This window comes from Salvelinus alpinus, chromosome 6 (assembly GCF_045679555.1).
Source record: "Salvelinus alpinus chromosome 6, SLU_Salpinus.1, whole genome shotgun sequence".
Taxonomy (NCBI): domain Eukaryota; kingdom Metazoa; phylum Chordata; class Actinopteri; order Salmoniformes; family Salmonidae; genus Salvelinus; species Salvelinus alpinus.
In genome coordinates this window covers 31,203,306-31,268,315 of record NC_092091.1, presented here as the reverse complement: position 1 = coordinate 31,268,315, position 65,010 = coordinate 31,203,306, and the positions used below count along the sequence as shown (strand labels likewise).

Genomic DNA, 65,010 nt, shown 5'->3' with positions numbered 1-65,010 from the left:
GAGGGAAGGAGGTTGTTGGCCAAGATCTCGCGATACATGGCCCCATACATCCTCCCCTCAATACGGTGCAGTCGTCCTGTCCCCTTTGCAGAAAAGCATCCCCAAAGAATGATGTTTCCACCTCCATGCTTCACGGTTGGGATGGTGTTCTTGGGGTTGTACTCATCCTTCTTCTTCCTCCAAACACGGTGAGTGGAGTTTAGACCAAAAAGCTCAATTTTTGTCTCATCAGACCACATGACCTTCTCCCACTCCTCCTCTGGATCATCCAGAGGGTCATTGGCAAACTTCAGACGGGCCTGGACATGCGCTGGCTTGAGCAAGGGGACCTTGCGTGCACTGCAGGATTTTAATCCATGACGGCGTAGTGTGTTACTAATGGTTTTCTTTGAGACTGTGATCCCAGCTCTCTTCAGGTCATTGACCAGGTCCTGCCGTGTAGTTCTGGGCTGATCCCTCACCTTCCTCATGATCATTGATGCCCCACGAGGTGAGATCTTGCATGGAGCCCCAGACCGAGGATGATTGACCGTCATCTTGAACTTCTTCCATTTTCGAATAATTGCGCCAACAGTTGTTGCCTTCTCACCAAGCTGCTTGCCTATTGTCCTGTAGCCCATCCCAGCCTTGTGCAGGTCTACAATTTACCCCTGATGTCCTTACACATCTCTCTGGTCTTGGCTATTGTGGAGAGGTTGGAGTCTGTTTGATTGAGTGTGTGGACAGGTGTCTTTTATACAGGTAACGAGCTCAAACAGGTGCAGTTAATACAGGTAATGAGTGGAGAACAGGTGGGCTTCTTAAAGAAAAACTAACAGGTCTGTGGGAGCCGGAATTCTTACTGGTCGGTAGGTGATCAAATACTTATGTCATGCAATAAAATGCAAATTAATTACTTAAAAATCCTACAATGTGATTTTCTGGATTTTTGTTTTAGATTCCGTCTCTCACAGTTGAAGTGTACCTATGATAAAAATTACAGACCTCTACATGCTTTGTAAGTAGGAAAACCTGCAAAATCGGCAGTGTATCAAATACTTGTTCTCCCCACTGTACATACAGTGGGAAAGTATTCAGACACATTGACTTTTTCCACATTTTGTTATGTTACTGCCTTATTCTAAAATTGATTAAATTGTTTCCCCAAACCTCAGTCTACAAACACTACCCCATAATGACAAATCAAAAACGTTTTTTTTTGTGCAAATTCATTACAAATAAAAAACGGAAACATATTTACATAAGTATTCAGACCATTTACTCAGTACTTTGTTGAAGCACCTTTGGCAGCGATTACTGTCTTGAGTCTTCTTGGGTATGACACTACAAGCTTGGCACACCTATATTTGTGGAGTTTCTCTCATTCTTCTCTGCAGATCCTCTCAAGCTCTGTCAGGTTGGATGGGGAGTGTCGCTGCACAGCTATTTTCAGGTCTCTCCAGAGATGTTTGATCGGTCTCAAGTCCGGGCTCTGGATGGGGCCATTCAAGGACATTCTGAGACTTGTCCCGAAGCCACTCCTGCGTTGTCTACGCTATGTGCTTAAGGTCGTTGTCCTGTTGAAGGTGAACCTTCACCCCAGTCTTGAGATCCTGAGCGCTATGGAGCAGGTTTTCATCAAGGATCTCTGTACTTTGCTCTGTTCATCTTTCCCTCGATCCTAACTAGTCTCCTAGTCCCTGCCCCTGAAAAACATCCCCACAGCATAATGCTGCCACCACCATGCTTCACTGTAGGGATGGTGCCAGGTTTCTGATAAGAGAATTTTGTTCTCCATCTCTTTAGTTTATATAGGTAGTGTCCTCTGATAGTCTTGGTGGTAGCCACTGATACCTCGTGTCATTACGGATCCTCTACTATCTCTTCTATCGCTTTAGTTTATATAGGTAGTGTCCACTGATAGTCTTGGTGTCACTGATACCTCGCGTCATTTACGGACCTTCTAATATATTCTCTAATATTCTTTAGTTTAGTTTGGTACTGCAGATACCCGGTGTCATCACGGACCCCCTTCTACTGCTTCCTAGGTGGCTCTACACCCAATTCCTACCTTCCATTTGCATAGAATACTTCATTCCCTTTAAAACTTTTCTCTACACAAAATTCTAAAGATAGGTCACCGGGTAAGAATGCCCTCTACGGGAATTTAAAATCAACACCTAAACTACACAAAAACAATAAAATATATTTCTGAATGTAGCCCAAGCGTCAATTCCCCAAATTCGTGAATAAAGCGTTACTGACCTTCTCGTAGACTGGGAAAAGCAATGTAATTTGGATCTCTTCACCACCTCTGTCGTGTACCAGTTCACCACTGGGTGGTCAGAGGTCAGGTCTTTGTCTTACGGATCCTGGATCCGCCCGTGCACGGTTTACAGCAGTTCCTTGGGACGACAGAGGCAGGTATTGAGATCCGGCTCCGAAGGACCAATTGATAAGAGAATTTTGTTCTCCAGGTACATAACCCAATTTAATTATATTACTCAGTCTGCAAACCAGAATTTGTAAGATCCTGGTCGAATGAAACAGATGGAGGCCCAGCTAAAATAGATAGTCAAAAAGGTTTATTCACGGGAACGTTCTAAAGTTAAGAATACAAAACAATACATTTTATACTGACTTCTCACGCCCACACATTCACACAACCATACGCACACACATACACACAAACAGATGCACACACATACACACTAACAGACGCACACACATACACACAAACAGACGCACACACATGTCCTGCTACCCAGCCGACAGAGATTAGTGACCTTGTCCTTGAGACGTACTCCCTGTTCTCTCCAAAATCTCTAGTCAGGTCGGCACCAAGCTCAGACAGTCTGTGTTTACAATACCATAAAGACATATTGTCTTTACCCTAATTCTGACTAGGACTACACATTTATTGATTATGATTTTATACATTCTAATCAATTCCATACAATTATATGTTTCAGGGCGGAATAAACTTCAGTTAGTGCTAAATACGGCTGCCAGAATCCTGACTAGAACCAAAATATTTGATCATATTACTCCAGTGCTAGCCTCCCTACACTGGCTTCCTGTTAAGGCAAGGGCTGATTTCAAGGTTTTACTGTTAACCTACAAAGCGTTACATGGGCTTGCTCCTACCTATCTTTCCGATTTGGTCCTGCCGTACATACCTACACGTACGCTACGGTCGCAAGACGCAGGCCTCCTAATTGTCCCTAGAATTTCTAAGCAAACAGCTGGAGGCAGGGCTTTCTCCTATAGAGCTCCATTTTAATGGAATGGTCTGCCTATTCATGTGAAAGACGCAGACTCGGTCTCGACCTTTAAGTTGTTATTGAAGACTCATCTCTTCTGTAGGTCCTATGATTGAGTGTAGTCTGGCCCAGGGGTGTGAAGGTGAACGGAAAGGCACTGGAGCAACGAACCACCCTTGTTGTCTCTGCCTGGCCGGTTCCCCTCTCTCCACTGCGATTCTCTGCCTCAAACCTTATTACAGGGGCTGAGTCACTGGCTTACTGGTGCTCTTCCATGCCATCCCTAGGAGGGGTGCGTCATTTGAGTGGGTTGAGTCACTGATGTGGTCTTCCTGTCTGGGTTGGCGCCCCCCCCTTGGGTTGTGCCGTGGCGGAGATCTTTGTGGGCTATACTCGGCCTTGTCTCAGGATGGTAAGTTGGTGGTTGAAGATATCCCTCTAGTGGTGTGGTGGCTGTGCTTTGGCAAAGTGGGTGGGGTTATCCTTCCTGTTTGGCCCTGTCCGGGGGTATCATCGGATGGGGCCACCTGACCCCTTCTGTCTCAGCCTCCAGTATTTATGTTGCAGTAGTTTATGTGTCGGGGGGCTAGGGTCAGTCTGTTATATCTGGAGTATTTATCCTGTCTTATCCGGTGTACCTGTGTGAATTTAAGTATGCTCTCTAATTCTCTCTTTCTCTTTCTTTCTTTCTTCCTCTCTTGGAGGACCTGAGCCCTAGGACCATGCCTCGGGACTACCTGGCATGATGACTACTTGCTGTTCCCAGTCCACCTGGCCATGCTGCTGCTCCAGTTTCAACTGTTCTGCCTGCGGCTATGGAACCCTGACCTGTTCACCGGACGTGCTACCTGTCACAGACCTGCTGTTTTCAACTCTCTAGAGACAGCAGGAGCGGTAGAGATACTCTCAATGATCGGCTATGAAAAGCCAACTGACATTTACTCCTGAGGTGATGACCTGTTGCACCATCGACAACTACTGTGATTATTATTATTTGACCATGCTGGTCATTTATGAACATTTGAACATCTTGGCCATGTTCTGTTATAATCTCCACCTGGCACAGCCAGAAGAGGACTGGCCACCACTCATAGCCTGGTTCCTCTCTAGGTTTCTTACTAGGTTTTGGCCTCTTTAGGGAGTTTTTCCTAGCCCCCGTGCTTCTACACCTGCATTGCTTGCTGTTTGGGGTTTTAGGCTAGGTTTCTGTACAGCACTTTGAGATATCAGCTGATCTAAGAAGGGCTTTATAAATACATTTGATTTGATGAACTGTCCTGTTACATAACAATCACCTTTTGGAACAGTGAGCTCATTCTGACATCGCATGCATAAAAAACTCATGTTGGGGCATCTCTCTCTCTCTCTCTCTCTCTCTCTCTCTCTCTCTCTCTCTCTCTCTCTCTCTCTCTCTCTCTCTCTCTCTCTCTCTCTCTCTCTCTCTCTCTCTCTCTCTCTCTCTCTCTCTCTCTCTCTCTCTCTCTCTCTCTCTCTCTCTCTCTCTCTCCCCCCCCCCCCCCCCAAACCAAACCCCACCCATGCCAAGCTTTTCCAAACCTCCCATCCTTACCCACCTGAACCAAGCTTGTCCCACACTGTCGCCATTGTCACATTACTACAACACAAGCTAGCTAACATTGTCACACCACAACAACAAAAGCTAGCTAGCATTACTAGCTTTAGCGTGGGAAAACTACTGCTTGCGCCACTAATTATTTTATCTTGCGCATTCAGTAGAAGGCTTAGACATGTCACTTTCTTTTTTAAATGGTCCCACCCATTGCAAGTCAAAATGTGACTGGTTGCTTCCACTGTCACTCCAAAATTCTGCTCTAATAGAGTTGAATGGCAAAGGCCTTCTGCCCAGCTTCTGAATGCCTAGCCAATGAATGGCTGAGCTAGCTAGCTAGGTTTTTCTACCCAGAGAATAACAAAGAAATTACCAAGGAAAAAAAGAAAATAATATATCTTTCGTCTCTCTGTGTTTAACCATTTTCTTTTAATTCACAAGAGGCGTTATGTATCTGAGCGAGTGAAACAGCATCTCTCTGACTCAGTATGTGTAGGCCATCTATCTGATGCTGTCTGTTGTATGACATTGTTGCCAACCGTAGCATTGAATGCAAGGGAAGCCATTTGGCTTCTCTTGATAAAAAATAAACAATAATAATAATAGACAATCAGCGTTGAGCTAAACTGAGTGAGTTCAACTGTGAATGGTCCTGGTCTCCCTCCCACACATCCCTCATGTCTGTACAGATTTATTTCCATTTTTATGAGGTAACAGCTCCTCCATACTCACCTGCATAATTTTTATGTGATGAGAGAAGCAATATTCTCTGATGGTAAACAAGATAACAGGAACATAAATTCTTCAAAAATTATTGAAATCATGCCAAAAAACACATGGGGAAGATTTCAACACATACTGCTCTCAATCAGCTGGACCAGACCACAATGATAATCTATGGGTAGTAGAATTAGATGACTTGATTACTTGGCTGCAGAGTCAGACTATCTGCCATATCTCTAGTGTTTTGCTGGGATATTATAGAGAGAGTGAAGGGTAATGATTGGGCTGATAGGGACAAACTGGTTTATTACAGTTAGTTTCCAATGATAACTTTAACACGTGTTACATTACACTCTCGGTATTGAGCATTTATATCATATATTCTAAAATGTGTTACATTACACTCTTGGTATTGGGCATTTACAGTTGAAGTCGTAAGTTTACATACACTTAGTTTGGAGTCATTAAAACTCGTTTTTCAACCACTCCATACATTTCTTGTTAACAAACTATAGTTTTGGCACGTCAATTAAGACATCTACTTTGTGCATGACAGAAGTAATTTTCCAACAATTGTTTACAGACAGATTATTTAACTTATAATTCACTCTATCACAATTCCAGTGGGTCAGAAGTTTACATACACAAAGTTGACTGTGCCTTTAAACAGCTTGGAAAATTCCATATAATTATGTCATGGCTTTAGAAGCTTCTGATAGGCTAATTGACATAATTTGTGTCAATTGGAGGTGTACCTGTGGATGTATTTCAAGGCCTACCTTCAAACGCAGTGCCTCTTTGCTTGACATCATGGGAAAATCCCAAAAAATCAGCCAAGACCTCAGAAAAATAATTGTAGACCTCCACAAGTCTGGTTCATCCTTGGGAGCAATTTCCAAATGCCTGAAGGTACCACGTTCATCTGTACAAACAATAGTACGCAAGTATAAACACCATGGGACCACACAGCCGTCATACTGCTCATGAAGGATACGTGTTCTGTCTCCTAGAGATGAACGTACTTTGGTGCGAAAGGTGCAAATCAATCCCAGAACAACAGCAAAGGATCTTGTGAAGATGCTGGAGGAAACAGGTACAAAAGTATCTATATCCACAGTAAAACGAGTCCTATATCGACATAACCTGAAAGGCCGCTCAGCAAGGAAGAAGCCACTGCTCCAAAACCACCATTAAAAAGCCAGACCATGGTTTGCAACAGTATGGGGACAAAGATCGTACTTTTTGGAGAAATGTCCTCTGGTCTGATGAAACAAAAATAGAACTGTTTGGCCATATTGACCATCATTATGTTTGGAGGAAATAGGTGGACGCTTGCAAGCTGAAGAACACCATCCCAACTGTGAAGCACGGGGGTGGCGGCATCATGTTGTGGGGTGCTTTGCTGCAGGAGGGACTGGTGCACTTCACAAAATAGATGGCATCATGAGGGAGGAAAATTATGTGGATATATTGAAGAAACATCTCAAGACATCAGTCAGGAAGTTAAAGCTTCATCGCAAATGGGTCTTCCAAATGGTCAATGACCCCAAGCATACTTCCAAAGTTGTTGAAAAATGTCTTAAGGGCAAGAAAGTCAAGGTATTGGAGTGGCCATCACAAAGCCCTGACCTCAATCCCATAGAAATTTTGTTGGCAGAACTGAAAAAGCATGTGCAAGCAAGGAGGCCTACAAACCTGTGTTATCTGTGTTAACTAACCTCCAGACAAGCTTCAAAGCCATACAACTCTCCTTCCGTGGCCTCCAACTGCTCTTACATACAAGTAAAACTAAATGCATGCTTTTCAACCGATCGCTGCCCGCACCCGCCCGCCTGTCCATCATCACTACTCTAGACGGTTCTGACTTAGAATATGTGGACAATTACAAATACCTAGGTGTCTGGTTAGACTGTAAACTCTCCTTCCAGACTCACATTAAGCATCTCCAATCCAAAATGAAATCTAGAATCGGCTTCCTATTTCGCAACAAAGCATCCTTCACTCATGCTGCTAAATATACCCTCGTAAAATTGACTATCCTACCGATCCTTGACTTCGGCGATGTCATTTACAAAATAGCCTCCAACACTCTACTCAGCAAATTGGATGCAGTCTATCACAGTGCCATCCGTTTTGTCACCAAAGCCCTCTATATTACCCACCACTGCGACCTGTATGCTCTCGTTGGCTGGCCCTCGCTTCATATTCGTCGCCAAACCCACTGGCTCCAGGTCATCTATAAGTCTTTGCTATGTAAAGCCCCGCCTTATCTCAGCTCACTGGTCACCAAAGCAGCACCCACCCGTAGCACACGCTGAAGCAGGTATATTTCACTGGTCACCCCCAAAGCCGACTCGTCCTTTGGCTGCCTTTCCTTCCAGTTCTCTGATGCCAATTACTGGAACGAATTGCAAGAATCACTGAAGCTGGAGACTTAAATCTCCCTCGCGAACTTTAAGCATCAGCTGTCAGAGCAGCTCACAGATCATTGCACCTGTACATAGCCCCATCTGTAAATAACCCATCCAACTACCTCATCCCCATATTATTTTTTTGCTCATTTGCACCCCAGTATCTCTACTTGCACTTTCATCTTCTGCACATCTATCACTCCAGTGTTGAATTGCTAAATTGTAATTACTTCGCCACTATGGCCTATTTATTGCCTTACCTCCATTATCTTACCTCATTTGCACACACTGTATATAGATTTTTTTCTATTGTGTTATTGACTGTACGTTTGTTTATTCCATGTGTAACTCTGTGTTGTTGTTTGTGGCGCACTGCTTTGGTTTATCTTGGCCAGGTCGCAGTTGTAAATGAGAACTTGTTCTCAACTGGCCTACCTGGTTAAATGTAAGCTTCTGACCCACTGGGAATGTGATGAAATAAATAAATAAATAATAAATAATTCTCTCTGCTATTATTCTGACATTTCACATTCTTAAAATAAAGTGGTGATTCTAACTGACCTAAGACAGGGAATTTTTACTTAAATGTCAGGAATTGTGAAAAACTGAGTTTATATGTATTTGGCTAAGGTGTATGTAAAGTTCTTCCGACTTCAACTGTATATCATATCTCTGCACTGGCTGTATAGTACTTGTGCCTTCAACACTAATATTATTCAACTCTAATACTATTCAATACTTTGAAAAGAGAGTACAGGGTAGATTCATTACTGACTGAGTGCATATCATTAATTTTATTAATGAAACATCACTTTGAGATACTTAGACATTTTTCTCCAAACAAACATTGTAAACAAATATTTTAAAAATATGTTGTTTCTCACGCCACAATACATAAGCTCATACACACACGCTTGCATACATGTACACCCACATAGTTATATAGAATATAAATAATACATGCTGAAATATAGATGCTGTAAATATGTCAAGGGGAGGCTACCAACTCAGTCCTCTCAGTCCTTTATTGAGCGTTATAAGTCACTATGCGTAGTCCTCTGCTAGTGAGTCCAGGTAGTTTGTGTCTGCATAGAGCAGGAATCCAGAGAACAGGCTGTCAGACCACCCTGCGTCTGCAAACAGGCCATTCTGGTCCTTGAAGAAGATCTCCAGCCACACCTCGTCTTCTGGGTTCAGGAACATCACAAGCGACCCAGAGGCCACGTCATGGTTCCCTGTGTTGGCATCAAATGTCTTGATGCGGTACTGCCCGTTCTGCACCAGCCCGATGGCCAGATGTTTGTTAGCCAGGGTGATGTCATAGGAGAAGTAGTAGATGCCCGGGTAGGCGCAGATGAACTTGCCCGTCTCTGGGTTGTAGTGGCCGCCCTCATTGAAGAGGACCTTGTTGAACTTGATAGGTTCCTTCTCAGCAGGGTAACTGCTGGTGATTCCCACAGAGAAGGCTGCTTTAGGCACCAGGCTGCCACACCTGCAGATGCCTGCCGTACCCAGTGGTCCACGCTGGCCCTTGTCCCCTTTCTTCCCAAGGGGCCCCGGTGGCCCTGGTCGGCCCCCGTCCCCGCATTCTCCATCAGGACCTCTCTTCCCCCCTGGACCCCGGACACCCCGTTCGCCACGTTTACCGGTTGGGCCAAGTTTCCCCTTTACCCCTGAAACAGAGAGATACAGTTGGCGATCAGACTGACTGTAATTCTAGCTGTGTATTGCCTTTGACACATTCTATAACAGTTATGGGTATCACTTTAGACCATCATTGATGACCTATTTGTAATATGAGTAACATGATTCCCTGTGCATGTTCAACCATACTATTAGTGAATAGGCTCAGTGCCTCACATCCATCCTCGGTTATTATGTCACCCTTGGAATCCGGCCACAATCAACAGTATGTTTGGCAGTGATTCACTGACTGGTGTACAGTGTGGTGAGATCTGTGATTGTATCAAACCAAACCATCACACAATACATTTTCTTGGAGCTAGGAAAGAATGGACAGGATGCATGTGTGTGCATGTACTGAATGTCTGCAAAAATGAGTGCTATTCTGATGTGTGTGTCTGAGAATGCGTCTATGTGGATTTGAGCCTGACATTTACGGCTCATTGATATAGTATGTTTGCATCTGATACTAATGCAGGATTTATCTTGAAGCCAGAATGCTAATTATACCGTGACAATCTGGGGTCTCTATTTTTTTCAAGGTACTTCCTGTTTGTGCATGTGCTTTATTTTTTATGGGCCTAATAGTAAAGACATGTATTTTAAGGGTAAACGTGTTTTACCTTTTAATATGACATAAACACAACCAGTCATGATGTTTTCATCTGATTGTCAATTCACTTCAAAAAGTAGGATACCTGCGTGTCCAAACAGTGCACTGTGCACCCGCCATTTGATGAAGGGAAATAAACATCTGTTACTTTTTAAAGTTTAGTAATTCAGCTGATGCTCTTATCCAGTGGTGTAAAGTACTTAAGTAAAAATAATTTAAAGTACTACTTAAGTCGTTTTTTGGGTATCTGTACATTTGGCAACTTTTACTTTTACTTCACTACATTCCTAAAGAAAATAATGTACTTTTTACTCCATACATTTTCCCTGACACCCAAAAGTACTCGTTACATTTTGAAAGGAAAATGGTCCAATTCACACAGTTATCAAGAGAACATCCCTGGTCATCCCTACTGCCTCTGACCTGGTGGACTCACCAAACACCAATGTTTCATTTGGAAATTATGTCTGAATGTTGGAGTGTGCCCCTGGCTATCAGTCAATAAAAAAACAAGAACATTGTGCCATCTGGTTTGCTTAATATAAGACATTTGAAACAATTGATAATTTTACTTTTGATACATTAGGTACATTTTTATCAATTCCATTTACTTTTGATACACACGTACAGTTGAAGTCGGAAATTTACATACACCTTAGCCAAATACATTTAAAATCAGTTTTTCACAATTCCTGACATTTAATCCTAGTAGAAATTCCCTGTCTTAGGTCAGTTAGGATCACCACTTTATTTTAAGAATGTGAAATGTCAGAATAATAGTAGAGAATTATTTATTTAAGCTTTTATGTCTTTCACCACATTCCCAGTGGGTCAGAAGTTTACATACACTCAATTAGTATTTGGTAGCATTGCCTTTAAATTGTTTAACTTGGGTCAAACGTTTCAGGTAGCCTTCCACAAGCTTCCCACAATAAGTTGTGTGAATTTTGGTCCATTCCTCCTGACAAAATTGTAATTATTCGCTCCTATGGCCTATTTATTGCCTACCTCCTCATGCCTTTTGCACACAATGTATGTAGACTCATTTTTTCCCCTACTGTGTTATTGACTTGTTTATTGTTTACTCCATGTGTAACTCTGTGTTGTTGTCTGTTCACACTGCTATGCTTTATCTTGGCCAGGTCGCAGTTGTAAATGAGAACTTGTTCTCAACTAGCCTACCTGGTTTAATAAAGGTGAAAAATAAAAAATTAAAAAATAAACAGAGCTTGTGTAACTGAGTCAGGTTTGTAGGCCTCCTTGCTCGCACATGCTTTTTCAGTTCTGCTCACAAATTTTCTATAGAATCGAAGTCAGGACTTTGTGATGGCCACTCCAATACCTTGACTTTGTCATTAAGACATTATGCCACAACTTTGGTAGTATGCTTGGGGTCATTGTCCATTTGGAAGACCCATTTGCGACCAAGCTTTAACTTCCTGACTGATGTCTTGAGATGATGCTTCAATATATCCACATAATCAATCAATCAAGTTTATTTTATATAGCCCTTCGTACATCAGCTAATATCTCGAAGTGCTGTACAGAAACCCAGCCTAAAACCCCAAACAGCAAGCAATGCAGGTGTAGAAGCACGGTGGCTAGGAAAAACTCCCTAGAAAGGCCAAAACCTAGGAAGAAACCTAGAGAGGAACCAGGCTATGAGGGGTGGCCAGTCCTCTTCTGGCTGTGCCGGGTGGAGATTATAACAGAACATGGCCAAGATGTTCAAAATGTTCATAAATGACAAGCATGGTCAAATAATAATCAGGAATAAATGTCAGTTGGCTTTTTATAGCCGATAATTAAGAGTTGAAAACAGCAGGTCTGGGACAGGTAGGGGTTCCATAACCGCAGGCAGAACAGTTGAAACTGGGACAGCAGCAAGGCCAGGTGGACTGGGGACAGCAAGGAGTCATCATGCCGGTAGTCCTGACATATGGTCCTAGGGCTCAGTTCCTCCGAGAGAGAGAAAGAAAGAGAGAAGGAGAGAATTAGAGAGAGCCAAGATGTTCAAAATGTTCATAAATGACAAGCATGGTCAAATAATAATCAGGAATAAATGTCAGTTGGCTTTTCATATTCCTCCCTCATGATGCCATCTATTTTGTGAAGTGCACCAGTCCCTCCTGCAGCAAAGCACCCCACAACATGATGCTGCCACCCCGTGCTTCACGGTTGGGATGGTGTTCTTCGGCTTGCAAGCCTCCCCCTTTTTCCTCCAAACATAACGATGGTCATTATGTCCAAAAAGTTATATTTTTGTTTCATCAGACCAGAGGACATTTCTCCAAAAAGTACGATCTTTGTACCCATGTGCAGTTGCAAACCATAGTCTGTCTTTTTAATGGCGGGTTTTGGAGCAGTGGCTTCTTCCTTGAAGAGCAGCCTTTCAGGTTATGTTGATATAGTACTCGTTTTACTGTGGATATAGATACTTTTGTACCTGTTTCCTCCAGCATCTTCACAAGATCCTTTGCTGTTGTTCTGGGATTGATTTGCACCTTTCGCACCAAAGTACGTTCACCTCTAGGAGACAGAACACGTCTCCTTCCTGAGCAGTATGACGGCTGCGTGGTCCCATGGTGTTTATACTTGCGTACTATTGTTTGTACAGGTGAACCTGGTATCTTCTGGCGTTTGGAAATTGCTCCCAAGGATGAACCAGACTTGTGGAGGTCTACAATTATTTTTCTGAGGTCTTGGCTGATATCTTTTGATGTTCCCATGATGTCAAGCCAAGAGGTACTGCGTTTGAAGGTAGGCCTTGAAATACATCCACAGGTATTCCTCCGATTGACTCAAATTATGTCACTTTACCTATCAGAAGCTACTAAAGCCATGACATCATTTTATGGAATTTTCCAAGCTGTTTAAAGGCACAGTCAACTTTGTGTATGTACATTTCTGACCCACTGGAATTGTGATACAGTGAATTAAAAGTGAAATAATCTGTCTGATAACAATTGTTGGAAAACGACTTGTGTCATGCACAAAGTAGATGTCCTAACCGATGTGCCAAAACTATAGTTTGTTAACAAGAAATTTGTGGAGTGGTTGAAAAACGAGTTTAATGACTCCAACCTAAGTGTATGTAAACTTCCGACTTCAACTGTATATTTAAAACCAAATACTTTTAGACTTTTACTCAAGTAGTATTTTACTGGTTGACTTTCACTTTTACTTTAGTCATTTTCTATTAAGTTATCTTTACTTTTACACAAGTATAACAATTGAGTACTTTTCCCACCATTGCTCTTATCCAGAGCGACTTACTGTTAATGTATTCATCTTAAGATAGCTAGGTGGGACAACCACGTACCGCAGGCATATCAAGTAAACTATTCCTCAATAAAGTACAGTAGCGATCAGAAAATTCAGCTATCAGCAAAAAGTGTAATGACATTCGGCAATTGTCATTAGGCCTAAACTCTTGTAGGCTGAATTAATTGATGCTTCTTGCTAACAAATGAACCTTTTTTTTTAATAAAGAAATTGTCTGTCCCGAGCTCATTGGCGTGGGAAACTGTGAGGGCAAGGTTGAAACAATGTTGCAAGTTCGCTAGGGGGCTGGACCCAGCCCAGATAGCACTTTTGTTTCCTTGGAAGTTGTAGGAACGTATGCTTTTGGTTTCCCATTGGTTCTGGGAACGAAGCCATAAGTTTCCTGACTGGTCAAATTAAAAGTTTTGTAAATGTTCTGAGAACTGAAGTGAACATTTTTCCTGTTCTGGGAATGTTTATTTTTAGGTTGCAGAGAGGTTCTGAGAACATTTTACTATGGTTCCCTGAAAGTTTTTGGAATAATATTCTGAGAGCATGTTTCAATAACACTGCTAACTTAGTTTGGGTTAACTTTTATGAACTCCAAGCATAGATAGGAAACATAACATTTGATTTGCTTAGGCAATAATCAATCAAACACATTTATTTTTTTATTGTGACACAGAGTCAGTGAGATTCAATCCTATGATCTTCTGTTCGCTATCAAAGTCCACTGTGCCACCAAGATGGAGCTAGCATGCCATGGTTTTTAACTCATATCGCTATTCATTTTAGTCTATTCAAAAAGACCCCATTTCAAAGGAAACAAGGACTCATTAAGATCAGGTGTGGCCAATTAGTGGGCGCGGCCAACACACCTGAACACACTTAAGAAGACAGAGGATAGAGAGAGTTTTATTGATTCTGAGAACGGAATGTATTTGGTTTTAAATAACATTCTTAGAAAGTTCTCTGAACGTTACTAAAGTGTTCCTTTGCTTTTTGTGAATAGTTTTCTTAACGTTCTCTGAACAATTGGAGAATATGATTTTAAATAGAACTATGAGGAAAACCTGTAGGAAACGTTATGCTGAAGTACTGAAATTCCGTTAAGAACGTTGTTTCTTAACGTTCTCGGAAGAGCTCAGCAACTATACTGCACCATTCCCAGAGAGTTGTGGTAAGGTTGTATAAAACATAACCATAGGACAACCACGGAGAATGGTTAGAGACCCCATCAAATTTGACTTTTGTTGCATTTAGGGGAGCTCATGTCTCAAGTACTTGACTTAAAGCCATGAAGTACTTGGACGACACTAACAGAGGCAGTGATTTAACTTTGTTTCAGCTTCTATGGCAGCGCTGACCCATATAAAGTCTTGGACTGAATCACTCTAAAGCAGGAGAACCAGGCGTCTAAACAGTGGAGAAAATATAAAAACACCCCAAATAAAAGGAGACTGCCTGGGAAGCTGAGACACATAGAAATCTTGGATTTAAACCACACCTCACACACAAGTTTTGATTTAAACCACACATAACTTTATCTGTCTGGCTCATGGTCTGCCTGGTGAAATATGGCTGTGTAAGACATACAGTACATTCGGAAAGTATTCAGACCCCTTCCCTTTTTCCACATTTTGTTACGTTACAGACTTATTCTAAAATGCATTAAATCCCCCCCCCCCCTCATCAATGTACACACAATACCCCATAATGAAAAAAACATGCATTTTTGCAAATGTATATATATATTAAAAAAAACTTAAATATCACATTTGCATAAGTATTCAGACCCTTTACTCAGTATTTTGGAGAAGCACCTTTGGCAGCGATTACAGCCTTGAGTATCGGCACACCTGTATTTTTGGAGTTTCTCACATTCTTCTCTGCATATCCTCTCAAGCTCTGTCAGTTTAGATGGGGAGCGTTGCTGCACAGCTATTTTCAGGTCTCTCCAGAGATGTTCGATCGGGTTCAAGTGCGGGCTCTGGTTGGGCCGCTCAAGGACATTCAGAGACTTGTCCCGAAGCCACACCTGCGTTGTCTTGACTGTGTACTTAGGGTCGTTGTCCTGCTGGAAAGTGAACCTTCACCCCAGTCTGAGGTCCTGAGCGCTCTGGAGCAGGTTTTCATCAAGGATCTCTCTTTACTTTGCTCCGCTCTGTACTAGTCTCCCAGTCCCTGCCGCTGAAAAACATCCCAACTGCATGATGCTGCCACCACCATGCTTCACGGTAGGGATGGTGCCAGGTTTCCTCCAGACGTAACGCTTGGCATTCAGGCCAAAGAGTTCAATCTTGGTTTCATCAGACCAGAGAACATGTTTATCATGTTCTGAGAGTCTTTAGATGCCTTTTGGCAAACTCCAAGCGGGCTGTCATGATCCTTTTACTGAGGAGTGGCTTCCGTCTGGCCACTCTACCATAAAGGCCTGATTGGTGGAGTGCTGCAGAGATGGTTGTCCTTCTGGAAGGTTCTCCCATCTCCACAGAGGAACTCTGGAGCTCTATCAGAGTAACCATTGGGTTCTTGGTCATCTCCCTGACCAAGGCCCTTCACCCCCGAATGCTCAGTTTGGCCGGGCGAAGAGCCTTGGTAGTTCCAAACTTCTTCCTTTTAAGAATGATGGAGGCCACTGTGTTCTTGGGGACCTTCAATGCTGCAGAAATATTTTGGTACCCTTCCCCAGATCTGTGCCTCGACACAATCCTGTCTCGGAGCTCTACGGACAATTCCTTCAACCCCATGGCTTGGTTTTTGCTCTGACATGCACTGTCAACTGTGGGACCTCATATAGACAGGTGTGTGCCTTTCCAAATCATGTCCAATCAATTGAATTCATCACAGGTGGACTCCAATCAATGTTGTGATGATACTGCCAAATCTGGCCATGTATTGTATTACATGTTGATAGAGCTAATGTAGACAATACATAAATATACAGTATGAGTCAATATGTGAACTGTGTGGATGTTTTATGGAGTTATACAAGGTCAGTACTGTACCTGCTTCACCCTTCTCTCCTTTCTCTCCCTTCCTGCCATCTCTTCCGTCTCTTCCTGGGATTCCCATATTCCCATTTTCCCCTGGAGGCCCGTTTGGGCCAGGTTTACCTGGTCTCCCTGGCAACCCCAGAACACTGCAGATCAGACGAGGCGGAGCTCCTTTCGCCTTGGCCTCCAGCGGCTGACCAATCACACACTGGCAAAGAAAAGCCACAGCCACAAACAGCCACATCCTCACCTCTGTAGAGGGAGAGAGAGAGAGAGATAGAGAGCGAGAGAGAGAGAAGGTATGTAATACACAACCTCAAACATCCACATTCACAAACAGATGACATGCTCTGATAATGGTAGTGTGCATATTAATCTAACAAATCTGAGAACTTTCTTCTAAGTTCTAAATTGAGAAACAGCCCAGTTTAGATTGCAGTTATTAGATACGAACAGAAATGAAGACAAAACAGTTTCCTGGCGGGAGAGGAGCTAGTTCTAGTGTCAGCTAGCCAGACAGACTCAGATACAATTGTAGGGACTAGATATAGGCATTAGTCACAGCACTATAAAACACAGCAGATTCCCCTGTAAAACAACACATGCCTTAAACAGAGCGACAAACACTGAAAGATTAATCAAGATTACACACCACAACACTTCTGCTGAACTACAGCCACAGGGCCAGATGTGGGTCCTAATGAACAGCGCTGAGTTTTGGACTCTTTCTCTCTCTTTCACACAATCTCTCTCTCTCTTTCTCTTCTCTGTTGTCAGCCCCCCAGTCACAGGTCATGTTTTAGCGGATGCAGTGAGAGAAGCCTTGCCTGGTTCCAAGCCAATACTTTAGTTATGACAACAGCCAAAACAACTTTGTCAGAGCAACCCAATCGGGAAATAACCTTCTAGACACACACAGAAACACAGCCATGTTATCTGCTCCTGGATCCACTAAACACTGACAGTATGCAATAGCAATAATGTTGTTAAAAGAGTGGATGATTGCGCTAAGCAGCAATGAGATCAGTGATGATTTAGAAAGAGAGAGAAAGTGATGGAACTTAGTTCTGTAAGGACTGGGGTGCAATGGGCTGTATGGAAGGGACATAAGAGACCACATCATGGACGCCTCTTTCCCTCTGGCACCCATACTGTATCTGGATACTATTTGCTAAAATGTAATAAGTTATAAGGCCTAAATCATACAAATTAAGTTAGACTTAGTTACACACCAAAGGCAAGCATAATTGACTAGGGTTGTTAGATATGCTTAATAACATTAATTATATTCCATGATAATAATACTGTAAAGAATATGCAAAAAACATGTATAGCGGTAATTGTAAGCAGCTGTGGGAAAACGTATTTTGAGTTTACTCCAGCTTCAGCACTTATAATATAGTTAATATATCAGTAATGTAACAGAAACCTGAACCATAGATTCAGACAGGTACAGATGTTTTTGAGATCTGGATAATTGTCACGTTCCTGACCTGTTTTCCTTTGTTTTGTATTTGTTTTAGTTGGTCAGGGCGTGAGTTGGGTGGGTTGGTCTAGGTTTGATTTTCTATGTTGGGATTTTGTGTTTGGCCTGGTATGATTCTCAATCAGAGACAGCTGTCAATCGTTGTCCCTGATTGAGAATCATACTTAGGCAGCCTGGGTTTCACCTGTGTTTTGTGGGTGTTTGTTCCTGTGTCAGTGTTTGGGCCACACAGGACTGTTTCAGGTTAGTCACGTTTGTTGGTTGTTGTATTTTGTAGTGTTTGTTGTTTTCCCATTAAAATATGAATACTTACCAATCCGCATCTTGGTCCGATCCATGCTCCTCCTCGTCTGAGGAGGAGAACGACTACGACAGCCGTTACAATAATGTTCACGCCTGTAATTCTGCTGTTGTTGTTTTTTGTTTGTGTCTGCTGTTTGTGTATGTATGGGCATCTGGGCGTGAGCATGTTAGGTCTGTGTCTCTGTCTGTGTTTGTACATCTGCTCCACGTCAGTGTGTCTCAATAGTGCGTTTTTTGGGGGGGATATGTGTATTCTAATGTGTGTTTTGGTCGTAAATATGGTTTACTTCCCATTACACATTGGGTTTCCATGGCTTCTAGTAAAGAAGATGTCAGCTAAGTTTGTTGTCAGATATTAGAGATACAGGATGAACACCATATAATTAGGACTTAGAATATTAGAATGGACATGAACATTCTTATGATGGTACAAAAGGTCAACTATTTTGGTAATGGAGTTGGTAAACCAGTGGTCAGCTAGTGCTGTGATAAGTTATTGTGTAAAACATAATCTGCACAGTATGTTTGTTAGCTAGATAGTCAGCCAGTCAGGGTTGGGTAGGTTCCATCAAATGCATTTGGTGTGTCATCATAGTGGTCTCTGAGTTGTGGTTAGATTCGCTCAGGTGGAAGAAACTTAAACTTGCATCTTTTTCCAATGCTGATTTGAATGTCATTGAGTAAACAGAAAGGTGTCATCATATATATTTTTTCTCGCAAACATCCTTTCTGAATTTAAAAATAGTCCAAGAAGTAATCATTTAGTTTTTCAAAAGTATCTGTAGCCTAATCTGATTACAATATTTTTGCTAGTAATGTAACTGTGCATTCAAAGTATTCAGACCCCTTTCCTTTTTCCACATTTTGTTACGTTACAGCCTTATTCTAAAATTGATTAAATAAATGTTTTTCCTCATTAACTTCACTAGGGTAGGGGCAGCATTCGGAATTTTGGATGAAAAGCGTGCCCAAATTAAACTTCCTGCTACTCCGGCCCAGAAGCTAGGATATGCATATAATTAGTAGATTTGGATAGAAAACACTCTAAAGTTTCCAAAACTGTTAAAAATAATGTCTGTGAGTATAACAGAACTGATATGGCAGGCAAAAACCCGAGGAAAATCCAACCAGGAAGTACTATTATTTTGAAAGGATGTTTTTCCATTGAAAGCCTATCCACCATACAAAGACTTAGGACCCAGTTCACGAGCTCTGTGGCTTCCTCTACATGTGGCCAGTCTTTAGGCATTGTTTCAGGCTTTTACTCTGAAAAATGAGGGAGATACAGCACTTTCAATCAGTAACCAGTGAAAATTTCCAGCCATGAGTCCTGCATCTGATCAGGAACGCGCCTTTCTTGTTTCTCTTTTTCTATTGACGAAGCTTTTGTCCGGTTGAAATATTATTGATTATTTATGACAAAAACAACCAGAGGATTGATTTTAAACATCGTTTGGCATGTTTCTACTAACTTTTATTGTACTTTAAAAAAAAAATTGTCTGGACTTAGTGCACGCGTCTTGAGCATTCGGATTACTGGACAAAATGCGCGAACAAAAAGGAGGTTTTTGGTCATAAAGAGGGACATTATCAAACAAAACAAACATTTATTGTCTAACATGGAGACCTGGGACTGCCACCAGATGAAGATCATCAAAGGTAAGTGATTAATTTTAATGCTATTTCATGACTTTTGTGACATCTCTCTGGTAGGAAAATGGCTGTATGTTTTTCTGTGGCTAGGCGCAGACCTAACATAATTGGGGGGTACTGTCACGCCCTGACCATATTTTGCTTTGTATGTTTCTATGTTTTGTTTGGTCAGGGTGTGATCTGAGTGGGCATTCTATGTTGTATGTCTAGTTTGTCTTTTCTATGTGTTGGCCTGATATGGTTCTCAATCAGAGGCAGGTGTTAGTCATTGTCTCTGATTGGGAACCATATTTAGGTAGCCTGTTTTGTATTGTGGGTTGTGGGTTATTGTTCCTGTTTCTGTGTTCACGTTACGGGACTGTTTCGTTGTTGGTTTTTTGTTTTTGTTTTGTTCAAGTATTCGATTAAAATGAATACTCACCACGCTGCATCTTGGTCCTCCTCTCTTTCTCCCAACGACGACCGTGACATTATCTCTCTTTCTGCTTTTTGTGTCTCCTCTCTTTGGCTGGAAAAATGGCTGTATGGTTTTCTGTGACTAGGTGCTGACCTAACATAATCGCATGTTAGGTCAGGCAGTAAAGCCTTTTTGAAATCGGACACTGTGGTTGGATTTACATGAAGTCTATCTTTAAAAGGTGTATAATACTTGTATGTTTGAGAAATTTTAATTATGGGATTTCTGTTTTGAATTTCACTGGCTGTTGTCGAGGTGGGACGCTAACGTACCAGAGAGGTTTTAATCTACACACAATACCCCATAATGACAAAGCAAAAACAGAAATACCTTATTTACATAAATATTCAGACCCTTTACTAAGAGTCTTAAAAATTGAGTGCAGGTGCATCCTATTTCCATTGATCATCCTTGATAGGTTTCTACAACTTGATTGGAGTCCACCTGTGGCAAATTCAATTGATTGGACATGATTTGGAAAGGCCTGTCTATATAAGGTCGTACAGTTGACAGTGCATGTCAGAGCAAAAACCAAGCCATGAGGTTGAAGGAATTGTCCGTAGAGCTCTGAGACAGGATTGTGTCGAGGCACAGACCTGGGGAAGGGTACCAAAACATTTCTGCAGCATTGAAGGTCCCCAAGAACACAGTGGCCTCCATCATTCTTAAATGGAAGAAGTTTGAAACCACCAAGACTCTTCCTAAATCTGGCCGCCCGGCCAAACTGAGCATTCGGGGGTGAAGGGCCTTGGTCAGGGAGATGACCAAGAACCCAATGGTTACTCTGATAGAGCTCCAGAGTTCCTCTGTGGAGATGGGAGAACCTTCCAGAAGGACAGCCATCTCTGCAGCACTCCACCAATCAGGCCTTTTTGGTAGAGTGGCCAGATGGAAGCCACTCCTCAGTAAAAGGCACATAACAGCCCGTTTGGAATTTGCCAAAAGGCACCTAAAGGACTCTGACTATGAAAAAACAAGATTCTCTGGTCTGATGAAACCAAGATTGAACTCTTTGGCCTGAATGCCAAGTGTCACGTCTGAAGGAAACCTGGCACCATCCCTACGGTGAAGCATAATGGTGGCAGCATCATGCTGTGGGGATGTTTTTCAGCGGCAGGGACTGGGAGACTTGTCAAGATCGAGAGAGATGTGAACGGAAGGAAGTACAGAGAGATCCTTGATAAACCTGCTCCAGATCTCAGACTGGGGCGAAGGTTCACCTTCCAACAGGACAACGACCCTAAGCACACAGCCAAGACAATGCAGGAGTGGCTTCGGACAAGTCTCTGATTGTCCTTGAGTGGCCCAGCCAGAGCCAGGACTTGAACCCGATCGAACATCTCTGGAGAGACTTGAAAATATCTGTGCAACCTGACAAAGTTTGAGAGGATCTGCAGAGAAGAATGGGAGAAACTCCCCAAATACAGGTGTGCCAAGCTTGTAGCATCAATCCCAAGAAGACTCGAGGCTGTAATCGCTGCCAAAGGTGCTTCAACAAAGTACTGAATAAAGGGTCTGAATACTTATGTAAATGTCCATATTTCAGTTTTTAATACACTTTTTAATACATTCTCCAAAAAATATATAAACCTTTTTTTGCTTTTGTCATTATGGGGTATTGTGTATAGATTGATGAGGGGGGGGGGAAACAATTGAATCCTTTTTAGAATAAGGCTGTAACGTAACGAAATGTGGAAAAAGTGAAGGGGTCTGAATATTTTGCGAATGTACTGTACATGTAAGCCTAATTAGTTAGGCTACTCTCCAACCCTGCAGCTAGTTTTAGTGGGATGATCCAATATTTTTTCAAATTTACTGCCAATATGCCAGCATTCCATAAAAACTATGCAGTCAACACAGCCAGACACTTGCTGAAATCAGTTGATGATAGGATAGACAAGTTGTAAATTCAAAAGGTACTAATATTGTATCATATTTTAACACACAGTTTTCCAAGAAAACAAACATTGAGACATTTATTGTCTGTTTGCATATATTTTTGTCACACCTTGATCTGTTACACCTGTATTTGTGCTTGTCGCCACCCCCCATCTGGTGTCTTCCATCTCCTCTCATTATCCCTTGTGTATTTATGCCTGCGTTTTCTGTTTGTCTGTTGCCAGTTCGTCTTGTCCCGTCAAGTTCTACCAGCGTGTTCCCGTGTTTCCTGTGCTCTAGTTTTTGTTTTTCTTAGTCTTCCCAGTTCTGACCTTTCTGCCTGTCCTGACCCTGATCCTGCCCGCCGACCTGTACCTGCCTGACTGATTTGGATTACGACCCTTTCCCTGTCTTGACCTACCAATTGCCTGTCGTCCTGTACCTGCCTGACTCTGATTTGGATTACGACCCTTTGCCTGCCTTGACTTACTTTTTACCTGCCCCTTGAACTATAAAAAACTCTGAGACTCGTACTATCTGCCTCCTGTGTCTGCATCTGGGGCTTAGTCTGAGCCTTGATCATTTTAGAAGCTGTTATACAGACAATTGGTATAAAACCTGTGTAAACCCTATTTATAATTGTATGATAATATTTTAGGTTGACAATAGTTAGGCTATATTACACAATTTCTGATATCACATGCCTTACTTTCCTGCATAAGTAAATGCAGGAAATGCATCACCTATGCCTCTACTGCCATTCATTCCAATTAGACTGGTATGGATTTCTCCCTGACCAAGATGGCTACCATTTTCATACCATTCTGGAACTTTGAGGGTTAATGACATAGCTGCTCTAGTAATTTAATAGGATCTCTATAATGAACACTCCGCCCTGAAGATGGAAGACTTAGAACTTCATGATCAGGGGAATCATAACCCATAGAACATAATATAAATAATCTGTATAAAACAGTCATACTTTATTCTCACACATGCCAATGCTTTATAGTTAAACATACGCGCATGCACGCACACACACACACACACACACACGTGATGTGCGTCCTGGGGGTCCTGGGGCCTCATTTATCAATATTACAGAGAAACTATTCTAAAATACTTTGTACAAACGGAGTATAGAACGTTCATACGCATAGAAAAAGTGTGATTTATCAAACAATCCTTCGAGCGTCATACACACACGGTAGGAGATCACCAATGATAAATGCCAATTGTTCTCAACCTCAGTGCTCGTACAAGGCCTTGGCTAGGGAAAGGGTTAGCTAACATGCTAAGTAGTTGCACAGTAGCTAAAAAGTAGTAAGTAGTTGAAAAGTTGCTAATTAGCTAAAATGCTAAAGTTGTCCGTGATGAGATTCAAACTCGCAATATTTGGGTAACCATCAGTCTTATGTAACCATGCCAAACATAACATATCATACCAATTTGAATGTCCAGGATTTACATTTACTATGTTACGTCTAGTCTATGAGACCAGGCTGGAAATGCATCACGTCTCAAATCTTCCAACAGAGGAAGACAGACATCTCTCATTCAATTTCCCATTATCTCAGTCTTTTATAGTATTTCAACAATGGTTTCACTTTCACACATGCCTCTAATTGAACTAATGACTGTATTTTATATGGATTATTATTGTAACAAATGCACTGATGTGGTCTAATTATATGATATAGCCTGTCATGTTGCACGAATTTACATTGGAAATCAAAAAATTGAACTCTCACAAATTCACATATTTTCAACATACAATATACATTATTTTCCCCATTCTCTATTCTACCCTTGACAAACAGTTCCCTTATTCCACCACTGGGCAATGTGCGTATGCATGGTCATGGCTGTGCATAAATTTATGCACACTCTCAAGCAAACGTTCATATTGATAAATCTCACACTTTGCGTGGAAATGATCCCATGCATGGTTTACACACAGATTTGTGCCGTTTATATATTCGTTTTTCATACAGGTAGACCTACCTCTATTGTACTGATGTAGACTACTACTATTATAAATGTTTCTAGCCTATTACATTTTCAATCGAATCAAATGTTATTGGTCACATACACATGGTTAGCAGATGTTAATTCGAGTGTAGCGAAATGCTTGTGCTTCTAGTTCCGACCGTGCAGTAACATCTAACAAGTGATCTAACAATTTCACAACAACTACCTTATACACACAAGTGTAAAGGAATGAAGGTGAGTAAATATGGAGGTTTACTATGAAGGTGAGTAAATATGTTTTTAAGTGTAATTTTTTACATTTATACCAATTATTCCAGGCACTTTGTATGGTGTTTACGCGTGTGGATCCAGCAGTCATGCAAGTGTAGCAGATAACATTGATTGACCCGGCCTACAGTAGGACTCTCCATATCATGCAAGTGTCAAGGATGTGTTGGCTACGCTCGCCAAATAGGCTACACAGTAATTGCTAAATGCTTTTGGGAACTTCGGCAGAAAAAGTTAACGTAGATCCAGCGAGGCAAAAAAGACAACGTCGGAGTTTAATTCAATAACAGAAAAGCTGCGAAATGGAGAGTTGAAAATAAATAGAACGGAGGTCCAAAACAGTAGCCTAATGTTTGGGAAAGATTTGGTGAAGTGGTAAAAGAGGATGATAGCACACTATGTTATGTGTGATGATTGTAAGGCGCTATACACATTTGACACTCACACGATTGGGACTTCAAAATAACCAGCCAAGGAAAATGTAGGCTACTGGTTCAGATGGGTTATATGGAATACAAGCCTGAAATCTGGACACTGACTGTAGGTCTATAACTTCTCACATAGCATAATTTAATATGAACTCATGCACAATTAAGCATTTCTTAGAGTAAAATGATACACCAAATGTACATTTTGACTGGGGAACAGGAGGGGAGAAATTAGATTTCTTTCTTTTAGCATCTTGAGAGAATGAATGCACGGTTAGGCACCATCTCTAAAGGTGCTATCTTTATCAAATCAAATCTAATTGTATTGGTCACATACACATATTTAGCAGATGTTATTGCGGGTGTAGTGAAATGCTTGTGTTCCTAGCTCCAACAGTGCAGTAGTATCTAACAATTATTTAGTCTTCTAGGGCAACAAGTAATGACAGAAGAGAAGCTGCATGTATCTAACTACAGACAAGTTGAGTAACAAATTGCCAACCAAAATGTCAGAAATTATATGCAGAAACATAGGCCTTTCTAAAACGGCCTGTCTAAAAAATGTACTGTACAGCGCATTTTCTATATTAGCGGGTTAGGGTCAGGCACGGGCATCAGATGATCACTTTATCACATATAGTTGGGCGATTGCTGATGGGTTATTAGCAATTGCGGGTGGGTGTGGGTAAACAAACAGCTGACCTGCACATCACTCACACACACACACACACACACACACACACACACAGCCCTCCCCATGAACATACACACACATATTCACATACTGGTGTGTGCAAGCTCAGACAGCACTGTGAAATAGATACCCTTAGGACCCCCATAGTTAATTAGGACTATTTATTCTCTGAGTGAGAATCTTTGTCTGCCATTTCTGCCCAGCAGGGATGATGTCATCACTGGAACATACCCATCATTAAAGCACGGACTCTACTCTAACTTGCCTCAGATGCAGACATTCTCACACACAGAGACCAAGTGTTCACCTGGGCATACACACGCTCACACACAGAGAAAGAAAGGACACTTACACATTCTTAAAAGAATGACCAAAGCATAGTGCCATTTTTTAAATTGGTACGCCTGCTAAAATGAGCAATAAAGACAAAGGTGTTGATCAGATGAGGTTACTGTAAAAGCATGTCAGCATCTCCGATCTATTCAAAAAATGTATGGCCCGTACAAATCAAAATTGTATTTGTTACATGCACCGAATACAACTGGTGTAGATTCCCAACAATGCAGAGTTTAAAAATAATAATACAAATAATAGTAGTAACACAAGAGGAATTAAAATGAAATACACAATAATGGAGCTATATACAGGAAATAGGCTACCAATACCAGATCAATGTGCAGAGGAACTGGGCTTATAATCTTAGGGATCATAGCACTGACATAACGTATGGAATGAAGGAACATGCAGATGTTTGATTTGCCAGTTGAATGCTCTTACCACAGGCTTGAGAGCTGCTCCTCATGTTGACCACTTGAACGACTTCAAATTATGATATTTGTGTCAATCCTCAGGTCTTCTTCCTGGTCACAGTCCTGTCTCCTTGGTGATGAGAAATGAGGAGAATGTCCTTGGATAACATAGTGTCTTTCTCAATCTCTGTCTCTCTCCTACCCTCTGCCTGTGTGCTCAAACATCTGTGTAGGACTCCCTCTGTCTCTCTGCTCCCTTTTAGAGTCTTGTAAACCTTCCCCTCTCCGTTTCACTCCCACCCCTCCCTCTTTCTCCCTCATCCACTCCCTCTGTCTCCTTACAAACTTTCCACAAAGCAAAACAACTATCACCGACTCAAGTTCAGAGTGCAGGCCTGAACACACACTCTTTGCACCAGTCTTTTCCTCCATAAAGTCAACCATAAAGAGTCAACTCTTGACACCATACATCATTCTGGAGTGTGATTCTTGTAACTCCATGATCATTCAAGGTAAAGTACAGTATTAGCTACTCTGAGAAGTTGTAGCAATAGCCACATTTAGCCTCTAGATGGAGCTATACATACAGTAAAAGAAGGACAGAGAGGAGGGGAAATAGGGCCTTTGGTAAAGGAGTGCTGTAGGATGGGATCCTGGTTGGTGTTTGGCTACTGACACACCATTTCTCAGTGGAAACACAGGTAGGTGTTCTGAGTGTGCAAATGACTGTCACGTTTACCCTGGTCATGGTCAAACCTAGCCATCTGTCAAAACTGATCTCAAAACCCATTTACTCTGAAACTTCCTTCCCTCGCTCCCACACTCTCTCAGGATGCTTGCTGTGCTAAGCAGTATATCATATGGACTGCATGATGACCCTGGCCTTATATTTACTAGTCCCAGTGGAGCCCAGCCTCTGGCTGGGTCAATCTATAACGCAACATTTAATCACTTTTCAAGAAGACTAGATTACATACAGGTAACTGCCAAAATAAAGGAAACACCAACATAAAGTGTCTTAATAGGGTGTTGGGCCACCATGAGCCAGAACAGCTTCAATGTGCCTTGACATAGATTCTACAAGAGTCTGGAACTCTATAGGAGTGATGTGACACCATTCTTCCTCGAGAAATGACATAATTTGGTCTTTTGTTGGTGGAAAATGCTCTCAGGTGCTGCAGCAGAATCTCCCGTAAGTGTTCAATGGGTTGAGATCTGGACACACACACACACACACACACACACACACACAGTCTTACACACACACACACACACACACCCTCTTTAAACCCCCTATGCTCCTTAGAGACCCCTCTTTCAAAGTCACTGAGATCTCTTCTTCTAGCCATAAACAATGGGCAACTGGGCATTTTTATACATGACCCTAAGAATGGTGGAATGTTAATTGGTTAATTAACTCAGGAACCACACCTGTGTGGAAGCACCTGCTTTCAATGTACTTTGTGTTTACTTATTTTGACAGTTACCTGTATGTTTCATATCACTCACTACACTCCTATTCAGACATACAACTTAAAGACTCCTTATACAGTTAGGCTAGAAAGCAGAGGGTAATTTCTCCCTATATACTGTAGCTTAGTCAAGAATAGCTAAGCCATAGTGATGGCATCCTAAACCAGTGGTTCCCAACCATGGGTACATGGACCCATGGGGGTACTTGGACTATCCACGGGAGGTACTTGAGAAGACTCATGAGACCATAGGCTTACAGGTAAAATGCATGAGGGGGTACATCAGGGGTACTCCGTGCAAAGCAAAATTCAGTTGGTGGTACAGTAATCAAAAAAGGGTGTGAACAACTGTCCTAAACATTAGGCAGAGCCATAGAGACAAACACAGAGAAAAACGGCAAGCATCTTGTGTCCGAACAGAATGGGTCTTTATTTATTCAGGAAATGAAAGAAAACAGATTGTAATCAACACACCATTTAAATACAAAACAAACAAACATTTTAATCGACATTATATCTATTTTGCATATCAAAGAACCATTGAGTAATAATTACAATCGGTACACCTCAAACCACTTTTGTGAATCCATACACCAACTCAAATTTAGAAATTAGTTACTTTAACAATATTACAAAGATTTAGCTTAAAAAATTATTCAAATTAAAATATCTATGCAATTAGCCTCTTAAAATTGTATATATTGCCACATAAAAATACAAAATAATATCAATGACATACAATATGAAAAATGATTAAAAGTATTCTACTATTAAATTAAATTTAAAAAATGAAAATGAAATGAAATAGAAATATGCATGAAAAAGTATCTCTTTTTGTTAGCAAAACACTATCCAAAATAATTACAATCATTTACATCAGTACAAAGATATCTGGATTTAAAAATAGTTGCAATGAAAAGGGGTTTCTTTTCTGACAGTAAAAAATGACACTGTGGATCAGAAATATGCAAAATATGCAATGAAAAAAATAAATCTGCATTAAAAAGGTTTACACTGTAATTCTTACTTTTTATACAAACATTAGAAACAGTATTGCACGTCACAACACAGAATCGAGGTTAGTCAGCCTTTCAAAATGTGTTATATTCAAGTTTCAGAGCATCTATGAGGAGAGGCACCGCGGGCCTCGATGCAACAGGGGGAGAATCTCAAGTGTCTTCCATGAATATAATAGAACCCTCAATGTTTCCTTCCTTCAAATAAACGGTGTAAAGCTGAACTTATATATCAACCACGTAGACATATTAAAACAGTTATATAGTAATACATCAATATATACATAATGACATGATTTTTGAAATAGTTTGTTTCTTTTTGTCTTTCAACAGAGCCCAGCTTAATAACATAATTAGAATATTAGGAAAACTAAAATATGTATAATAATAATAATAATAATAACAAACCTATTGAAATAAAAAATACAATCAAAATCAAATAGTTATTTGTCTACTAAAAAGTGAAATAAATATGATTCTTAAAAAAACAAAGACACACACATTCAGTGCCTTCGGAAAGTATTCAGACCCCTTGACTTTTTCCACATTTTGTTATGTTTCACCCCTATTCTAACATTTATTAAATCGTTTTTTCCCCTCATCAATCTACACACAATGCCCCATAATGACAAAGCAAAAACAGGTTTTTAGAAATATTTGCAAATGTATTAAGAACCTTTACTCAGTACTTTGTTGAAGCACTTTTGGCAGCGATTACAGCATCGGGTCTTCTTGGGTATGACCCTACAAGCTTGGCACACCTGTATTTGGGGAGTTGCTCCCATTCTTCTCTGCAGATCTTCTCAAGCTCTGTCAGGTTGGATGGGGAGTGTTGCTGCATAGCTATTTACAGGTCTCTCCAGAGATGTTCGGTGGGGTTCAAGTCTGGGCTCTGGCTGGGCCACTCAAGGCCATTCAGAGACTTGTCCCAAAGCCACTCCTGCGTTGTCTTGGCTGTGTGCTTAGGGTCGTTGTCCTTTTGGAAGGTGAACCTTCACCCCAGTCTGAGGTCTTGAGCGCTCTGAAGCAGGTTTTCATCAAGGATTTCTCTGAACTTCCCTTCATTCATCTTTACCTTGATCCTGACTAGTCTCCCAGTCCCTGCCGCTGAAAAACATCCCCACAGCATGATGCTGCCACCACCATGCTTCACCGTAGGGATGGTGCCAGGTTTACTCCAGACGTGACGTTTGGAATTCAGGCCAAAGAGTTCAATCTTGGTCTCATCAGACCAGAGAATCTTGCCTTTTGGCAAACTCCAAGTGGGCTGTCATGTGCCTTTTACTGAGGAGTGGCTTCCGTCTGGCCACTCTACCATAAAGGCTTGAATGGTGGAGTGCAGCAGAGATGGTTGTCCTTCTGGAAGGTTCTCCAATCTCCACAGAGGAACTCTAGAGATCTGTGTGACCATCGGATTCTTGGTCACCTCCCTCCCCCGTTTGCTCAATTTGGACGGGCGGCCAGCTCTAGGAAGAGTCTTGGTGGTTCCAAACTTCTTTTATTTAAGAATGATGGAGGCCACTGTGTTATTGGGGACCTTCAATGCTGCAGAAGTGTTTTGGTACCCTTCCCCAGATCTGTCCCTCGACACAATCCTGTCTCGTAGCTCTACGGACAATTCCTTCGACCTCTTGGCTTGGTTTTTGCTCTGACATGCACTGTGTGCCTTTCCAAATCATGTAAAATCAATTGAATTTACCGCAGGTGGTCATGCTATAGAAACATCTCAAGGATGATCAATGGAAACAGGATGCACCTGAGCTCAATTTCGAATGTCATAGCAAAGGGTCTGAATACTTATGTAAATAAAATGTCTAAAAACCTGTTTTTGCGTTGTCATTATGGTGTATTTTTTGTAGATTGCTGAGGATTTGTATTAATTTAATCAATTTTAGAATAATGCTGTATCATAACAAAACGTGAAAAAAGTCAAGGGGTCTGAATACTTTCCGAAGGCACTGTACAAAGTAACAGTGTTCAACATATTACTCAAATTCCTCAACAAACAGCACAAGGAGTCAAGTGTTACAGGACAATGGTGACAATGTAAAAGCGAGCTCTGTTCTGTTCTGAGCACAACACCAACCACACCGCGAACGCCGTACAAGAACTCTCGAGTACAAGTAGGGTGGCTGGTGGCTAAAGGATCCTTCATTTGCTTTGAAGCTGTTGCTCATCATTTTTTGGCTACCATTTTGTAGAGCCAGTCATCATAGCTCAGCACCCTGTTAGTTTACAGAGAGACGGGCAGAAACACATTCCCTGTAACAACGGGACTCCGTTTGAATATATTAGAACGTATTAGATAACTTCTTCCTTCACATAGAAAAACCTAAGACCACCGCCTCCTCACACCATTTCTTAAAGAAGTCATTATGAAAAAATTGTATTCAATAAATCATCTGGTAGAATTATAAATAGGTAGAAGTTTGTTAGAACAGAATTCTTCATGAGTAATGAAATGGAGCAAAATAGGTTGTTACCCAAACCACGTCCGCATTGTATCAGCTATCTAACTGCTAGGGTGAAAATGAGTCAAGGATCAAATCATCCAAGGGAAAAGAGAGGGAAATATAGAAAGGGAAGTGCATAATATATTATCAAAAGTGATTAGAGATGCTTGGGACAGGGAGGGGGTCACAAGTTCAAGACGTAACAAATAAATCATCTAATAATACAGTATGTGAATAAATGAACATAAAATCGTATCCCCATAGAGTAGTAACAGCAACACTTGACACCTGACCTACGGATACCAAGGACTCCACACCAGGGCATGAAACACAGAAACACTATGACACAGGAATAACAGGGATATTACACTGTAGAGATACAGACATGTACAGTACCATACAGCTGATATGCTAATGCACCAGCAGGTCATTGCTCACAGAGAGAGGGATTGTCCCTGAAAAGTATTTAAGAGCGATATCCTCAAAGGGTCACAGTTAGAAAAAACAAAGAACACAGTTAATATATATTCTGCAGACCAAAATGTTTTATTATTATAAGTGAAGGGGTGTGTCTTTGTCATCTTTCACTAGCAGGACATAAAACGGGGCCACTTTCTATAGGTCTGGAGTCTCATAACTAGTAATTACTGTACATATGAGAGACAGATTTTTTATAGAACAGTTTCATCCAACTGCAAAATTCATAGCCTGATAACACAACCCAGGAACAAATATTGGACAGATGCTTCCTTACGAATCCTTCTCCATGACAACATTTGAACAGCAGTATGGATTAGCCAACTAGCGTAACACATGGCACACTGCACCGCATAAACACACATCTCCCAGTCGTATGCCTGTAGTTAGCTGATCCAGCCAGGCTACTGTGTGTGTTTTGGTCTTTTAAGTGCTTTGCTACATTAGAGTAACCACAGTAACTATAAAAAGGTGGGGAGGAAAGGAGGGGTGAAGGCAAAATATTGTGATGTTCTCATTCTTGTATATCTACATTGTTACTAAACTAAAACCTCTGTCCACACACTAACAAGACCCACACAGACAGCACAGAGACGACACTAGCCACTGACTAAACACCACTCAGCTTCTCAACAGCTTCTTCACTCCTCACAAACCACCACGTCACAAAATGGTGGCATCCCCTAGTCTAGAACCAATATAGCATTTTTTTGTATAAGTATGTCGGATCAAACAACGTATCAACATCAATCCATGCTAGATGTTTTAAGTAAGTAGTTTTAATGTATTTTTCTTGATCGCCGTGGTATTTATTTTTCTTACACCTAGGCTTCTATTTTTTTTGTTCATGCTACTCACAGTAGGATTTTAGTGGTTTCTGTTACTGTATATGATATCTGTTTATGTATGATATCTGTTTATGTATGATATCTGTTATATGATATCTGTTTATGTATGATATCTGTTATATGATATCTGTTTATGTATGATATCTGTTATATGATGTATGTTTATGTATGATATCTGTTATATGATATCTGTTTATGTATGATATCTGTTGTATGATATCTGTTTATGTATGATATCTGTTGTATGATATCTGTTTATGTATGATATCTGTTATATGATATCTGTTTATGTATGATATCTGTTATATGATATCTGTTTATGTATGATATCTGTTGATATCTGTTTATGTATGATATCTGTTATATGATATCTGTTTCCTGCATGTGTTGGTTAAGTCTATCCTGCATGTGTTGGTTAAGTCTATCCTGCATGTGTTGGTTAAGTCTATCCTGCATGTGTTGGTTAAGTCTATCCTGCATGTGTTGGTTAAGTCTATCCTGCATGTGTTGGTTAAGTCTATCCTGCATGTGTTGGTTAAGTCTATCCTGCATGCACAAACATGCATTTTAATTTTCAAATTCTATTCTTCCATGGCAATGGGGGCCATGAGTGTTTGAGTGCAGACTGCATTTCATTTTCAAGATGACGGTTTACAGATGCTGTTAATATATAACACCTATACATCTATTCATATATCATGTATAGCAGCAAAGCTTCTAATATAGCTTGTGATTAAAAATGTTAAATAGAGTTAATACAAACCAGATTCATATTTATAGTTGTATTTTTTCAGGTCAAAATGAGAGCAAAAATAACCCTATCATTTTTGTACCTCTTCCCCAATAAGGAAAAAGAGAACATAGCAACAATTAACTATTACAGTCTGTTTTGTGGCAGAAGTGTATCCCTTTTATGATTCCTATCATTTTGCTACCTTTGGTAAATGACCTGGGGCAGGCGTCCAGATTATAGAATCAAGGTTATCCCAGAAACAAGGACACGCTACACCCACTAGGGGATGGCGAGCAGCAGACAAACAGACAGACAGACAGACAGACAGGCTGCCCCATGCAAAGACATTCTCATATCTACGTTAAATCTCACATATAAAAATAATTTGAAAAACTACATAAAATCTATCTCTTTTTAAATATCCTCTTAAAAAACATGAAGGTACCACAAAAAAAGTTGTCAGAGCCTGAGATGTGAAGGGGGGAGGGGGGGGGGGGGGGGGGGGGGTGAAAAACTGAGGCTTGTAATGTTTGGCTGCTACAAAAGATAGATATATTGTATACTGTTATGTACTCTATACTGATAGCTTACGGTAAGAAACAGGGCGATGACACTTTTTCCTGCCTGGCGATGTCTCTCATCCTTGACTGTTGCTTCTGACCATGTCTCCATAGTGACATGTGATCGCGTTTCTCTTCAGTTCCAGCGGAAGTGAATCTGCCTTGGGCGGTCAGCACCCTCTTTGACCAGCGGCTTGTGGAACTCTCGGCCGGCGCGGGAGTGGATGTTAGCCCAGCAGAACTCACAGTAGTACTGCAGGCAGGTCACGTTGGCGCAGAAGAAAGGGGCAAACTTCCCCCCACAACGTGCCCCCTGGCACTCATCACAAAGCTGGTCATCCAGCACATAGGGCTTCACCTCCACCTGCAGGGGTACAGGGGTACAAGGGTACAGGGGTACAGGGGCATGGATGGGATGAGAAGTGGAATACTCAGACACAGCACAGATACATACACTGAGTGTACAAAACATTAGGAACACCTTCCTAATATTGAGTTGCACCCCGTTTTGCCCTCAGAACAGCCTCAATTTGTCAGGGCATGGACTCTACAAGGTGTCAAAAGCGTTCCACAGGGATGCTGGCCCATGATGACTCCAATGCTTCCCACAGTTGTGTCAAGTTGGCTGGATATCCTTTGGGTGGTGGACCATTCTTGATACACACGGGAAACTGTTGAGCGTGAAAAACCCAGCAGCGTTGCGGTTCTTGACAAACTCAATCCGGCGCGCCTGGCACCTACCACCATCCATACCCTGTTCAAATGCCCTTAAATATTTTGTCTTGCCCATTCACCCTCTGAATAGCACACATACACAATCCATCTCAATTGTCTCAAGGCTTAAAAATTCTTCTTTAACCTGTCTACACTGATTGAAGAGGTGAGATCATAGCTTTCACCTGGATTCACCTGGTCAGTCTATGTCATGGAAAGAGCAGGTGTTCCTAATGTTTTGCAAGCTCAGTGTATACTGAGAAAGCCAATAGGATAAGTGTATATTTGACCGGCAGAAAATCTACAGTATGGCGGCAGACGGCGTTATGCTAACCCAACTTTTATGCCTTTCCATAACCCCTGACCTTAACCTCAGTGAAACAACCTAAATGTAACCTAAGCCTGACATTTGTTACTAAACCTAACCTTAATTAATTTCGACCAGTATGCCTAAATTAAGTTTTTGTTCTGCCTGTCGAATATCCAAATAATATATCTATAAAATAATAGGTATGGATGTAAATACATGTAGCATACAGCATGTAAATACACTGAGAAAGCACAGTTAAAATGCTGGTATACATAGTGAGAGATGAACATGCTACTATACAAACAAGGACAGGGTTGAGGCTCTGTGAGATTTAAAGACAAAGGAGTCAGCGCTGATAAATGGAACTAATTCAATCAGCACTAACAAGCGTTCTCTTCTCCATAGCAACCACCGTCTAACTATCTGCGTGTGATGCTGAGGGAACACACACACTCTTTTCCTTTGAACAACAAATCCTCAGGAGGACTGATCCTCACACGCTCCCTCTCTTACTCTCTCTCTCTCTCTCTCTCTCTCTTCATCCCTAGAAAATCATGAGGAGAATGTCTCTGACAGGATTGTGTGGTTAATGAGAGGGAGCGGTAGGTGGGAGGGAGGGAGGGAAGGATGGCAGGGAAAGAGGGAGGAAAAGAGGGAGAAAGGGAGGAGGGCTATACCCGCTTGTCAATGTCTCCATGTTGCAGCTGGACGAATCTGGCGCTGATAGCAGCGATGTAACTCTGCTGATTGGAGAAGGCCACGCGCCCCGCCCCTTTTGGGTACTTGAGCTCTGGATCGGTGTCGATGCCAGCGTAGCAGACCCCCCCATAGAGACGGTCCATAATCATGGCCAACTCCACTGGAGAGAGATGAGAGAAAGAGACAGAACAGAAGAAACGAGAGAGAATGGGGGGAGGAGATGAGGAGGTGACACATGAGTAGGTGAGATGGGGGAGGGGCACGAGAGAAAGAGTGGAGGAGGGGGTTGTCAGATGAATTATACGAGATGTGATTACACGGGGGAAACATTGCCAGCTTTCAGACGGTCCATATTACTTCAAACACAACATCTGTTTATCTATTTACCATCACCAACATGAGCATACCGATCCAATTACATACTGAGTAGATCAACTAGAGCAGAGCTGCCCAACCCTCTACTTGGAGAGCTACTGTCCTGTAGGTTTTCTCTCCAACCCTAATCTAGCACACCTTAATAATTAGCTGGTTGATAAACTGAACCGGGTTAGACTGGGGTTGGAGTGAAAAACTACAGGAGTGTTGGAGAGCTCTGTGATAGTGGGAAATTGTGTGTGTGTGTTTACCTGCTCTGAGAGGGCGGGGAACGCCTCCTACGAAGATGGTCTTTCGAGGATCCAGAGCCTGAGAGCCATCCATCACAAAGTCACTGTCACTCAGGTTCCATGGACGAATCTGGACCTAGAGACACACACCCATACACACATATCCCATACATTTAATCATCGCCAGATAGAATTACACAGTGTAGGTGTTGCTAGTCTCACAGATGTCCTTGCTGATGGCAATGGCCCTACAGAGAGCTGGGTTTGTGTTGGACTCACAGGCTTGTCTTTGATGGTGGGGCTGGAGACACAGAGGTAGAGCTTGCCGTCCTCCTCCATGCAGGCCTTGATCAGAGCCTGCACTGAGCTCTCCTCCTGGAACAGCAGGAAGGCGTAACCTAGGCAACACACACAACACACTCTCAGGGGAATGCACCTGGAAAGCATATCCAATAGTGGGGGAAAATACTGCTACAAATACACTGAATTATTCCCATTTGACCAAGTACTATATATACAGACTATGTAGGTAGTCATAATGGAAAGAGAATGTGGGTTAACTTAGCTGTGGTGTCTCCTCCAGCAGTCACAGGGACTTCATTGATAGCTACAGGCCATATATATATACAGTATACGGTGCTAAGACATACCTTTATGACATACCTTTATGTCAGTTTCAGTTAAAGAAATTCTGAGCGAAGCTTTACCTTTCGGGGGGAAGTAGGATTTGCTCTCAGCCTTGTGTGGCCAGTCCACCACCAGGTGGCCAAAGCGACGGAAACTGTTGGTGATCTCATCTGACGAGAGAAAGATAGAAGGAGGGAGCAGGGAGCAGGGGGAAAGAAGAAGGAACCAACGTGAGTAAGATCAACCATTCACACCACCATATAAACTGGCACAGACAAACTGTCACTGAACCAACAAGATTGTGTTATGCTCTTCCTTCTCTCACCTTCATCTATGTCAGGGGGAAGGCCGCCCACAAACACTTTGCGGGAGAAACACTCAAGGCGCTCCCCGTTTGGGTGGGGGTAACAGTTAGTGTCAAGCCCTGGGACGCCCTGGTTACCGTGCCCGTCATCAAGGAGGCTGTCTTCAATGGGGAACAGGGACGAGCGGCCTGGAGAAGAGGAGGTCAGAGGTCAGACCGCATAGATAATGACATCCACATAGATACACACAAACATACATACAGTCACATCACAAGGGACCCATACTTCTGCTGTACATATTCAATATTTGGGGGTTTGTAAACAACAGAAGCAACCAATGGTTCTGTCCTATCTCTGTTATAACACCCACTGACAGTTACTAGATTGAACACTCATGGAGCCCAATGGCTTAATGTTATATATCTCAGAGGAGGCTGGTGGGAAGAGCTATAGGAGGACAGGCTCATTTTTATGGCTGGAATGGAATAAATGGAAAAGTATCAAACCTATGGACAACACATTTTTGACTCTGTTCCATTAATTCCATTCCAGCCATTACAATGAGCCCTTCCTCCTATAGCTCCTCCCACCAGCCTGCTCTGATATACTTCTCGTTTTATAATGAATCACATGATAAATGCACAGGGTCTATAACAACATGTGCCATGGCTATTGACAACTGTTATCAGGCTTTGTGCATTGTAGCTACAATGTAAAGTATAAACATGAAGTGAAAGAGGATTATGTGCAATCTAGTATAGATGTGCTGTAAGACCAAGACACGCAGCCATGAATTCTCCAGCCAGAGCTCTGTGACTGACTGACAGACAGCAGACAGAGAGGACAGGATAGAGGTGTGGTATGAAAGCAGTAGCAGGGGTTAGAGTAATGGACTGAGGAAAACATATGGTTGACTGAGTCTGAAACCTATAGCAATGTGCTATGTCTGGATGTAAACACATATTGTGCAGCACAGTGACCTGTAACATTGTACAATCAAAAACAAAAAGCAAATGCTGGTACAAGAAGCAACTGCTTGGGACACCACGTATTATTCATACTAAATAAAAAAAATTGTCTCCCACATCAGTTAAAGGCCCAATGCAGTCGTTTTGTATCAATATCAAATCCTTTCTGGGTAACAATTAAGTACCTTACTGTAATAGTTTTCCATTAAAATTGAAAAATATATACATTATACATTATACAAATATATACAAAAATTATTCTTCAAGGAAGAATTTTGCTAGGACTGTCTGGGAGTGGTCTGAGTGGAGAGGGAAAACTTAAAACTAGCTGTTATTGGCAGAGAGGTTTGGAACTTTGTTATTGGTCTATTAACCAATTTACCGCCTGGTGATAACACCAGGCAAGCAGAAACTCCCGCCCATGCTAACACACTGATTAGAAGGTCCTTTGTGGATTGTATTTTCAACCAGTAACTATCAGGAAATAACACTGATAAAAAAGACACACTTTTACAGTGCTAGTTTCATCAGCTGTTTTACAATATGATACAAAACACAGGAAAATATATTATTGTGACTGAACTGAGCCTTTTCACGGTTGGTGATGAGTCATGCTGACACTAGAAACACTGAATTGTTTGTATCCAAACACTGTTTTGGTAGCTGCAGTTCAGTAGCGTTAAACCATGCTGTGTAGTGTATGTACACGCAACACACATGACACAGACTGCACGTCACATGAAGGCGGCTTTACCTCGACGTCTCCCATAGCTCCTTGCTGTACGTAAACAAAGTAAAGAGTGGTTTTATGCCCTGCAGACATTCCTCGCAAAGTAAAGCACCCACTGACCTGGCTGGTACTACTGACACTACAGAGCAATCAAAGTATGGCCCTCTAGTACCTCGTACCATTATTTACCCCTACCCCCTTTCATCTCCTTCATCTCCTCCTCATCTGACTGCATGGTTGGAGTCACAAGCTTGTCATTACGTTTCCCTCCACAGTTTTTATGCGAGTAATGTCATTGTGTATAAAAAAAAGTGTAATGGAAACAGGAAGTGTCAGTTTTATAAATGTTGACAGATCATTTGTTCGTTCGACATAGTGGGATCTTTTTGTGTCGTTAAAATTAATTATGCAACAAATTGTGGTGGAAATGATTACTTGCGCAATTGTAGATAGAATAACTAGCATGTGGAGGTACATTTGCTGCCATGCGATGCTATGCTGGTGGTCCTCCCACTGCAACTTGGAAATGCATGCACAGTTTAGGCTACAGGGTGGTGAAAGTGCACGGTGATGAGCTTGATGCTCCTTTCCAATAAATATTGAGGGTCTTAATTTGTATGCCAGTGGCACGATGATCAGTGCTTAGCTGCCAATTAACAAATACAAATGATCTTACTCTTATCCATCTCATCATATAACCTAACCTGTCCAGCCCTTACGAAAAAATATTGCAGTCAGAGTGCAGTATAACCTCAGTACACTGCAGTATAACTGCAGTGTGCTGCAAATACTGTGTCCAAAATAATACAGTTTGTTTTACTGCAGTAATTTTGCAGTGTAACTGTGGTTATTCTGCAATTACCGCATCCAAAATACCACAGTCGACTGCAGTTACTGCACTTTTACTGCAGTTTCAAAGCGAACTGTTCTGAGTGTGCAAAAAACGAGATTGGGCAAATTTGTCATTTATCACAACAGTTTTTTGTGACCAAAAAATTGGAGTGGAAAATGCAATGGAAACACAAACATGTTTTTTTATTGGATACATGAAATCTTAAACGCAAAACTGTTTAAAAAAAATGTACACTATGTCTTTTATCTTTTTATCCGCAACAAAGCCAGTCTGATGAAAACACACCTCGGGTGGGTATTTTTGTTGTTGCAGATTTGATCAAATTCGCATGAAAACCTTTCGCTAATTGGATGGAAACATAGCAGCTTTGTTTCAAGCAGGACTGTAGTCTATATTGTAAACCGCGCTAGTCTGAGGACCAGCCTCATGGAAACAACACAAGGCCTCTAGTCATGTGACCTAGCCTACATCCGCCTCGCCGAATGCTGGTCATGTGACTTAGACAACTAGGCATTTCACTTCATCATGTGAAAGACACTATTAAACATTCCTCTTGGACATACAGTACTTCATTATCTTAAACCACAGTAGGATTACAACAACAATGCATATCCCTCATGAGGTTTTTAGAGTTGACATGATGGCTGATTTTGTCCTATAGAGTCTATATACATATATAACAGGAGGCATGTTTATTACACTGTTACTACAGTCTACTGTCAGTCTAACTGACACACACACACAGTACAGCATAGGAGAACCAACACTACTCGTTAAACAAAGCAATCCAGCACGGTCCACTATAGAGAAGGGTATATCCCAACACAAATGAAGTTCAGAAAAGTGACAGAAATGTCCATCCTACACATACTGTCTAGCCTGCTTCTCGAACTAGCCTGGTTAAGCGTCCCCAATGTGATAATCATGATATGGAAACATTTACACTGAAACATTTCTAAAAGAGATGGAAAAAGAGACACAAGCTGGCGTTGGCCAGGAGAGATAATTACCATTGAGCATGAGCAGGCCGTCGGCTCCGGGGTGAGGGCATCCCACACGGCCTGACATTAGAGAGAGACACACACACACACACACAACACACACACACACACACACATACACACAGGGATGAAACTCTCAGCAGATGGAGAGGCCAGGGCGAGGCCATCACGGGCACGGCCATGTATATGGAGCAGCAGCACCCTTGTCACATGGCTATAGCCTACTGAGCTGTAGTGTCAGAAACAGAACACAGAACAATACCCTGTTGATCCATGGAGACAGCTTGAGCTGGAAAAAAGATATATATATATAGAACTTGCTTAGCATGTTTAGCTACAGAGAATGTTACCTAGAATGCAATGAGGGAGCCTTAATGCAAAACCTGAATCACTTGCTGTTATGTAGACATCGCCAACTTCCTGGTTATCTAAATGTTTTATCACAAAGTAAAACCCTGAATCAATTTGGGTTAACCCTAATGAAGTATCAGAAGCAAATGTCAGTTATTTAATGGAAAGAACCTCAGACGTGTGAACAGAGAAAGAATGCATACCGGCAAATGATTTGATCTCCAGTTGAAAAAGAAGCAACCCTTTTTCCACTGCCATGTTAGCATGGTAAATCTCCCATGCCCAATTAGCTAAGCTAATTTCTAAAGCCCTGTTAGGTTTGTGCTTGCCTTCTGCTTCTGCTCTGTTAGCTTAGCCCTGTGCCTAGCAGTCAGGGCTATAAATGGCAAAGACCACCCTCCCCTACCGTCCCCTCCCCTCCACCCTCCTCTCCGCACTCCTCTGGCTGTCACATGCTGTGTGTCAATGTGTGATCATGTCTAAATTTAGTCTGTTTCCCTCTGGTTTTCTGTGCTGTGAATACTGGCCTATGTCGGCAGAGCGATGGGTCAGTAACCAGAAGGTCGCTGGTTCGAATCCATGAGCCAACTAGGTGAAAAGTCTGCCGGTGTGCCCTTGAGCAAGGCACTTAACACTAATTATTCCTGTAAGTGGCTCTGGATAAGACTGTCTGCTAAATGACTAAAATGTCTGCTCTATCTGCTCCTGCAGGCTAAACAAGAAATTCAACTCAGAGTCCTGGACAGGTGGAGTACAGGACACTGGCTGTGAGAATGACATTGCTATTTAGACTAGTAAATAATGAACAATAATAAAAGTCTTTCAGGGGTAGTATACTGTGCCAAATTCAATGTAAGGTATTGTGCTGTATACTGTAAATTTAGAATTATCTCTCAGTCTCTGCCATATAGGCTTAGGAGCCTCCTGTCTGTGGTTTTGGGGGAGTATGTTGAAGCCAGTAGGCTTAACCATGTGTGTAGCTAGGAGTCATTTTACACTGACTGCAGTTTACCTGGATAGAGTCTCTTCTCAAAATCCAGCACCTGGGTCAGCCCTGTCACCCTACTCCTGGGCCAGCCCAGTCACCCTACTCCTGGGCCAGCCCTGTCACTCTACTCCTGGGCCAGCCCTGTCACCCTACTCCTGGGCCAGCCCAGTCAACCTACTCCTGGGCCAGCCCAGTCACTCTACTCCTGGGCCAGCCCTTTCACCCTACTCCTGGGCCAGCCCTGTCACTCTACTCCTGGGCCAGCCCAGTCACCCTACTCCTGGGCCAGCCCTGTCACCCTACTCCTGGGCCAGCCCTGTCACTCTACTCCTGGGCCAGCCCAGTCACCCTACTCCTGGGCCAGCCCTGTCACCCTACTCCTGGGCCAGCCCTGTCACCCTACTCCTGGGCCAGCCCTGTCACTCTACTCCTGGACAAGCCCTGTCACCCTACTCCTTGCCCAGCTCTGTCACTCTACTCCTTGGCCAGACCTGTCACTCTACTCCTGGGCCAGCCCTGTCATTCTACTCCTGGGCCAGCCTTGTCACCCTACTCCTGGGCCAGCCCTGTCACTCTACTCCTGGGTCAGCCCTGTCACCCTACTCCTGGGCCAGCCCTGTCACTCTACTCCTGGGCCAGCCCTGTCACCCTACTCCTGGGCCAGCCCAGTCACCCTACTCCTGGGCCAGCCCAGGCACTCTACTCCTGGGCCAGCCCTTTCACCCTACTCCTGGGCCAGCCCTGTCACTCTACTCCTGGGCCAGCCCTGTCACCCTACTCCTGGGCCAGCCCAGTCACCCTACTCCTGGGCCAGCCCTGTCACCCTACTCCTGGGCCAGCCCTGTCACTCTACTCCTGGGCCAGCCCTGTCACTCTACTCCTGGGCCAGCCCTGTCACTCTACTCCTGGGCCAGCCCAGTCACCCTACTCCTGGGCCAGCCCTGTCACCCTACTCCTGGGCCAGCCCTGTCACCCTACTCCTGGGCCAGCCCTGTCACCCTACTCCTGGGCCAGCTCAGTCATCCTACTCCTTGTCCCTGTGAGGAGTGTCCTACCCTATCCTATCAGGACAGAGAGTGCTGCCAGGCTGCCTGAATCCTGTCTGTCCGTGTGCCCCAGGTTAAGCAGTAGCAGTAGCAGCAGGATCAGGGCTGTAAGTTAATTTAAAGGCACAGCCGGTGGTGGCAGTAATACTCACTCTTACCAGGGAGAACATAAGCTGCTCGCTCTGGGGAAAACAACATGCCTCGAGGAGTGAGCAGGAAGCCTGTCAGTTCCTTGGGAAAGAGTATGCTGCGCCTCAAATGCATTCCCCCTAATCACCATTCTCCACAATCAAGTAAGTATGAGAATTAAAGACAGTGGGGAGGGAGTAAATAAGTAGTGTCTCACCCTTCATTGGATCCTGCTCCGCCCGCATGATGTCAATCAGAGAGCTTTCCAGTGAGTGCATGTTTAGACTGTCGTACATTCTAGATCGATCCTGAGGGGAGAGAGGGAGAGAGGGAAGGACAGAGATATGAAGGCTTAAACAACTGGGGAAAAAACTGTCAAACTGAAACACACACATACAACAACTGGAACCCTGCAGTGGTCTGGTACATACTGGTAGATACTGTAGGCATGGGTAAGCCTGTGGGTGTGGCTTAATATTTCCACATGTGGACAGCACATCCATGGATAAAAAGCGAATCTGTATTTATTCACTTCAGGGGTACTAAGGTATGCTTGTGAGCAGAATAGACCCAATGATGGATTCACCAGGAACTCTGGAGCACGTCGAGAGAGAGAGAGAGAGAGAGAGAGAGAGAGAGAGAGAGAGAGAGAGAGAGAGAGAGAGAGAGAGAGAGAGAGAGAGAGAGAGAGAGAGAGAGAGAGAGAGAGAGAGAGAGAGAGAGAGAGAGAGAGAGAGAGAGAGAGAGAGAGAGAGAGAGAGAGAGAGAGAGAGAGAGAGAGAGAGAGAGAGAGAGAGAGAGAGAGAGAGAGAGAGAGAGAGAGAGAGAGAGAGAGAGAGAGAGAGAGAGAGAGAGAGAGAGAGAGAGAGAGAGAGAGAGAGAGAGAGAGAGAGAGAGAGAGAGAGGAAACCAGATCCAGGTATTTAACCAGAGTGCTTGCTGGGATGGGATGGAGGTTATTATGAACTCATCAGAGGGGCAATAAGACAGACCGCTGTACAGTAGATCTAAACCAGAGGCCACTCAACCTTTATAACATACCACAGATGGCAGAGCCTTTAGAAGACATAGAAAATGGTTTATACAGATCTGTGCCCTCTCCCGGTTGAGAACATGAGGCGAGATAGTAAAAGGTCATATCAGCACCTCTCACAACTTAATATTTACACTCTTATCTAATTAGACAATAAAAACATTTTCTACGTGCCGAACATGAGATGCTAGACGTATGTTCATCACATAGCCAGACCACCACTCAACAGTACTCCACACACTACTTCTCCACACACAGGATTAAAAACACTCATCTAAAAGTGGTCCAGTGGTCAATCTGTGTGTGATTTTTAGCCTAATGTTGGGCTAACGTTTACTGCCTGACTCTGAGGCATCAGTCAGGGCCCCTGACGGTAAGAGGAAGGGCAGAGAGAAAAGGCCATTGGTTGGATAATACCAGATTATTACAGGCAGCACAGCCAGGTTCCCTCCAGGCCTGTTTATAGCTGGGCTTTACACAGAGGAAAAAACAACATGGCCGTTAAATATCCTATAGCCTGTCATCGGGTGGACATTCTAGTTTATGTGATGCTGTAGCAACTGAAGGAGTGTTGCCACACTGTCACCGAATAAGAATGTAGTACAGGTCTGTGTAGTATAACTTCCTTTATATGGTATGACATATCTTATGAAGGATTTATAAAGGCATTATTATGGAATGATCGAAGCGTGTAGGAATGTACACTCCACGGAATAGGCAGTAGGTCACCTCTCTTTCTCTCCCAGTGCCAGCATACACCCCTCTCTCTCTCCCTCTACATATCTCTGTCAATGACGTTCACATCATGATGAAACACAAATGCAAAAAGCCCTATCCAAACATAACACAGAGGAAGGAAGGAAAAGAGAAGAGACGTGTATGGAATCTGAGGAATTGCTAGTCGGACACTGTTTATGGAAATGAACAATTCATGGAGCCTCGCCTGCTTCCTGGAAGAGGAAGAGCAGAGCCATGACAGAAGGGAGAAAGTGATGAGGGGATTACTTTGAAAAATACATCAGGGGAATAACTAGCGTGTTTTTCCAGTCTCCACCTGGGAACATACAGTATGGCGACGGTGGCCCACCCAAAGATCCTTTCTTAAGGCCTTCTGCCTCCAGTTTCCCCCTTTGTACTTAAAAGGTCAGAACTGTGCTGTGCATAATTAGATGACATCAGTTATGGCTCTTGAAGTATGTGTACATAGAGCTATAACAACTCCCATCCTGAAATAGACTCAGGTGAAACCTGCTAAACGTGGTGTTAAAGTAGCTTTAAAGCAGCCCTACTCCCTGACACCTCCCACTATGGCAGAAATAAATAACACTGCTCCCGTCTGATTGAAATGGTAATTCTGCTCGTCATCTGGGAGTGACATTGATTCTCAGCTGTGTGTTTTCTAAAGAGCCCCTTTACACTTCCCCCCTTCCTCTCTCCCCCCTCTGCTCCCTCCCGGCTCTCTGTCTTCCCCCCTGCCTCCTGCTTTGCTTTCTCTGTCTGACTCTCTGCGTTTGATGTTTGTCGCCTTCCTGCTCCTTCTTTCCCACAATCCTACACTCTGAACTTTGAAAACAGGGCTGTGAATATTAAACTATCCCATTCCCATCATTGAAACTGTTCTCCTGTCATCCCTGCTCTCTCTCTCTCTCTACCTTTCATCGACCACTCTCTCTCAAACACCCACTCTCTCACTCACTCTCTGGCTTCAATATCTAATTCAGGAAATAATTCCTTAATCCTATGAGTCCGGCCCTATTTCACTCACTGCATTAAAACCCTTTTGCACTACACCCACCAGTATACAGTACACACACACACACACAGACCCCTGTAAATTTACACTGAGTGAACAAAACATTAGGAACACCTTCCTAATATTGAGTTGCACCCCGCTTTGCCCTCAGAACAGCCTCAATTCGTCAGGGCATGGACTCTACAAGCTGTTGAAAGCGTTCCACAGGGATGCTGATCCATATTGACTCCAATGCTTCCCACGGTTGTGTCAAGTTGGCTGGATGTCCTTTGGGTGGTGGACCATTTTTGATACACACGGGAAACTGTTGAGCGTGAAAAACCCAGCAGCGTTGCAGTTCTTGACACACTCAAACTGGTGTGCCTGGCACCTACTACCATACCTCGTTCAAAGGCACTTAAATCTTTTGTCTTGCCCATTCACCCTCTGAATGACACACATACACAATTCATGTCTCAATTGTCTCAAGGCTCAAAAATCCTTCTTTAACCGGTCTTCTCCCCTTCATCTACACTGATTGAAGTGGATTTAACAGGTGACATCAATATGGGATCATAGCTTTCACCTGGATTCACCTGGTCAGTCTATGTCATGGAAAGAGCAGGTGTTCCTAATGTTTTGTAGCTTTAAAGCAGCACTCAGTCTATGCTTACTGAGAAAAACACAGACACCACAGTCAAAGCACGTACCTGGAGAGGCATAAGCGTGTTACTGTTACTGTCTGTTCGGAACATGTTCTCCTCAATCCAGGCCTTGGGGCCCATGGGGCCGGCGGAACGGGGGAACTTGGGCGGTGCGATGACGTTACTGGAGAAGGGTTTTTTCATGGGGGAAACCTGGCTGACAGAGCCCGGGATGCCCATGCCTCCACCACGACGGTGGTCCCGACCCCAGGACATACCACCAGAGCTCCAACCACTCCCCTGGTGACTGCCCCCCCAGGGAGATTGCTTCACCATCGGCTAGAGAGAGAGAGAAAGAGAGAGAGAGAACAGGGGGAGTGGATAGAGACTGAATGTGAAATTGTATTCATTGTTGGTATTTTGTGTGTTTCTTTTGATCCTGTGTTTCCCCTCTGCAACAGCCTACAATGACCTGGTTCTGTGGAGGGGTTGGAAGGGTAAGAAGATTTAGGGCTTTAAGACTAATACAAAGTATCCCGTGCACACTGACACCACCAACATCCATTTCTCTCTCTCTCTCTCTCTCTCTCTCTCTCTCTCTCTCTCTCGCTCGCTCTCGCTCTCGCTCTCGCTCGCTCTCACTCTCTCTCTCCACACACTCACACAATGACATTTACATTTGAGTAATTTAGTGGACGCTCTTATCCAGAGCTATTTAAAGTTAGTGCATTCATCTTAAGATAGCTAGGTGGGATAACCACATATCCCAGTCATAGTAAGTACATGAACCTCTCCCTCAACGTCAGAAAGACAATGGAGCTGATCGTTGACTACAGGAAACGGAGGGCCGAGCACGCCCCCATTCACATCAACGGGGCAGTAGTGGAGGGGTCGAGAACTTCAAGTTCTTCGGTGTTCACATTACTAAGGATCTTTCATGGTCCACACACACCAACACAGTCGTGAAGAGGGCATGACAACGCCTCTTCCCCTCAGGAGGTTGAAAAGATTTAACGATCCTCAAAAAGTTATACAGTTCTACAGCTGCACCATTGAGAGCATATTGACTAGCTGCATCACCACTTGGTATGGCAACTGCTTGGCATCCGACCGCAAGGCGCAGGGGGTAGTGCGTACATCACTGTGGCCGAGCTCCCTGCCATCCAGGACCTCTATACCAGGCACTGTCAGAGGAAGGCCCTAAAAATTGTCAAAGACTCCAGCCACCCAAATCAAATACTGTTCTCTCTGCTACTGCACGGCAAGCAGTACCGATGCACCAAGTCTGGAACCAACAGAACCCTGAACAGCTTCTACCCCCAAGCCATAAGACAGCTAAATAGTTTGTTAAATAGTTAACCAAATAGCTACCCAGACTATGTGCATCGACCCTTTTTGCACTAACTTTGTTTTGTCTTATCACATACGCTACTGTTTATTATCTGTGACTTTATTCTTAGTTCTATGTACATATCTACCTCAATTACCTCGTACCCCTGCACACCGACTCGGTATTGGTATCCCGTGTGTAGAGCCAAGTTATCGCTGCTCATTGTGTATTTATTATTATGTGTTTCACCTTTCTATGATTTCTCTATTTTCTTTCTCTCTGCATTGTTGGGAAGTGCCCGTAAGTAAGCATTTCACTGTTAGTCTACATCTGTTGTTTACGAAGCATATGATGAATACAATTACATTAGAACCTCAGATCTATTAGTTACACGCATGCAAACACACACACTCACACACACAGTGTGGGGTTTATTGAATAATGTAATCCCTGCCCTGCCTTACAATGGCCGGGCAGCTCTTACATGTTCTGGGAGCACAGGGACGCATTTGTTTTCATCATCATAGCTGCTTTTATACTTCTGTATAGTAGGCTAACTAACATGTAATAACATATTCATAACCATGGCCTGAGCCTAATACAATCTAGGAGTGACATTGATGTGCACTAATTTACATTAGCTTTACAAAAAAGTATTATATTAATATCTCCCACCCACTTTAACAGTTTCTATATATCTGTCGTTTTAAAGGATCAATCCTCTATTCTATGGGGATCCTGATTATGGTTTCCATGTCAACAGATGCGTAGAGAGGACTGGAGATAGCTCACCTGGTGGTGATGGTTGTAGTTGTTCCTCTGCTGCAGGAAGACGCCTTGCTGGTGCTGGGGGTGCATCTGGGGGCTGACTGGGGACCGGCGGCTCTGCTGCGTCTGCTGAGGGGCGTTGATCTGGTGCGAGAACGGACTGGTGAAGCCCTGCACGTTAATCCCGGGACACGGATTAGCCGACACCGGAGAAAAACTCTGGAAGAAGGCTGGGTTGATGGAGGAGGGGATACCGGGATAAAAACTGTTGTCTGGGTCGGTATGAGCCATCTGATTAATCGCATTTGCGTGGTGGATAGGGTTGGCCGAGTTGGAGACGGGTGGTGGGGAGCTGGTCTGAACCGACCACGGGGTTCCGAATCCATGGAGTGGAGGTGAAGCTGAGCCGCCACTCGGGTTCTGCATCTCTTGGTTCTGGAGGTTTGGAAAACCGCCCCCTAGACTTCCGGCCAACATATTGCCGGTGCCACTGCCATTGCCGTTATTTATATGATGGGCGATGAGGGAGTCCATTTGGATCTTAACCTTGTTTGGATTTACGGAAGTGGGCGATGGCGACGCGGCAGTCTCCACATCGGCTTCAACCTCCCCCACTGGCGACACTGGCGAGCCGCTGATTCGTCCGGGGCTGGAGTCTGTGCTGCACTCGGGTTTGGTGGAGACTTGAGCGGTGAAAGGCTGCCTCAGCGGCAGGTGACTGAATTTTCCTTGAGGTAGGGGCGACTCAGTGCATCCAAACTCAGCTAGCTGATGTATTTTCCAGTCGTGCTGAAGGTCAAAGATAGACTGTGTCGGGCAAAAATGATCTTGACCAAAATCGGTAAAATCTGGATTCTGGTTCAGGTGGCTGTAGTTGGAAGTGAGGGCTCCCAGCTGGTTGTTGGTTTCATTTGGTTGCTGTATCCCGGTTTTATTGATTGTGTTGTTTTGCTGTACTACTTTTCCTCTGTTGGCGGGGGTCGTTGTTCAGTTGTCACCCCCACAGGCTCATCCTGCATGTTTTGCTGATGCGCAGCAACTGACAGGAACAGTGGGGACAGGGCGGCGACGCTACTGTGCGAGACCAAGGGCGAGCCGGGGCGCAACTGGCGGATGGAAACCGGAGAAGAGGAGGAGCCGATCTTAGAGCGCGTCCGTCGAGGAGAGTAGAGCGGTGTCCAATGGTCGCTGTCTGTAATAAACCAAAACGTAATCACCCATTTATTTATCTACAAATATGGATTTGAACGCAGTTTTCCATTCCTCCGCCTAGAACAACATAGGAGAATGTGCAGAATAGATGCGTCGACAGATAAATAGGATACGAGAGAGGAGGGGTTTGTCTCTGTTTGGTCGGCGTTTTCTACAAGTAATATTTGTTTCTTATTTTAAACACGATGAATATAAGCCCCTATTTATTAATGTTAAAGTTAGCCTTATATTGTAGTCTACGCAATCCAGTCCTGACCGACCGTATACCCCCTCCTCTCGATACCGGCTGTACTGCTGCGGAAGAGGATTAAAGGTCTCGATGAAGTCTACGTCACGACCGCATCAAGTTCTGTTCTGTCCCTTGCTCCGCCCTTTTTAGTGAATGCTGCTGAGCGCTTCTACCGGGGCCGAGCTGCAAACACCGCATTGTTTACATAAATCTTTCATTTTTCATAAGGTCCAGTAGCTTACTTCGTCATGATGTCCTGATCATTAAGCTTTAAATTACATTTATGAGTTTGTTCACTGCAAGTTTGGGCGGAATGGGAACATCCAGTCCTATGTGTCAGATATCCATCAGATACTCCATCTCCACCATCATATGCTTTATTCCTACTGATGTTGTGTCACACATGGACTAAAAGCATGCATTCTTGCCTAAAGAAATTGAATATATAGGCCTTAAGCAGGTAATTAACTGTTTTGTGTCCAGAGAAGCTGTCATAGAACAGGGCTTCTACACCTGCATTGCTTGCTGTTTGGGGTTTTAGGCTGGGTTTCTGTACAGCACTTTGAGATATCAGCTGATGTACGAAGGGCTATATAAATACATTTGATTTGATTTGATTTTGATTTGAACAGGGCCAAGTTGCATAAAACATCTCAAGCGTTTCCCTTCAAAATGTAACTTTTTGGGCGACCCAAACAAATTCACATAGGAATGTGAGTTATAGATTTGTCATTCTCATTGAAAGCACCTCTAAGAAGCAGTAGATATGTTCTATGTGCTCTATTTCTATGCTTCCTGATCTTAAGTTTTGCTTTTGCTTTTACTTTCGGTTTTATACACCAGCTTCAAACAGCTGAAAATATAATATTTTTGGTTATTGAACATTTATTTCACAGCGTTTTAGATGGTTTTGTCACATAAACTGAAATTTGGCGAACCATTAGTATTTTAGCAACCAGGAAAGGGCAGAGTGATTTCTGCATTTTGCACCTTTAATGGGTTACCTAAGGAATAATTTCCCCTTACCTAAGGTAATTGTTTATGGGTGTTGCCTATAGCCCCTCAAACATTTCCTTAGGTAAGGGCATAATTTAAGGGTTTTACGAGTTACCATGGAGACAACCTGATTCACTGAATGAAACCTCATCAAAGATTGATCATTTATTTTGGGAGATCGCAAAATAGAACTTCTACATTCAAGACAGGAGAAACAAATTGATTCAGGAGATAATAAAAAACGTTCCTTTTAGTTACTTTTTTCTCAAATGGTTTCTATTACTTTCTAGCGCATCAACCTACTGTAATTTGCAGAGTAGGTAGCTAGCTAGCCAGCTAGCTTTGTAGCCATGGATTGTGCACCTTCCATTGTTTAGCTACTGTAAGGAGCTAGCGGCCAATGAATATGATGAACTATTGCAGCTAACTATGCAGTGTCATCCAACCTGGACTCAGGGGTAGACATAACATAGTAAACGAAAATCCAGGAGAAAAACAGAAAAACTATTTGGTACAATTTAAGGCCATGTGGCAAACAACAATGCAGGGGATGTGAGCATTTGGGTCTGGGCAGATGAGATGTAGTGGGTGTTTGTGTGTGTCTGTAAGTTGTTGTTCATATGTGTATGTTTGTATGTGGTGTGGAAACAAAATAAGTAATATAAAAATATTATGTAAAGGAAAAAGATGTTACAAATTGCAATTCATACAATAGTTTACCTTTATTTTAACTAGGCAAGTCAGTTAAGAACAAATTATTATTTACAATGACAGCCTAGGAACAGTGAGTTAACTGCCTTGTTCAGAACGGCAGGTTTTTACCTTGTCAGCTCAGGGATTCAATCTACAAACCTTTCGGTGACAGGCCCAATGCTCTAACCACTAGGCTACCTGCCGCCCCTTATAAATTACATTTTTTTGTGGCTAATGTTAGCTAGGTGGCTAACGTTAGCTAGGTAGCTAATGTTAGCTTAGCTAGGGGTTAAGGTTAGGGTTAATGTTAGGGTTAAGGTTATGGTTAAAAGGTTAGGGTTAGGGGAAGGGTTAGCTAACATGGTAAGTAGTTGCAAAGTAGTTACAAAGTAGTAAGTACTTGCAAAGTCGCTAATTATCTAAAATGCAAAAGTTGTCCATAATGAGATTCAAACACGCAACCTTTGGTTGCTAGAAAATCACATTATACACCCACCCATCCACCCCGACCAACCACCCTCCTTTAATTTTTGCTTTAAGTAACCTTCTGTCTTATTTTAACCATACCAGATATAACATAAAGTATCATACTAATTTGAGTATCCCAGATTTTTGTTTACGATGTTATGTCTATGAGGCCAGGCTATGTCGTCAGATAACTAGACTTGTGTGTGACCAGTCATGTATGCATGCGTCTTTGTGCCATATGCTTGTTTCTATTAAAAACAAAACATATATGTTTTAAGTGAGAAGTAGGCATTGGTCTGAAGCTGAAAAAGTAAGGAAATTCATAGCAGTAGCTCAAAGCTGTGTGCTGGAATGCCTTGGTAGAGCATGGGTGAAGTAGGCATTGTGATGCTCATGTGAATTTCCTCTCTTTTTCAGGTTCAGACCAATGCCTACTGCTCACTTAAAACATAGTTTTTGCTTTTAATTTACATGATTTTTACACCAGCAGGGGATTATTCAACATTATTATACAACATTATAATACAGCATAACACAGCAATAAAAGTACAGTAAAAGTACACAATAATGACAAATGGAAACATAAATAATGTAGTTCTTAATATTTATTTAATATTAACAGCTGATTTTCCAGAGGTAAGTGAAAAACCAGAAACCCTAATATGGAGTAAACTGAGAAAAAAATCCCTTATCTCTTTTAACAAGACAATCGAGCAAGCTCCAGGAATATATACAAATTCAACATATACCCATTAACTATTGAAAGAAGAAAATGTATTTTAAAGTTTACTGAAGAAGGTACTACATTACCTGTAAACAAAATTACATTATCACAAAATATAACATTTACAACCAAACTTACATTAATCAGACATAGTAAACTTTGTACATACAATTCAGGGATGGCTACAATTTCTCTTGACGAGCTACAAGGTTATTCAGTTTTTTTTGTTTAAGCCCAGATCTACCACACCTGATTATACTATTCAAGGTCTTGATGAACAGATGAAAACATAATCCTGTAACAAGTCAAGATACATTTTGGTACAAACGACTTGTCATTAGACAAGCACAAAACACTAGATTTACAAATCAGACATTGGAAAGGGCCTCTAAATCTTTTAGTTACAAATGTTTTGACTAATTCTGTACACAGCTGTCCAACTCCAGTAAAGAGCACACATTTATTAATGGAAGTATAAATATGGAAACAGGTGGGAGTACTCACAGATCTAGAACCTTGATATCCTTCATCTGCGCTTCAATTCAAACCACAGCTTTTCAGTGGGGTTCAAGTTCGGAGACTGAGTTGGCCATTGCAAAATGTTGATGTTGTGGTCAATTAACCATTTATTTGTGGATTGTGTTGTGTGCTTGCGGTTATTGTCTTTCTGGAATATTCACTTGCGGCCAAGTTTCAGCCTCTTAACAGAAGCAACCAGGTAAAAAAAAAAATCCTGCTACTTGATGAAGTTCATGATGTCGTTGACCTTAACAAGGGCCCCAGGACCAGTAGAAGCAAAACAGCCCCATAACGTCAAAGATCCACCACCATATTTTACAGAGGTATCTTCTGCATATGCATTTTTCTTTCTAAGGCCAAACCCACCACTGGTGAGCGGGGCCAAAGACCTCTGACTTATGACCATATGAGCACCAGCGGTGGGTTTGACAGTCCATAAGCACAGCCAACGGATATCAAGGATCTGGAAAGATTCTGAATGGAGGAATGGTCTCAGATTCCTCCCAATGTGTTCTCCAATCTCGTAAAACATTTTATAAAAAGGCTGTGTTGTTATCCTCACACAGGGAAGGTGCTGGAGTATTGAAAACAGGGGAGCCAATCAACCCTTACAAAAGCCACGGCCCTTGCAGAGCAAGGGGAACAACTACTTCAAGGTCCTCAGAGCGAGTGACGTCACCGATTGAAACGCTATTAGCGCGCACCACCACTAACTAGCTAGCCATTTCACATCGGTTACATTTACATACACTTAATTAGTATTTGGTAGCATTGCCTTTAAATTGTTTAACTTGGGTCAAACGTTTTAGGTAGCCTTCCACAAGCTTCCCACAATAAGTTGGGTGAATTTTGGCCCATTCCTCCTGACAGAGCTGGTGTAACTGTGTCAGGTTTGTAGGCCTCCTTGCTCGTACACGCTTTTTCAGTTCTGCCCACAAATTTTCTATAGGATTGAGGTCATGGCTTCGTGATGGCCCTCCAATACCTTGACTTTGTTGTCCTTAAGCCATTTTGCCACAACTTTGGAAGTATGTTTGGGGTCATTGTCCATTTGGAAGACCCATTTGCGACCATGCTTTAACTTCCTGACTGATGTCTTGAGATGTTGCTTCAATATATACACATAATTTTCCTCCCTCATGATGCCATCTATTTTGTGAAGTGCACCAGTCCCTCCTGCAGCAAAGTACCCCCACAACATGATGCTGCCACCCGCGTGCTTCACGGTTGGGATGGTGTTCTTCAGCTTACAAGCATCCCCCTTTTTCCTCCAAACATAACGATGGTCATTATGGCCAAACAGTTCTATTTTTGTTTCATCAGACCAGAGGACATTTCTCCAAAAAGTATGATCTTTGTCCCCATGTGCAGTTGCAAACCGTAGTCTGGCTTTTTTTTATGGCAGTTTTGGAGCAGTGGCTTCTTCCTTGCTGAGCGGCCTTTCAAGTTATGTCGTTATAGGACTCGCTTTACTGTGGATATAGATACTTTTGTACCAGTTTCCTCCAGCATCTTTGCAAGGTCCTTTGCTGTTGTTCTGGGATTGATGTGCACTTTTCGCACCAAAGTACATCTCTAGGAGACAGAACACGTCTCCTTCCTGAGCGGTATGGCGGCTGCGTGGTCCCATGGTGTTTATACTTGCGTACTATTGTTTGTACAGATGAACGTGGTACCTTCAGGCGTTTGGAAATTGCTCCCAAGGATTAACCAGACTTGTGTAGGTCTACAATTTTTTTCATGAGGTCTTGGCTGATTTCTTTTTCCCATGATGTCAAGCAAAGAGGCACTGAGTTTGAAGATAGGTCTTGATACACATCCAATTGGTACACATCCAATTGTCTCAAAATCAGAAGCTTCTAAAGCCATGACATAATTTTCTTGAATTTTCCAAGCTGTTTAAAGGCACAGTCAACTTAGTGTATGTAAACTTCTGACCTATTGGAATTGTGATACAGTGAATTATAAGTGAAATAATCTGTCTGTAAACAATTGTTGGAAAAAACTTGTGTCATGCACAAAGTAGATGTCCTAACCGACTTGCCACAACTATAGTTTGTTAACAAGAAATTTGTGGAGTTGTAACGGGTGTCGTCGTCTGAAGAGGAAGAATCGGACCAAAGCGCAGCGTGGTAAGTGTTCATGACTTTTATTTAAACTGAACACTAGAAAAAAATAACAAAGTGCAAAACGAAACCGAAACAGTCCTGTCAGGTGCAGAAAACACTAAACAGAAAATAACTACCCAGAAAACATAGGTGGGAAAAAGCTACCTAAGTATGGTTCCCAATCAGAGACAATGATAGACAGCTGACCCTGATTGAGAACCATACCCGGCCAAAACAAAGAAATACAAAACATAGAAAAATGAACATAGAATGCCCACCCAAATCACACCCTGCTCAAAACAAAATAGAGACATAAAAAGTTCTCTAAGGTCAGGGCGTGACAGTATCACCCCCCCCCCCCAAAGGTGCGGACTCCGGCCGCAAAACCTGAACCTATAGGGGAGGGTCTGGGTGGGCATTTCTCCGCGGTGGCGGCTCTGGTGCGGGACGTAGACCCTGTTCCACCTCTGGCTTGGCCCACTTAGGTGGCGCCTCTAGTGTGGGGATCCTCGCCACCGACCCCGGACTGGGGACCCTTGTAGCGGTCCCCGGACTGGGCACCCTCGTTGCGGGCCCCGGACTGGGCACCCTCGTTGCGGGCCCCGGACTGGGCACCCTCGTTGCGGGCCCCGGACTGGGCATCCTCGTTGCGGGCCCCGGACTGAGCACCCTCGTTGCTGGCCCCGGACTGGGCACCCTCGTTGGAGGCTCCGGACTGGAGGGCGTCGCTGGAGGCTCCGGACTGGAGGGCGTCGCTGGAGGCTCCGGACTGGAGGGCGTCGCTGGAGGCTCCGGACTGGAGGGCGACTCTGGAGGCTCCGGACTGGAGGGCGTCGCTGGCGGCTCCGGACTGGAGGGTGACTCTGGAGGCTCCGGACTGGAGGGCGTCGCTGGAGGGAGGAGACGCAGAGACAGCCTGGTGCGTGGGGCTGCCACAGGGCCCACCAGGCTGGGGAGACCTACAGGAGGCCTGGTGCGTAGAGGAGGCACAGGATGAACCGGGCTGTGGGGGAACACTGGAGATCTGGTGCGTAGCCTTGGCACCACTCTTCCAGGCTGAATGCCCATTTTAGCCCGGCCCCTCCAGAGTGCAGGCACAGGTCGAACCGGGTTGTGGGGGAGCACTGGAGATCTGGTGCTTACCACTTGGACCTCTCCACTTGACTCAATGCCCACTTTAGCCCGGCACGGGCGGAGCGCAGGCATAGGACTAACTGAACAGTCCCAGCGCACCGGAGACACAGTGCACAGAACCGGCCCAGGGTATCCTGCACCGGAGACCAAGCGTGCTGAGCTGCCACAATCCGCCCTGGCTGGATGCCCACTCTCGCATGGCACTTGCGGAGGGCTGGCATATAGCGCACCGGGCTATGAGCGCGCCCTGGAGACACCGTACGCTTTACTGCATAACACGGTGCCTGACCAGTACCACGCTGCTTCCGGCAAGCAGGTCTATAGCCTGACTCCGCCAATCTCCCCGTGTGCCTCCCCCAAAAAAATGTTTGGGGCTGCTTCTCGTGCCTGCTTCGCTCACTTGCCTCATATCGCCGCCTCTCAGCTTTAGCTGCCTGCAGTTCCTTTTTCGGGCGGCGATATTCCCCAGCCTGTCTCCAGGGTCCCTTTCCGTCCAGTATCTCCTCCCATGTCCAGGAGTCCTGAACCCTCTGCTCCTCCATACCACGCTGCTTGGTCCGCTTGTGGTGGGCAGTTCTGTAACGGGTGTCGTCGTCTGAAGAGGAAGAATCGGACCAAAGCGCAGCGTCGTAAGTGTTCATGACTTTTATTTAAACTGAACACTAGAACAAAATAACAAAGTGTAAAACGAAACCAAAACAGTCCTGTCAGGTGCAGAAAACACTAAGCAGAAAATAACTACCCAGAAAACATAGGTGGGAAAAAGCTACCTAAGTATGGTTCCCAATCAGATTGACAGCTGTCCCTGATTGAGAACCATACCCGGCCAAAACAAAGAAATACAAAACATAGAAAAATGAACATAGAATGCCCACCCAAATCACACCCTGACCAAACCAAAATAGAGACATAAAAAGCTCTCTAAGGTCAGGGCGTGACAGGAGTGGTTAAAAAACGAGTTTTAATTACTCCAACCGAAGTGTATGTAAACATCCTACTTCAACTGTACTTGTTAAACTAAAAAAATTATCTGAGAAATTGTATTAGTATAAAATAATATCATTTTTACATTTTTATTAGCATACAATAATAGCTCAGTATTTGTATTATTTATTTGATCCAGTTTTTTTTGCTCATCTTTGTCAAGGGATCCAATAATTCAGAACTCCACATTTTTGCAAATGTCTCTCCAGAGATGTAAGATCGGGTTCAAGTCTGGGCTCTGGCTGGGCCACTCAAGCACATTCAGAGACTTGTCCCATTGCCACTCCTGCCACTCTTGTCTGTGTGCTTAGGGTCATTGTCCTGTTGGAAGGTGAACCTTCACCCCAGTCTGAGGTCCTGAGTGCTCTGGAGCAAGTTTTCATCAAGGATCTCTCTGTACTTTGCTCTGTTCATCTTTCCCTCGATCCTGACTAGTCTCCTAGTCCCTGCCGCTGAAAAACATCCCCACAATTTGATGATGCCACATCCACGCTTCATCGTAGGGATGGTGCCAGGTTTCATCCAGACTTGAGGCTTGGCAAGAGTTCAATATTGGTTTCATCAGAAACCAATCTTGTTTCTCATAGTCTGAGAGTCCTTTAGGTATCTTTTGGCAAACTTTAAGCGGGCTGTCATGTGCCTTTTACTGAGGAGTGGCTTCCGTCTGGCCACTCTACTATAAAGGCCTGATTGGTGGAGTGCTGCAGAGATGGTTGTGCTTTTGGAATGTTCTCCCATCTCCACAGAGGAACTCTCTGGAGCTCTGTCGGAGTGACCATTGGGTTCTTGGTCACCTCCTTGACCAATGCCCTTTTCCCCCGATTGCTCCGTTTGGCCGGGCGGCCAGGTCTAAGAAGAGTCTTTCCAAACTTCTTCCATCTAACAATGATGGAGGCCACTGTGTTCTTGGGGACCTTCAATGCTGCAGACATTTTATGGTACCCCTCCCCAGATCTGTGCCTTGACACAATCCTGTCTCGGAGCGCTACGGGAAATTCCTTCAACCCCATGGCTTGGTTTTTGCTCTGACATGCACTGTCAACTGTGGGACCTTATATAGAAAAAGAAAAATAATCCTGCAGCAACAGGAAATGTGAATTATTATGTGGATTATAATTAATGGACATTTCTTGATGGGAGAATCAAGTCTTAAATTTGAAAGTGGAAATTACAAACCTTTTTAAACCTCAAATACAATTCAAGTTTTACATTTCCTGCATTGCAGGAATGTTCTCCTGCAATAGGGTGATCAAATTAAGATCCTACATCTGTATGATGTTTCCAAAGCAATGAAATAATTTCTCTCCAGTGATTGTTCGTATTTATCTGATTAGGCCATGAAGGTTGCTCTTCTCTATCCTCGTTGCGTTTTCAGCTGTTTGACTAGTAAGCAGACACCCTCTTTACTCCCCCTCCCTCTCCATGTGTCCCAGATGGGACAGTCCCACCAGAGGAAGGGGGCAGGTGTGGTGGCCACGGCTGGTGCTGAGCAATCATTGGCTGTGATTAGCCAGTTTGGGGTAAGGGATGGGGGAAGAGCAGACAGGCTGCCAGCTGCTGGTGCAAGCCCCCCTCCACACGCTGCTTATACATAGCCGGGCGAGGGGACCATGACTGGGGCCTGGAGGGCGAAGGGTGCTGCTGCTAGGGTGGCTGGTTGGGGGTGTTCTCTTCTCTTTGTGGTTAGTGGTGTTCTCTCTCTGAGGCTCAGGCCTCCAGCTGCCCTGTCCATGGGCTGGCAGATGTAGAATATGACACCTAAATCTCAACTCCTGACCTACACATTCCAACACAGATAGGCGAAAATAACTAACCTAGGCTGGCTGACACACAAACTCACATTGACACACATTCAGTTTCGGACTAGGGAGGTTGTAAAAAAAATTATATATATATGAAAGCAAAACAGAACGAAAAGTAAAAAGCACTTGGTATACTCATATACACCATCAACCCTTTCTATCCACACAAACACACACATGTGCGAACACGCAAGTTACGAAACCAAACAGGTAGGCTTTTAACATGGTTACATGGTTGGTTATAATGCTACCTTTGGCCATCACATTGCACCTGTTACGTTGATCCAGACCTATCTCCGATTTCATGGTGTGTGTGTGTAAAGCCAGCTCAAATTAGGCCTCATCTGAGTGAGTGTGTGTTCACGCTGTGACACGGCTCAGCTGCTGTAGTCATGGCAACAGGTAATTTCCCTTTGTCGGTGCACACCAAAACCCACTCAGTACACACCGTACCAAATATGACTTTCTCAATTTCATCATTATGGCCCCAAAATGGATGTGGTTATGTGTTCCTGTGTGTTGCTCAGGGGCAGTATGTTATGTTACCTGACTGTTCTAAGGTCATCTGGTAGTTTCTGGGAGCCTTTCTGAAGGTTTGTTAAACATCTCCTTAGGGTTTGTGCTTGGTTATCGGAGGGTTTTGTTCTGATTTGTATCCAGCATGGCCTGCAGGTCGTGGCAGCCTTTGTTTCTGTAAATTGGCTCTTTGTTGTGTCTCTCCCACCACTGAATAGCGTCTCTCTGCCACTGGCTGATTAAGCATCTGCAAACAGTCAACACACACACACACACACACACACACACACACACACACACACACACACACACACACACACACACACACACACACACACACACACACACACACACACACACACACACACACACACACACACACACACACACACGTCAAACCATACACCCTGATGTGCGTCTTCTCCAAGGCCAGGGCAGGCATCCTGTCTGAAACAGACACGCCACACTCCTTCACACCAGACCTCCATGGTCTTCTAGACATTATATATGATGCATCTCTGTGTAATTGGAATTATTCAGAGAGCTTGGCAGATCAGCAGGTCGGTATCAGAGTGGAACACATTAGCATTTGACGGCCCATTGCAGTGGGATGGTGGCACTGATTGGATCTATGGCATCTCCCGGGCTGAAGGAGTGGGGCTAGGCAGGCGGTCACATCTGTCAGGGTTTACACTTATTAAGGATCCAGGGCTGGGGTCTTCGGTATCAGAGGGAGGTAAAATAACCTCTTTGTGAGAGAACAAATCTGCAGATCAATCTCTTCTTCCTCTCCTGCATCATTGTGATCACCCTCATTATGCCAGACCAATATCTCATTTTACTGGAAATTAGTTTGTCTAGGAATATCTATTTGCAATAAATCTCTTCTTGATATTCCCATCAATATCTCTAACCACAATGATTTCCTAGGTTGGTGCCATGCAGTATTTTCTCCATCACTACTCTGCACTCAGTAGCTCCCTGTGTATGAGACACAGCGTTATCTTAATGACAGAGTAAATGTCCCCTCGCTGCACAGAAGCTAGTGGTCTGTTTTAATAGCAAACATCCACATGGACAGATAACAACCTCGCTCTAGCCTTCTGCTTTCCATTGGACATGTATTAACAATGGGCTCGCTCACGCACGCACACACTGCGTTTACACAGGCAGCCCAAATACAATCTTTTTTTACACTAATTGGTCTTTTGACCAGTCAGATCAGCTCTTTCGCCAACTTTGGGTAAAAGATCAGAATTGAGGTGCCTGTGTAAATGCAGCAATATGCGACCTATCAGAATCTGAGGGAATCTTGAGACCAACACAAGCATGGCTACCACTACGACACCAACAACTTGGTTGGTACAGATTTAGGATCTTCATTTAAATCAGTTTGCTACAGCAGGAAAATAATCGTGCAGCAACAGGAAATGTGAAAAGTTTGATTTGTTGATACATTTTGAAGGTAATCAGGGAAGTGATGGAGTCCAGGTGAATCTGATGACGCGCAGGTGCACGTAACGATGGTGACAGGTGTGCGCCATAACGAGCAGCCTGGTGACCTAGAGGCTGGAGAGGGACAGTAAGGGCAAAGTTTGCACACACGCCACTAGCCGTCGATTTTCCATAGAGTAGATATTCACTGTAGGCAAAAACAGACTACATATTGGTCTGGCCTGTAAGCAGCAGACACACATGGGAGTGTCTGTAAAACTGTTAAAACAAGAAACAGAGACAACACAGATACACAAAGACAGTGTCACACACAACCCATGTTTTCTGATTCTATCTATCAAAACTATTGTATTAGCCTCTACATTACACGATTATAGCCAATGAAATTTGATTAGTGTGTGTGTGTGTGTGTTTGTGTGTGTGTGTATGTGTTTGTTTGTTATCGGCAGGGCCATCCCCAGTTTTTCCAGAGCAGCACTCCAGCTGGGGGTCGGAGGTCAATGATGACGACATGTGTCCCTGAGCTCCAGATGCTCTGTGTGGTCTGGAAAAGCAGGTGCTGTGGGGAGAACACTGAAAGATAATGGAAAGAGTCTTAGGCCTTTGTCATTTATATTCAACCTACAAATAGAGATGGATTTCAAACCAGTAACTATGTACATTACTCTTTTGCACACCAGTATCACTACTTATCTACTACTATCACTCCACTACTATCACTCCAGTGTTAATCTGCTAAATTGTAATTACTTTGCTACTATGGCCTATTTATTGCCTTACCTCCTCATGCCATTTGCACACACTGTATATAGACTTTATTTTTTTTCTATTGTGTTATTGACTGTACGCTTGTTTATTCCATGTGTAACTCTGTGTTGTTTCTGTCGCACTGCTTTGCTTTATCTTGGCCAGGTCGCAGTTGTTAATGAGAAATTGTTCTCAACTAGCTTACCTGGTTAAATAAAGGTGAAATTATTATTTATATATTTTTTAATTACATTGTACATGGTGGATGCAGCATTGTTACTTGGGCAAGTTTTTGTCTTACATCGACATACAGCAGACACTTGATGCTGGAGCTCTCACTGAATAATGAATTGGGTAATTCAAAGCTCCAGCTATGTATACACACACACACGCACACACACACACGCTGCACAACATTACGCTAATGCCAAAGGACTGTCTTAGATCATTGATGATCATTATCATGACAACTAATAAACATTTCAATAATGTTGCATAGTAGCTGCATACAGTGAATATGAGATATGAGAGAGACCATGTATTTATTATTGATGTACTGAGAGCAGAGCCGGCTCTAGCCTTTTGGGAGCCCAAAGCGAGATTTAGTTGGGTCCCCCCCCCCCCCTCTTGACGGCAGAGAGAACAATTGAAGTTAACGTTTATTTCCTGCAATTCTACACATTTTGTCATGGGGTGTAGCTAAAATGTTGCAGTTATAATTTTCACACGTACCAACAAATGGGTGTGATCATTCTACAGTGGTCCCTGCAGCGTATGCTCAAACAGGTGTGACTAGAAAGCTTATTTAGAACGTCCTGTTTCGACTGACGCAATAGTCCGCATTTGAGCTGGCCACACTGTTTTTTCACAGAAACATTTTGCACAAACACAGTCCTTACGAAGTTATGTTCAGAATGTGACCAGTTTATTTTTGGATGCAATGTTCAGACATTCACAGAAGTATCTACAGCATAACACAATCATCCAAACCGGAAAATGAAGGCTACATTTGTCCTTAGCGCTAACTGAGGAAAGATTGACGTAACTCAAGCGGTCATATTTAGATAACTCTCGGCTGTCAGAAACCACAATATGAATTAGCTAATAGCAATTACTATTTATAATTCATCACATCACAGGTGAGCTCACCATTGATTGAAATAATTGAGTAAAACACTTTCTAGAAATCGAAAGTAATCTAATGATGGGTAGTTTGTGCTCGCCGCCATGTTTGTTTTATTGTATCAACCAAAGATAATAAGAGGAGACAAGATGAGTTTGGTCTGTTTGCAGTATGCATGTTGATGGGGGTGTGACGTCTACGATCATTCCCTTTCCTTCATTCACTTCCGGAAGTTTACCCTTCGTCTCATTATAACATCTTTGGTCTGACATACACTTACGTGACACCCATAATGCATTGTATAATGTCAACAAACATAGCTGGCAAATAGCTTAGCGTTAGCTCATTATAATCAGTACAACCTTCCAAAAAATATTTTACACACATCATAGGTGTCCATTATAATCTATTCAATAATCAGAATGCAGTATTTGTCACCAGTACTTGAAAACGTGAATAAAACTGTAAATACATTATGCTCCATACGTGCATACTGTACACTACAGTAGAAAAGACAACATGATATACAGAAAATAAGGCACTTACTTTGATAGGAACGCACACATGTTCAAAGTCAGTATTTGTGAGGAAAATAACAAGGAAGGCAATGCAAGCGCCAGCCAGAAAATGTGCCAATCCGTGCAAGACTGCACAAATGTCTGCATACTTGATCTGCGGAAACATTGATGAAGTGCTTGGGCTCTCTTCGAAGAGAGAAAATTGTCCGGCTCAGTAAAGCCTCAAACATACATTTTCCGCAACACAATGGGCTAATTATATGTGAATTAATGAAGATGCGGAACTCAAACTCAAACTGTTAGAAAATAAACTTGTTCGAAAATAATTTTAAATTGACAAGTCGAAGCATAGCCTATAGATAATTATGTTAACCATCCTGTTGCATAACAATGACATTTTGGAACAGCGCGTGCATTCTGACATCACGTGCATAAAACAACTCATGCTAGGGTGTGACCATTACAGATATTTGGAACTCACATGTGAAAAGGTTAAAGCAAGTTTTCTGCAGTTCTACTCATTTTGCCATGGGGCAGAGAGAAAATATGCATTTTTTTAAACAAATTTTATCACAATTTATATGGCAATGTAAACGATCCCGGATAAAATGTATACATTTACAATGAGGGAAAGAAGTAGCATTTCGCCCCATCCTAAATTGGTTTAGATATAATTCTTCTCCCCCCTGGCTGAGTATAGAGAGAAAGAAGGTTTTCTCCTATTGCTCCTGAAAGGACTGATCTTTATAATATATAAACACCTTTTGGAATGTTCATATTCTGAGCTAGCCATTAAAACAGTTTGGCCCACAATCTAATTGAATCTGAACCACATTTTAACTGAAACATAACATGGAAAAATATGACCTTGCCATCCTGTAATCCGAACCATCAATTTATACATTTTAAGTTTGTTCACAGACTGTATTTAACCCACCAACAAAAATAATGACGATGAAATTGGACTCAACTCCCAACTGT

At 43.0% G+C, this 65,010-nt stretch overlaps 1 protein-coding gene and 1 pseudogene across 1 annotated transcript; both read right to left on the bottom strand.

Annotated features, from left to right (window-relative positions):
- Nucleotides 1-8,815: 8,815 nt before the first annotated feature.
- LOC139578546 (complement C1q tumor necrosis factor-related protein 7-like) lies at nucleotides 8,816-26,633 on the bottom strand. Its single transcript, XM_071406288.1, has 3 exons — nucleotides 26,438-26,633; nucleotides 16,515-16,754; nucleotides 8,816-9,619 (listed from the first exon to the last, which is right to left on the bottom strand). Exons 1-3 carry the CDS (start codon nucleotides 26,460-26,462, stop codon nucleotides 8,991-8,993), a joined length of 894 nt encoding a protein of 297 aa, XP_071262389.1. The 5' UTR covers nucleotides 26,463-26,633; the 3' UTR covers nucleotides 8,816-8,990.
- Nucleotides 26,634-28,285: 1,652 nt separating this feature from the next.
- LOC139578537 (cytoplasmic polyadenylation element-binding protein 2-like) lies at nucleotides 28,286-50,318 on the bottom strand (annotated as a pseudogene).
- Nucleotides 50,319-65,010: the final 14,692 nt, after the last annotated feature.

Excerpts from the sequence above, each read along its gene's own strand:
- LOC139578546 (XM_071406288.1), bottom strand. The coding sequence starts at position 26,462 with ATGAGGAGCAGCTCTCAAGCCTGTG. Across the intron at positions 16,755-26,437 it reads GAGCAGCTCTCAAGCCTGTG|AGGTGAGGATGTGGCTGTTT; the intron begins GTAAGAGCATTC and ends CTCCCTCTACAG. Across the intron at positions 9,620-16,514 it reads AGGAGAGAAGGGTGAAGCAG|GGGTAAAGGGGAAACTTGGC; the intron begins GTACAGTACTGA and ends TCTCTGTTTCAG.